A 72,089-nucleotide genomic window follows, 5' to 3' on the forward strand; every position below is an offset into this window, starting at 1 on the left:
GACTTGTTTCATCATAAGAACGCTCCTGTGAGCATTTTAAGCAGAGTTGTGCACTTTTGCATGAAAAGTCACATTACAGCTTGAAATGTTGAAATCTCACTCTAAACTGCTTTTCTGAGCTGAAAAGGCCTTTAAACTACGTGTTTCATCATAAGAATGCTCCTGTGAGCATTTTAAGCAGCGTTGTGCACTTTTGCAAGAAAAGTCACATTCATGCTTGAAATGTTGAATTCTCACTCTAAACTGCTTTTCTGAGCTGGAAAGGCCTTTAAACGACTTGTTTCATCAACAGAACGCTCCTGTGAGCATTTTAAGCAGAGTTGTGCACTTTTGCATGAAAAGTCACAATTCAGCTTGAAATGTTGATTTTTCACTCTAAACTGCTTTTCTGAGCTAAAAGTCACATTACAGTTTGAAATGTTGAATTCTCACTCTAAACTGCTTTTCTGAGCTGGAAAGACCTTTAAACGACTTGTTTCATCAAAAGAATGCTCCTGTGAGCATTTTAAGCAGAGTCGTGCACTTTTGCATGAAAAGTCACATTCCAGCTTGAAATGTTGAAATTTCACTCTAAACTGCTTTTCTGAGCTGGAAATGCCTTTAAACGACCTGTTTCATCATAAGAACGCTCCTGTGAGCATTTGAAGCAGAGTTGTGCACTTTTGCATGAAAAGTCACATTCCAGCTTGAAATGTTGAAATCTCACTCTAAACTGCTTTTCTGAGCTGGAAAGGCCTTTAAACGACTTGTTTCATCATAAGAATGCTCCTGTGAGCATTTTAAGCAGAGTTGTGCACTTTTGCATGAAAAGTCACATTCCAGCTTGAAATGTTGAAATCTCACTCTAAACTGCTTTTCTGAGCTGGAAAGGCCTTTAAACGACTTGTTTCATCATAAGAACGCTCCTGTGAGCATTTTAAGCAGAGTTGTGCACTTTTGCATGAAAAGTCACATTACAGCTTGAAATGTTGAAATCTCACTCTAAACTGCTTTTCTGAGCTGGAAAGGCCTTTAAACTACGTGTTTCATCATAAGAATGCTTCTGTGAGCATTTTAAGCAGAGTTGTGCACTTTTGCAAGAAAAGTCACATTCATGCTTGAAATGTTGAATTCTCACTCTAAACTGCTTTTCTGAGCTGGAAATGCCTTTAAACGACTTGTTTCATCATTAGAATGCTCCTGTAAGCATTTTAAGCAGAGTTGTGCACTTTTGCATGAAAAGTCACATTCCAGCTTGAAATGTTGAAATCTCACTCTAAACTGCTTTTCTGAGCTGGAAAGGCCTTTAAACGACTTGTTTCATCATAAGAATGCTCCTGTGAGCATTTTAAGCAGAGTTGTGCACTTTTGCATGAAAAGTCACATTCCAGCTTGAAATGTTGAAATCTCAATCTATAAACTGCTTTTCTGAGCTGGAAAGGCCTTTAAACGACTTGTTTCATCAAAAGAATGCTCCTGTGAGCATTTTAAGCAGAGTCGTGCACTTTTGCATGAAAAGTCACATTCCAGCTTGAAATGTTGAAATTTCACTCTAAACTGCTTTTCTGAGCTGGAAAGACCTTTAAACGACCTGTTTCATCATAAGAACGCTCCTGTGAGCATTTGAAGCAGAGTTGTGCACTTTTGCATGAAAAGTCACATTTCATCTTGAAATGTTGATTTTTCACTCTAAACTGCTTTTCTGAGCTGGAAATGCCTTTAAACGACTTGTTTCATCATTGTAATGATCCTGTAAGGATTTTAAGCAGAGTTGTGCACTTTTGCATGAAACGTCACATTTCAGCTTGAAATGTTGAATTCTCACTTTAAACTGCTTTTCTGAGCTGGAAATACCTTTAAACGACTTGTTTCATCATTAGAATGCACCTGTAAGCATTTTAAGCAGAGTTGTGCACTTTTGCATGAAACGTCACATTTCAGCTTGAAATGTTGAATTCTCACTCTAAACTGCTTTTCTGAGCTGGAAATGCCTTTAAACGACTTGTTTCATCATTAGAATGCTCCTGTAAGCATTTTAAGCAGAGTTGTGCACTTTTGCATGAAAAGTCACATTCCAGCTTGAAATGTTGAAATCTCACTCTAAACTGCTTTTCTGAGCTGGAAATGCCTTTAAACGACTTGTTTCATCATTAGAATGCTCCTGTGAGCATTTTAAGCAGAGTTGTGCACTTTTGCATGAAAAGTCACATTACAGCTTGAAATGTTGAAATCTCACTCTAAACTGCTTTTCTGAGCTGGAAAGGCCTTTAAACTACGTGTTTCATCATAAGAATGCTCCTGTGAGCATTTTAAGCAGAGTTGTGCACTTTTGCAAGAAAAGTCACATTCATGCTTGAAATGTTGAATTCTCACTCTAAACTGCTTTTCTGAGCTGGAAAGGCCTTTAAACGACTTGTTTCATCATAAGAATGCTCCTGTGAGCATTTTAAGCAGAGTTGTGCACTTTTGCATGAAAAGTCACATTTCAGCTTGAAATATTGATTTTTCACTCTAAACTGCTTTTCTGAGCTAAAAGTCACATTACAGTTTGAAATGTTGAATTCTCACTCTAAACTGCTTTTCTGAGCTGGAAATGCCTTTAAACGACTTGTTTCATCATTGTAATGATCCTGTAAGGATTTTAAGCAGAGTTGTGCACTTTTGCATGAAACGTCACATTTCAGCTTGAAATGTTGAATTCTCACTCTAAACTGCTTTTCTGAGCTGGAAATGCCTTTAAACGACTTGTTTCATCATTAGAATGCTCCTGTAAGCATTTTAAGCAGAGTTGTGCACTTTTGCATGAAACGTCACATTTCAGCTTGAAATGTTGAAATCTCACTCTAAACTGCTTTTCTGAGCTGGAAAGGCCTTTAAACGACTTGTTTCATCATAAGAATGCTCCTGTGAGCATTTTAAGCAGAGTTGTGCACTTTTGCATGAAAAGTCACATTCCAGCTTGAAATGTTGAAATTTCACTCTAAACTGCTTTTCTGAGCTGGAAAGACCTTTAAACGACCTGTTTCATCATAAGAACGCTCCTGTGAGCATTTTAAGCAGAGTTGTGCACTTTTGCATGAAAAGTCACATTCCAGCTTGAAATGTTGAAATCTCACTCCAAACTGCTTTTCAGAGCTGGAAAGGCCTTTAAACGACTTGTTTCATCATAAGAATGCTCCTGTGAGCATTTTAAGCAGAGTTGTGCACTTTTGCAAGAAAAGTCACATTCATGCTTGAAATGTTGAAATCTCACTCTAAACTGCTTTTCTGAGCTCGAAAGGGCTTTAAACGACTTGTTTCATCATAAGAATGCTCCTGTGAGCATTTTAAGCAGAGCTCTGCACTTTTGCATGAAAAGTCACATTCCAGCTTGAAATGTTGAAATCTCAATCTTTAAACTGCTTTTCTGAGCTGGAAAGGCCTTTAAACGACTTGTTTCATCATAAGAACGCTCCTGTGAGCATTTTAAGCAGAGCTCTGCACTTTTGCATGAAAAATCACATTCCAGCTTGAAATGTTGAATTCTCACTCTAAACTGCTTTTCTTAGCTGGAAAGGCCTTTAAACGACTTGTTTCATCATTAGAATGCTCCTGTAAGCATTTTAAGCAGAGTTGTGCACTTTTGCATGAAACGTCACATTTCAGCTTGAAATGTTGAATTCTCACTCTAAACTGCTTTTCTAAGCTGGAAATGCCTTTAAACGACTTGTTTCATCATTAGAATGCTCCTGTAAGCATTTTAAGCAGAGTTGTGCACTTTTGCATGAAAAGTCACATTCCAGCTTGAAATGTTGAAATCTCACTCTAAACTGCTTTTCTGAGCTGGAAAGGCCTTTAAACGACTTGTTTCATCATAAGAACGCTCCTGTGAGCATTTTAAGCAGAGTTGTGCACTTTTGCATGAAAAGTCACATTACAGCTTGAAATGTTGAAATCTCACTCTAAACTGCTTTTCTGAGCTGGAAAGGCCTTTAAACTACGTGTTTCATCATAAGAATGCTCCTGTGAGCATTTTAAGCAGAGTTGTGCACTTTTGCAAGAAAAGTCACATTCATGCTTGAAATGTTGAATTCTCACTCTAAACTGCTTTTCTGAGCTGGAAAGGCCTTTAAACGACTTGTTTCATCAACAGAATGCTCCTGTGAGCATTTTAAGCAGAGTTGTGCACTTTTGCATGAAAAGTCACATTTCAGCTTGAAATGTTGATTTTTCACTCTAAACTGCTTTTCTGAGCTAAAAGTCACATTACAGTTTGAAATGTTGAATTCTCACTCTAAACTGCTTTTCTGAGCTGGAAATGCCTTTAAACGACTTGTTTCATCATAAGAATGCTCCTGTGAGCATTTTAAGCAGAGTTGTGCACTTTTGCAAGAAAAGTCACATTCATGCTTGAAATGTTGAAATCTCACTCTAAACTGCTTTGCTGAGCTTGAAAGGCCTTTAAACGACTTGTTTCATCATAAGAATGCTCCTGTGAGCATTTTAAGCAGAGTTGTGCCCTTTTGCATGAAAAGTCACATTTCAGCTTGAAATGTTGATTTTTCACTCTAAACTGCTTTTCTGAGCTGGAAATGCCTTTAAACGACTTGCTTCATCATTGTAATGATCCTGTAAGGATTTTAAGCAGAGTTGTCCACTTTTGCATGAAACGTCACATTTCAGCTTGAAATGTTGAATTCTCACTTTAAACTGCTTTTCTGAGCTGGAAATGCCTTTAAACGACTTGTTTCATCATTAGTATGCTCATGTAAGCATTTTAAGCAGAGTTGTGCACTTTTGCATGAAACGTCACATTTCAGCTTGAATTGTTGAATTCTCACTCTAAACTGCTTTTCTGAGCTGGAAATGCCTTTAAACGACTTGTTTCATCATTAGAATGCTCCTGTAAGCATTTTAAGCAGAGTTGTGCACTTTTGCATGAAAAGTCACATTCCAGCTTGAAATGTTGAAATCTCACTCTAAACTGTTTTTCTGAGCTGGAAAGGCCTTTAAACGACTTGTTTCATCATAAGAATGCTCCTGTGAGCATTTTAAGCAGAGTTGAGCACTTTTGCATGAAAAGTCACAATCCAGCTTGAAATGTTGAAATCTCACTCTAAACTGCTTTTCTGAGCTGGAAAGGCCTTTAAACGACTTGTTTCATCATAAGAACGCTCCTGTGAGCATTTTAAGCAGAGTTGTGCACTTTTGCATGAAAAGTCACATTACAGCTTGAAATGTTGAAATCTCACTCTAAACTGCTTTTCTGAGCTGGAAAGGCCTTTAAACTACGTGTTTCATCATAAGAATGCTTCTGTGAGCATTTTAAGCAGAGTTGTGCACTTTTGCAAGAAAAGTCACATTCATGCTTGAAATGTTGAATTCTCAATCTATAAACTGCTTTTCTGAGCTGGAAAGACCTTTAAACGACTTGTTTCATCAAAAGAATGCTCATGTAAGCATTTTAAGCAGAGTTGTGCACTTTTGCATGAAACGTCACATTTCAGCTTGAAATGTTGAATTCTCACTTTAAACTGCTTTTCTGAGCTGGAAATGCCTTTAAACGACTTGTTTCATCATTAGTATGCTCATGTAAGCATTTTAAGCAGAGTTGTGCACTTTTGCATGAAACGTCACATTTCAGCTTGAATTGTTGAATTCTCACTCTAAACTGCTTTTCTGAGCTGGAAATGCCTTTAAACGACTTGTTTCATCATTAGAATGCTCCTGTAAGCATTTTAAGCAGAGTTGTGCACTTTTGCATGAAAAGTCACATTCCAGCTTGAAATGTTGAAATCTCACTCTAAACTGTTTTTCTGAGCTGGAAAGGCCTTTAAACGACTTGTTTCATCATAAGAATGCTCCTGTGAGCATTTTAAGCAGAGTTGAGCACTTTTGCATGAAAAGTCACAATCCAGCTTGAAATGTTGAAATCTCACTCTAAACTGCTTTTCTGAGCTGGAAAGGCCTTTAAACGACTTGTTTCATCATAAGAACGCTCCTGTGAGCATTTTAAGCAGAGTTGTGCACTTTTGCATGAAAAGTCACATTACAGCTTGAAATGTTGAAATCTCACTCTAAACTGCTTTTCTGAGCTGGAAAGGCCTTTAAACTACGTGTTTCATCATAAGAATGCTTCTGTGAGCATTTTAAGCAGAGTTGTGCACTTTTGCAAGAAAAGTCACATTCATGCTTGAAATGTTGAATTCTCAATCTATAAACTGCTTTTCTGAGCTGGAAAGACCTTTAAACGACTTGTTTCATCAAAAGAATGCTCCTGTGAGCATTTTAAGCAGAGTCGTGCACTTTTGCATGAAAAGTCACATTCCAGCTTGAAATGTTGAAATTTCACTCTAAACTGCTTTTCTGAGCTGGAAATGCCTTTAAACGACCTGTTTCATCAAAAGAATGCTCCTGTGAGCATTTGAAGCAGAGTTGTGCACTTTTGCATGAAAAGTCACATTCCAGCTTGAAATGTTGAAATCTCACTCTAAACTGCTTTTCTGAGCTGGAAAGGCCTTTAAACGACTTGTTTCATCATAAGAACGCTCCTGTGAGCATTTTAAGCAGAGTTGTGCACTTTTGCATGAAAAGTCACATTACAGCTTGAAATGTTGAAATCTCACTCTAAACTGCTTTTCTGAGCTGGAAAGGCCTTTAAACTACGTGTTTCATCATAAGAATGCTTCTGTGAGCATTTTAAGCAGAGTTGTGCACTTTTGCAAGAAAAGTCACATTCATGCTTGAAATGTTGAATTCTCACTCTAAACTGCTTTTCTGAGCTGGAAAGGCTTTTAAACGACTTGTTTCATCATAAGAATGCTCCTGTGAGCATTTTAAGCAGAGTTGTGCACTTTTGCATGAAAAGTCACATTTCAGCTTGAAATGTTGATTTTTCACTCTAAACTGCTTTTCTGAGCTAAAAGTCACATTACAGTTTGAAATGTTGAATTCTCACTCTAAACTGCTTTTCTGAGCTGGAAATGCCTTTAAACGACTTGTTTCATCATTGTAATGATCCTGTAAGGATTTTAAGCAGAGTTGTGCACTTTTGCATGAAACGTCACATTTCAGCTTGAAATGTTGAATTCTCACTCTAAACTGCTTTTCTGAGCTGGAAATGCCTTTAAACGACTTGTTTCATCATTAGAATGCTCCTGTAAGCATTTTAAGCAGAGTTGTGCACTTTTGCATGAAAAGTCACATTCCAGCTTGAAATGTTGAAATCTCACTCTAAACTGCTTTTCTGAGCTGGAAAGGCCTTTAAACGACTTGTTTCATCATAAGAATGCTCCTGTGAGCATTTTAAGCAGAGTTGTGCACTTTTGCATGAAAAGTCACATTCCAGCTTGAAATGTTGAAATCTCAATCTATAAACTGCTTTTCTGAGCTGGAAAGGCCTTTAAACGACTTGTTTCATCAAAAGAATGCTCCTGTGAGCATTTTAAGCAGAGTCGTGCACTTTTGCATGAAAAGTCACATTCCAGCTTGAAATGTTGAAATTTCACTCGAAACTGCTTTTCTGAGCTGGAAAGGCCTTTAAACGACTTGTTTCATCATAAGAACGCTCCTGTGAGCATTTGAAGCAGAGTTGTGCACTTTTGCATGAAAAGTCACATTACAGCTTGAAATGTTGAAATCTCACTCTAAACTGCTTTTCTGAGCTGGAAAGGCCTTTAAACTACGTGTTTCATCATAAGAATGCTCCTGTGAGCATTTTAAGCAGAGTTGTGCACTTTTGCAAGAAAAGTCACATTCATGCTTGAAATGTTGAATTCTCACTCTAAACTGCTTTTCTGAGCTGGAAAGGCCTTTAAACGACTTGTTTCATCATAAGAATGCTCCTGTGAGCATTTTAAGCAGAGTTGTGCACTTTTGCAAGAAAAGTCACATTCATGCTTGAAATGTTGAATTCTCACTCTAAAGTGCTTTTCTGGGCTGGAAAGGCCTTTAAACGACTTGTTTCATCATAAGAACGCTCCTGTGAGCATTTTAAGCAGAGTTGTGCTCTTTTGCATGAAAAGTCACAGTCCAGCTTGAAATGTTGAAATCTCATTTTAAGCAGAGTTGTGCACTTTTGCATGAAAAGTCACATTCCAGCTTGAAATGTTGAATTCTCACTCTAAACTGCTTTTCTGAGCTGGAAAGGCCTTTAAACGACTTGTTTCATCATAAGAACACTCCTGTGAGCATTTTAAGCAGAGTTGTGCACTTTTGCATGAAAAGTCACATTCCAGCTTGAAATGTTGAAATCTCAATCTATAAACTGCTTTTCTGAGCTGGAAAGGCCTTTAAACGACTTGTTTCATCATAAGAATGCTCCTGTGAGCATTTTAAGCAGAGTTGTGCACTGTTGCATGAAAAGTCACATTCCAGCTTGAAATGTTGAAATCTCACAGCTTTTCTGAGCTGGAAAGGCCTTTAAACGACTTGTTTCATCATAAGAATGCTCCTGTGAGCATTTTAAGCAGAGTTGTGCACTTTTGCATGAAAAGTCACATTCCAGCTTGAAATGTTGAAATCTCATTTTAAGCAGAGTTGTGCACTTTTGCATGAAAAGTCACATTCCAGCTTGAAATGTTGAAATCTCACTCTAAACTGCTTTTCTGAGCTGGAAATGCCTTTAAACGACTTGTTTCATCATTAGAATGCTCCTGTAAGCATTTTAAGCAGAGTTGTGCACTTTTGCATGAAAAGTCACATTACAGCTTGAAATGTTGAAATCTCACTCTAAACTGCTTTTCTGAGCTGAAAAGGCCTTTAAACTACGTGTTTCATCATAAGAATGCTCCTGTGAGCATTTTAAGCAGCGTTGTGCACTTTTGCAAGAAAAGTCACATTCATGCTTGAAATGTTGAATTCTCACTCTAAACTGCTTTTCTGAGCTGGAAAGGCCTTTAAACGACTTGTTTCATCAACAGAACGCTCCTGTGAGCATTTTAAGCAGAGTTGTGCACTTTTGCATGAAAAGTCACATTTCAGCTTGAAATGTTGATTTTTCACTCTAAACTGCTTTTCTGAGCTAAAAGTCACATTACAGTTTGAAATGTTGAATTCTCACTCTAAACTGCTTTTCTGAGCTGGAAATGCCTTTAAACGACTTGTTTCATCATTAGAATGCTCCTGTAAGCATTTTAAGCAGAGTTGTGCACTTTTGCATGAAACGTCACATTTCAGCTTGAAATGTTGAATTCTCACTCTAAACTGCTTTTCTGAGCTGGAAATGCCTTTAAACGACTTGTTTCATCATTAGAATGCTCCTGTAAGCATTTTAGGCAGAGTTGTGCACTTTTGCATGAAAAGTCACATTCCAGCTTGAAATGTTGAAATCTCACTCTAAACTGCTTTTCTGAGCTGGAAAGGCCTTTAAACGACTTGTTTCATCATAAGAATGCTCCTGTGAGCATTTTAAGCAGAGTTGTGCACTTTTGCATGAAAAGTCACATTACAGCTTGAAATGTTGAAATCTCACTCTAAACTGCTTTTCTGAGCTGGAAAGGCTTTTAAACGAATTGTTCCATCATAAGAATGCTCCTGTGAGCATTTTAAGCAGAGTTGTGTACTTTTGCATGAAAAGTCACATTCCAGCTTGAAATGTTGAAATCTCAATCTTTAAACTGCTTTTCTGAGCTGGAAAGGCCTTTAAACGACTTGTTTCATTATAAGAACTCTCCTGTAAGCATTTTCAGCAGAGTTTTGCACTTTTGCATGAAACGTCACATTTCAGCTTGAAATGTTGAATTCTCACTTTAAACTGCTTTTCTGAGCTGGAAATGCCTTTAAACGACTTGTTTCATCATAAGAATGCTCCTGTAAGCATTTTAAGCAGAGTTGTGCACTTTTGCATGAAACTTCACATTTCAGCTTGAAATGTTGAATTCTCACTCTAAACTGCTTTTCTGAGCTGGAAATGCCTTTAAACGACTTGTTTCATCATTAGAATGCTCCTGTAAGCATTTTAAGCAGAGTTGTGCACTTTTGCATGAAAAGTCACATTCCAGCTTGAAATGTTGAAATCTCACTCTAAACTGCTTTTCTGAGCTGGAAAGGCCTTTAAACGACTTGTTTCATCATAAGAACGCTCCTGTGAGCATTTTAAGCAGAGTTGTGCACTTTTGCATGAAAAGTCACATTACAGCTTGAAATGTTGAAATCTCACTCTAAACTGCTTTTCTGAGCTGGAAAGGCCTTTAAACTATGTGTTTCATCATAAGAATGCTCCTGTGAGCATTTTAAGCAGAGTTGTGCACTTTTGCATGAAAAGTCACATTTCAGCTTGAAATGTTAAATTCTCACTCTAAACTGCTTTTCTGAGCTGGAAAGGCTTTTAAACGAATTGTTTCATCATAAGAATGCTCCTGTGAGCATTTTAAGCAGAGTTGTGTACTTTTGCATGAAAAGTCACATTCCAGCTTGAAATGTTGAAATCTCAATCTTTAAACTGCTTTTCTGAGCTGGAAATACCTTTAAACGACTTGTTTCATCATTAGAATGCTCCTGTAAGCATTTTAAGCAGAGTTGTGCACTTTTGCATGAAAAGTCACATTCCAGCTTGAAATGTTGAATTCTCAATCTAAAATGCTTTTCTGAGCTGGAAAGGCCTTTAAACGACTTGTTTCATCATAAGAACGCTCCTGTGAGCATTTTAAGCAGAGTTGTGTTTTTGCATGAAAAGTATGGAATAAATTTCCCGCCTAATGTATTGAGGTCATGGATCAAAAAATAGTATGCGTGAATGAAAAAATAATAAGCGCAAATTTGATCTTTAAACAGAATTAAAATTAAATTGCACAAAACTGAAAAACGAATGCAAAGTTATCCAAATTGCATACAAAATGACATTTTCTTTGTTTATATTACTCCTTTATTTCTTCTCTCTAATATTTTCTGCTCATATTTATTTGTTTTGTATGCTTGTGCTGTTTTTTCTCTCGCTCTTATTTCCACACTCTGCGCTTGCGTTTCCAAAAGTTGCAGTTAGAGTTTCATGCAAATCAGGGCGGATTTAAGCGTCACCATTGGTCCGCTAGTTTTAGATTGACAGCTCCTCCTCTAGCCAATCAGTCGAAGAGAGGGTGATGACGTCACTTCGGTGCGACTCAAAGCAGGCGATCGTAAAGGTGAAGCTGGATAACCGTCAGATGGGCTTTGATAATTTCAGATAACTTTTTGTATATTCACAGGTAGTGAAGTATGCATGTACAGTTTCTTTAAATATAATTATTGGCATTTATAGAGTCCGTTTTGAGAGAAAATTTAATTTTTCTACTGTTATTGAGCTTATTTAAACTTAGCGGTTAGCGCTTAGCATATTTACCTCAAAGTTTACTTCAGTAATATTACCTTTATTTAAGTAATAATAATACAGTTTGCATATCAATCCTGCTTCTTTATATGTTTATTCATGAATTTATGCTGTTATGTGAAGTCATGGGAGCTATATTTATTGTAATACGAGACATTAAATGCCATTATATGAATACTTTTGCTTTTAATGTGCTCATTATAAACTCACAGTGGCATTTTTGTGCTGGATTTAAATGCATGTTTATATATTTGTTTTTACGTTTATATTGCAAACTTTTTGGCACAATATAACGTGGTCTTATTGCAACAGGTCCTATAAAACTGTACACTGTACACGTGCCTTCCCGTGTACAGTTTGAAACACATTTAGCCTTTCTACAACCCTGCCTGTTACCTTAATAATCTTAATATATGTGGTGATAAATAAACCTTTGCACTAAATCTGGATACTTTGATCCATTTATGTGTTCTGGCTCTGGCACATCAAGAGACATGCTGGAGATTTTAAACATCTTTAAACCAATCTCCTTATGTCCAATATTTATATATGTCCAATATTTAAAGTATATTATGTGTATCTATTTATTCACACACGTCATATGCAAGAAAGTAATGTGGTGTTTTTAAACTGATTTTCTTTGTATGCTGTCAGAATATGAATACTGGCTCAATAAAGGACTATTAATGGAGATTCACAATTCAGAGATTGTATATATTTAGTTTCATTTTGTGCAGCTTGCTGGATACTTTGGAGCTTAAAGCATCAGTTTATAATTTATGTAAATTTAGCATACAGTTATTTTAATTTGTGTCATTTAACTCGGTTATGCAGTTCATCTATACCTAGCACAGATAATAAACAAAGCTTTTTCTGTATTGTTGATTTGTATTATTTATTTGTATTAATACAAATAATGTAATGCCAGAGTAAACACAATGGGTCTGAAAATAAAACAAAAGCAATTGGTTTGAAAATGCGTTATTTCTTATCAATATTGGGAAATCCCCTACAGGAAACACAAAGCTTCCTTTAATAACATGTTATAACTACTGTACATTTATTCAAAATAAAAACCTGAAGCACCACACTGATATTCAGGCCGTTTGCTATTATGTTTTTTTTTTTTTTTTTGGTCAAGATCGTTCAGATGTACAACTTGGCTGAAGTCTACCAATGGTAATTTCATAAATGTATTTCTCCTAAAAAGCAGACAGCCATCTATGAAAGGTCTGAATGCTTATGATATCGTAATATTTTTAGTTTTATACTGTATACGTTTGCACATAACTTAACTATTATCACTTTATCATTATAGTGTACTGAGCATAGAATGTGTAAAGCCAATGTATGTAATTCATTTTAGCCTTAAACTGCAAAGACTCACTCCACTGCCTAAACCTAAACGGACTTTAACGGACTTTCATTTACTTGGATGACACATTATCTTAAAGAACTGACAAAGAGTACTCACAACAGACATAAGTGTATTTCTGTCAAACACTAACAATATTTTGTTTAATGATATTTAATTGTCTAATATTTGCCAGCTGACGGTTATCCATCCTCTCCTGCACGACTATGCAGCCGGGAGTCGCACTGGAGTGACGTCAACTTCCCCTTCAACTGATTGGCTAAAAGAGCTGTCAATCTAAAACTAGCGGACCAATGGTGACGCTTAAGTCCGCCCTGATTTGCATGAAACTCTAACTGCAACTTTTGGAAAAGCAAGCGCAGAGGGCGGAAACAAGAGCAAGAGAAAAAACAGCACAAGCACACAAAACAAACAAAGAGAAGAAACAAAGGAGCAATACAAACAAAGAAAATGTCATTTTGTATGCAATTTGGATAACTTTGCATTCGTTTTTCAGTTTTGTGCAATTTAATATTAATTCTGTTTAAAGATCAAATTTGCGCTTATTATTTTTTCATTCACGCATATTATTTTTTGATCCATGACCTCAATACATTAGGCGGGAAATTTATTCCATAGAAAAGTCACATTCCAGCTTGAAATGTTGAAATCTCACTTTAAACTGCTTTCAGAGCTGGAAAGGCCTTTAAACGACTTGTTTCATCATAAGAATGCTCCTGTGAGCATTTTAAGCAGAGTTGTGCACTTTTGCATGAAAAGTCACATTCATGCTTGAAATGTTGAAATCTCACTCTAAACTGCTTTTCTGAGCTTGAAAGGGCTTTAAACGACTTGTTTCATCATAAGAATGCTCCTGTGAGCATTTTAAGCAGAGCTCTGCACTTTTGCATGAAAAGTCACATTCCAGCTTGAAATGTTGAAATCTCAATCTTTAAACTGCTTTTCTGAGCTGGAAAGGCCTTTAAACGACTTGTTTCATCATAAGAACGCTCCTGTGAGCATTTTAAGCAGAGCTCTGCACTTTTGCATGAAAAGTCACATTCCAGCTTGAAATGTTGAATTCTCACTCTAAACTGCTTTTCTGAGCTGGAAAGGCCTTTAAACGACTTGTTTCATCATTAGAATGCTCCTGTAAGCATTTTAAGCAGAGTTGTGCACTTTTGCATGAAACGTCACATTTCAGCTTGAAATGTTGAATTCTTACTCTAAACTGCTTTTCTGAGCTGGAAATGCCTTTAAACGACTTGTTTCATCATTAGAATGCTCCTGTAAGCATTTTAAGCAGAGTTGTGTACTTTTGCATGAAAAGTCACATTCCAGCTTGAAATGTTGAAATCTCACTCTAAACTGCTTTTCTGAGCTGGAAAGGCCTTTAAACGACTTGTTTCATCATAAGAACGCTCCTGTGAGCATTTTAAGCAGAGTTGTGCACTTTTGCATGAAAAGTCACATTACAGCTTGAAATGTTGAAATCTCACTCTAAACTGCTTTTCTGAGCTGGAAAGGCCTTTAAACTACGTGTTTCATCATAAGAATGCTCCTGTGAGCATTTTAAGCAGCGTTGTGCACTTTTGCAAGAAAAGTCACATTCATGCTTGAAATGTTGAATTCTCACTCTAAACTGCTTTTCTGAGCTGGAAAGGCCTTTAAACGACTTGTTTCATCAACAGAACGCTCCTGTGAGCATTTTAAGCAGAGTTGTGCACTTTTGCATGAAAAGTCACATTTCAGCTTGAAATGTTGATTTTTCACTCTAAACTGCTTTTCTGAGCTAAAAGTCACATTACAGTTTGAAATGTTGAATTCTCACTCTAAACTGCTTTTCTGAGCTGGAAATGCCTTTAAACGACTTGTTTCATCATTAGAATGCTCCTGTAAGCATTTTAAGCAGAGTTGTGCACTTTTGCATGAAACGTCACATTTCAGCTTGAAATGTTGAATTCTCACTCTAAACTGCTTTTCTGAGCTGGAAATGCCTTTAAACGACTTGTTTCATCATTAGAATGCTCCTGTAAGCATTTTAGGCAGAGTTGTGCACTTTTGCATGAAAAGTCACATTCCAGCTTGAAATGTTGAAATCTCACTCTAAACTGCTTTTCTGAGCTGGAAAGGCCTTTAAACGACTTGTTTCATGATAAGAATGCTCCTGTGAGCATTTTAAGCAGAGTTGTGCACTTTTGCATGAAAAGTCACATTCCAGCTTGAAATGTTGAAATCTCAATCTATAAACTGCTTTTCTGAGCTGGAAAGGCCTTTAAACGACTTGTTTCATCAAAAGAATGCTCCTGTGAGCATTTTAAGCAGAGTCGTGCACTTTTGCATGAAAAGTCACATTCCAGCTTGAAATGTTGAAATCTCACTCTAAACTGCTTTTCTGAGCTGGAAAGACCTTTAAACGACTTGTTTCATCATAAGAACGCTCCTGTGAGCATTTTAAGCAGAGTTGTGCACTTTTGCATGAAAAGTCACATTCCAGCTTGAAATGTTGAAATCTCACTCTAAACTGCTTTTCAGAGCTGGAAAGGCCTTTAAACGACTTGTTTCATCATAAGAATGCTCCTGTGAGCATTTTAAGCAGAGTTGTGCACTTTTGCAAGAAAAGTCACATTCATGCTTGAAATGTTGAAATCTCACTCTAAACTGCTTTTCTGAGCTTGAAAGGGCTTTAAACGACTTGTTTCATCATAAGAATGCTCCTGTGAGCATTTTAAGCAGAGCTCTGCACTTTTGCATGAAAAGTCACATTCCAGCTTGAAATGTTGAAATCTCAATCTTTAAACTGCTTTTCTGAGCTGGAAAGGCCTTTAAACGACTTGTTTCATCATAAGAATGCTCCTGTGAGCATTTTAAGCAGAGTTGTGCACTTTTGCATGAAAAGTCACATTCCAGCTTGAAATGTTGAAATCTCAATCTATAAACTGCTTTTCTGAGCTGGAAAGGCCTTTAAACGACTTGTTTCATCAAAAGAATGCTCCTGTGAGCATTTTAAGCAGAGTCGTGCACTTTTGCATGAAAAGTCACATTCTAGCTTGAAATGTTGAAATCTCACTCTAAACTGCTTTTCTGAGCTGGAAAGGCCTTTAAACGAATTGTTTCATCATAAGAACGCTCCTGTGAGCATTTTAAGCATAGTTGTGCACTTTTGCATGAAAAGTCACAGTCCAGCTTGAAATGTTGAAATCTCATTTTAAGCAGAGTTGTGCACTTTTGCAAGAAAAGTCACATTCCAGCTTGAAATGTTGAAATCTCACTCTAAACTGCTTTTCTGAGCTGGAAAGGCCTTTAAACGACTTGTTTCATCATAAGAACGCTCCTGTGAGCATTTTAAGCAGAGCTCTGCACTTTTGCATGAAAAGTCACATTCCAGCTTGAAATGTTGAAATCTCAATCTTTAAACTGCTTTTCTGAGCTGGAAAGGCCTTTAAACGACTTGTTTCATCATAAGAATGCTCCTGTGAGCATTTTAAGCAGAGTTGTGCACTTTTGCATGAAAAGTCACATTCCAGCTTGAAATGTTGAAATCTCAATCTATAAACTGCTTTTCTGAGCTGGAAAGGCCTTTAAACGACTTGTTTCATCAAAAGAATGCTCCTGTGAGCATTTTAAGCAGAGTCGTGCACTTTTGCATGAAAAGTCACATTCTAGCTTGAAATGTTGAAATCTCACTCTAAACTGCTTTTCTGAGCTGGAAAGGCCTTTAAACGACTTGTTTCATCATAAGAATGCTCCTGTGAGCATTTTAAGCAGAGTTGTGCACTTTTGCATGAAAAGTCACATTCCAGCTTGAAATGTTGAATTCTCCCCTTAAACTGCTTTTCAGAGCTGGAAAGGCCTTTAAACGACTTGTTTCATCATAAGAACGCTCCTGTGAGCATTTTAAGCATAGTTGTGCACTTTTGCATGAAAAGTCACAGTCCAGCTTGAAATGTTGAAATCTCATTTTAAGCAGAGTTGTGCACTTTTGCAAGAAAAGTCACATTCCAGCTTGAAATGTTGAAATCTCACTCTAAACTGCTTTTCTGAGCTGGAAAGGCCTTTAAACGACTTGTTTCATCATAAGAACGCTCCTGTGAGCATTTTAAGCAGAGTTGTGCACTTTTGCATGAAAAGTCACATTACAGCTTGAAATGTTGAAATCTCACTCTAAACTGCTTTTCTGAGCTGGAAAGGCCTTTAAACTACGTGTTTTATCATAAGAATGCTCCTGTGAGCATTTTAAGCAGCGTTGTGCACTTTTGCAAGAAAAGTCACATTCATGCTTGAAATGTTGAATTCTCACTCTAAACTGCTTTTCTGAGCTGGAAAGGCCTTTAAACGACTTGTTTCATCAACAGAACGCTCCTGTGAGCATTTTAAGCAGAGTTGTGCACTTTTGCATGAAAAGTCACATTTCAGCTTGAAATGTTGATTTTTCACTCTAAACTGCTTTTCTGAGCTAAAAGTCACATTACAGTTTGAAATGTTGAACTCTCACTCTAAACTGCTTTTCTGAGCTGGAAATGCCTTTAAACGACTTGTTTCATCATTAGAATGCTCCTGTAAGCATTTTAAGCAGAGTTGTGCACTTTTGCATGAAACGTCACATTTCAGCTTGAAATGTTGAATTCTCACTCTAAACTGCTTTTCTGAGCTGGAAATGCCTTTAAACGACTTGTTTCATCATTAGAATGCTCCTGTAAGCATTTTAGGCAGAGTTGTGCACTTTTGCATGAAAAGTCACATTCCAGCTTGAAATGTTCAAATCTCACTCTAAACTGCTTTTCTGAGCTGGAAAGGCCTTTAAACGACTTGTTTCATCAAAAGAATGCTCCTGTGAGCATTTTAAGCAGAGTTGTGCACTTTTGCATGAAAAGTCACATTTCAGCTTGAAATGTTTATTTTTCACTCTAAACTGCTTTTCTGAGCTGGAAATGCCTTTAAACGACTTGTTTCATCATTAGAATGCTCCTGTAAGCATTTTAAGCAGAGTTGTGCACTTTTGCATGAAAAGTCACATTCCAGCTTGAAATGTTGAAATCTCACTCTAAACTGTTTTTCTGAGCTGGAAAGGCCTTTAAACGACTTGTTTCATCATAAGAATGCTCCTGTGAGCATTTTAAGCAGAGTTGTGCACTTTTGCATGAAAAGTCACATTCCAGCTTGAAATGTTGAAATCTCAATCTATAAACTGCTTTTCTGAGCTGGAAAGGCCTTTAAACGACTTGTTTCATCATAAAAACGCTCCTGTGAGCATTTTAAGCAGAGTTGTGCACTTTTGCAGGAAAAGTCACATTCCAGCTTGAAATGTTGAAATCTCACTCTAAACTGCTTTTCAGAGCTGGAAAGGCCTTTAAACGACTTGTTTCATCATAAGAATGCTCCTGTGAGCATTTTAAGCAGAGTTGTGCACTTTTGCAAGAAAAGTCACATTCATGCTTGAAATGTTGAAATCTCACTCTAAACTGCTTTTCTGAGCTTGAAAGGGCTTTAAACGACTTGTTTCATCATAAGAATGCTCCTGTGAGCATTTTAAGCAGAGCTCTGCACTTTTGCATGAAAAGTCACATTCCAGCTTGAAATGTTGAAATATCAATCTTTAAACTGCTTTTCTGAGCTGGAAAGGCCTTTAAACGACTTGTTTCATCATAAGAATGCTCCTGTGAGCATTTTAAGCAGAGTTGTGCACTTTTGCATGAAAAGTCACATTCCAGCTTGAAATGTTGAAATCTCAATCTATAAACTGCTTTTCTGAGCTGGAAAGGCCTTTAAACGACTTGTTTCATCAAAAGAATGCTCCTGTGAGCATTTTAAGCAGAGTCGTGCACTTTTGCATGAAAAGTCACATTCTAGCTTGAAATGTTGAAATCTCACTCTAAACTGCTTTTCTGAGCTGGAAAGGCCTTTAAACGACTTGTTTCATCATAAGAATGCTCCTGTGAGCATTTTAAGCAGAGTTGTGCACTTTTGCATGAAAAGTCACATTCCAGCTTGAAATGTTGAATTCTCCCTTTAAACTGCTTTTCAGAGCTGGAAAGGCCTTTAAACGACTTGTTTAATCATAAGAACGCTCCTGTGAGCATTTTAAGCATAGTTGTGCACTTTTGCATGAAAAGTCACAGTCCAGCTTGAAATGTTGAAATCTCATTTTAAGCAGAGTTGTGCACTTTTGCAAGAAAAGTCACATTCCAGCTTGAAATGTTGAAATCTCACTCTAAACTGCTTTTCTGAGCTGGAAAGGCCTTTAAACGACTTGTTTCATCATAAGAACGCTCCTGTGAGCATTTTAAGCAGAGTTGTGCACTTTTGCATGAAAAGTCACATTACAGCTTGAAATGTTAAAATCTCACTCTAAACTGCTTTTCTGAGCTGGAAAGGCCTTTAAACTACGTGTTTCATCATAAGAATGCTCCTGTGAGCATTTTAAGCAGCGTTGTGCACTTTTGCAAGAAAAGTCACATTCATGCTTGAAATGTTGAATTCTCACTCTAAACTGCTTTTCTGAGCTGGAAAGGCCTTTAAACGACTTGTTTCATCAACAGAACGCTCCTGTGAGCATTTTAAGCAGAGTTGTGCACTTTTGCATGAAAAGTCACATTTCAGCTTGAAATGTTGATTTTTCACTCTAAACTGCTTTTCTGAGCTAAAAGTCACATTACAGTTTGAAATGTTGAATTCTCACTCTAAACTGCTTTTCTGAGCTGGAAATGCCTTTAAACGACTTGTTTCATCATTAGAATGCTCCTGTAAGCATTTTAAGCAGAGTTGTGCACTTTTGCATGAAACGTCACATTTCAGCTTGAAATGTTGAATTCTCACTCTAAACTGCTTTTCTGAGCTGGAAATGCCTTTAAACGACTTGTTTCATCATTAGAATGCTCCTGTAAGCATTTTAGGCAGAGTTGTGCACTTTTGCATGAAAAGTCACATTCCAGCTTGAAATGTTGAAATCTCACTCTAAACTGCTTTTCTGAGCTGGAAAGGCCTTTAAACGACTTGTTTCATCAAAAGAATGCTCCTGTGAGCATTTTAAGCAGAGTTGTGCACTTTTGCATGAAAAGTCACATTTCAGCTTGAAATGTTTATTTTTCACTCTAAACTGCTTTTCTGAGCTGGAAATGCCTTTAAACGACTTGTTTCATCATTAGAATGCTCCTGTAAGCATTTTAAGCAGAGTTGTGCACAGAGGCGATTCTAGGGTTAGAGCTTTAGGGGTGCTGAGCACCCAATGAGCTCCGCTGCCACCACCCACTCTTTTTTTCCTACAGAAACCAATAATATGTATATTGTAAAATAGCTTTCATTTTAACATTGGTTCAACTAACTCCAAAATAAAGATTTTTTGGAGACCTTTCAGGCATGAAAATGGGTCAGGGGTGAAAAAGATGAGAAGAATATTACCCCTAGGGTCCGGGAGTATGCTCCCCCTTAGAATTTTTTTAAAATTACATATTTTAAAGCATCAATCTGGTGAGTTTTCAGATGCATTTTTTTGCCAACCTTTTTATTTCTAATTAATGGTGAGCTAGCACATTTTTGCCATTAATGCTATATTAAAGTCTCAGGACAAAAGGTGGGCTACACCAGCAGTGTGGGTATGGCTTTATGTGAATATACAGTGTATTGTTTGCCTTTGTCGAAATGACAAATCTCCTAATTTATAACTTTTATGCCTACAACATATGGTAGGTTTATTAATAGTTTGTTAATTTGCAGCTTTTCTTTTAACAGTCCTTTAATTGAACCATTACCTTTACTATATGTCTAAAACAAAACACTTGTGACTCCTGCACTAAGGGTTAAAGACGTTATCACCTTCATATTAGTCTACATGTGACAAACTAAAAAAAATATTTATTGTCTAGTTTGATAGTCAGACAGTTAGTGATTTCACACATAACTTACCGGTAGCCTACTGGTGGTATACAGTGATATGTAGTTTGTTTTCACTCTGTTCCAAACGCCATGTTTTCATGACGACTGACCAGAAAAGACGCACGTGATGTCATGTTTACATGACTCCCGATTGTTAAAATAAGTCTCAAATTAACGATAAATCATACAATAAACTTTAACAACGGAGACACACGTATGCAACTACCCACTGAGACGCACTGCATGCGTCTTGCGGAAGAACATTGTAACCGGCGCTACTTCTCTCCGTTTAAGTCTATGGACGAGTCACCCAGGTACTGTGCTACTCCGCAGCGCGCGGGTACCCGCCGGACTTAAATAATCCGAAAATAAACACTTATTATACGTGTACCATGGTGATTCATTATAAGACAAAAACACGACTTGAAAGATTGATTCGTGGTGTACTCGCTCATTATAAACATAACGTAAACATTTTGTAAGATTTGAACAAAAAAGTTGCATCTGATTCTCACTCTGCGTGTGTTTCACGCTGAATGACGGACGGGCTAAGCGATGCAGGTACAGAGAAGTAGAACAGGATGACACCATTTGCTAAGCGGGGAGGTTTTCATTTTCTACCTTATTATATATTTTAAACCACAAACTACGGAGTATGTTTTGGACATTATTTAACCTGGTCAAAGACGAACGAACATTTTAGAATAATTAAATTTCTTGCCCCAAGTTTTAGGGGTGCTGAGCTCCTTTTTAGGGGTGCTGAAGCACCCCTAAAAAGGGGCTAGCCTCGCCCATGGTTGTGCACTGTTGGGTGCTGCCCCTTTAAGAACAGTGAGCTCGTGTGATGACACACGTAGAGCGTAGGTTCAGAGGGTAGAGAAAAAACCAAGTGAAACATGTGCCATGTTGTACTCGTGTTACTCGTGTTAAAAGGCTGTTTAATTACAGATGTGTTCAAGATTAATCATAAACTAACTATTCCCAGCGTGGTAAGAATCACATTTGTTTTGTTATGTGTTTTGAAGTGTGTTTATCAACGATTTATATCGCTATTTGCGATTAGCGCCTTAGCGTCTAAACGCCTAAAGTTACGGTGCATATGAATGCTTAAAAGTTTTAAATACATCATTTAAATACTCCTGTATGTATGTTTGCTTAATCATTAAGTTTGATTAAGTGTCTTTAATGCAGAGACTACTTCTAAAGTAAATGATTCATGTTGTTTACATTTAATATGATCAATACGATGATATTCCACGTTTAAAGATGCTATACTGTGTCAGAATGTTATGTTGACCTACATAGAGAATTGAGTAGTTAAGCTGCAAATGTATTGCAACAAAATGCAATGTTTAATTGTATGAGTGTTTAAGTGAAGTGTATTGATTTAAGTGATTCAATTTATCTTTTCTCTCTAAACTATCTTTTATTTAGTCTTTATTGAGTTTGTAATTCACACGCTATTTAAAATTGTAAATATGGTTATTTGGCAATATGTTAATATGCAGAGTATGCAAATCTTTTAAAAGGGAGCTTTGCTAATTTGTGCATTTTTTGATTTGTTTTACAGTTTGACCATTATATGCATGTTTATGTCAACTAATCTAACAACAACCTAACAACAACAAACCTCAAAGTAAACTGCATTGTGTGTTCTGCACAAGGGAAATAAAAAACATCAAACAACAACTAAATTAATGTGATCTTTATTGGTTACATTAAAGTCAAACACGAGGAATAAAGAAGACTAAAGTCAAATTAAGAAGATAACAACATTAATTGACAACATGGACGAAGACTCAAACCCAAGCATTACTCCTGATCAACAACAAAAGAGTCTCAAGCGTCAGCGTGGAGGTGCAAAGGCTGTAGTTACACGTTTGATGACACAAATTACAACTGCAATGAACAATAATCAGACTAAAGAGGTGGAGAGTAAACTTGCTGCTTTGGATGAGGCTGTAAGTCGGTTCCAGGAGGCGCATAACACATACAGTCAAACATTAGACGATGATGACGACCTTGATGCTTCTAAGGGCTATTTAACATCCGTCCTGCGTGAGGTTCAAGACTTGCAGCACACAGTTCTAAGTTGGCTTGAGGACTTTAAACTGTCAACGGAGGATTCAAATATAGAACCTTCAGATTTCCAAGAGGAAGTTTCAGCACTTGATGAAGATCAGCCTTTAACATCCTCTGTGGAACAACTAACTGCCCAGCTTCAAGGGTTACATGATCTCAGGCAGAAAGAAAAGAATGAGTTTGCTATGCTTATAACTCAACAGGAAGAACGCCTGCGTACAGAGTTTAAATTACGACTTCAGCATGCTGAATCTGAAGTGGATGGTCTGAAAGGCTTACTGAAACTTAAGGATGCTGAGTCGGAGGAAAATCGCCAAAAGGCTACGCTAACAACGATAAACAAAGACTTTTCAACTCCTGTCTCAGAGAACCGTTCCCTTAACTTTAATCCCTCATTCTCATCAGCAAACGAGAATTCTTTATGCCAATTTCTAGAGCTGTCAAGACAACAATATCAGTCACATATTGACTCTATGCATCTACCACCTGTAGATATTATTAAGTTTGATGGAGAGCCTTTAAAGTATTGGCAGTTTATGAGACTATTCTCCTCTGTGATTGACAAAGAGACTGTGCCAGATCAAGAAAAACTCACTCGACTGTATCAGTACACTCTCGGCCAAGCTAGAGATGCTATCTCACATTGTTTGTACAACCCCAGTTCCAGCAAGGGCTATTCTGAAGCCATGGATATTCTAAAGAGACGGTTTGGCAGTCCATACGCAGTATCGCAAGCATGGGTAGATAAAGTGCTCAACTACAAGGAGATTAAAGACAACAAGCAGCTACAAAGCTTTGCAGACATTCTGCGAGCTGCCGTGATACTCTAAAAGCAATGAAGTGTGAGGAAGAGTTAAATGGTGGACGTACACTGTTGCAAATTGTGGAGAAACTTCCCAATGACATAAAGAGAGGATGGCTCACATTAAACTATGAGATCGTCAAGTCTGGACGTTTGCCAAAGTTGGATGACATAGTCAATCTTATCGAATCAGAAGCTGCTAAAAGAGCAGATCCTATCTTCGGGAATCTTCTTAGTCCTGCAAGTAGAAATACTCCTGCTAGCTCTAAAGCATATACTAAGTCAAGCTTCGATAAGAAAAGACAGACATTCGCAACCGTCTCAGCTGCAAATGATAGTACTGCATCGTCCACACTAAAGACCACAACAAGATTTAAGTGCCCAAAATGCACTCAAGGACACTTTCTAAACCAATGTCATGCCTTTAGGGCTCTGTCCGTACAAGAGCGTTTGTCCTTTGTACAACTGAAGCAATTGTGCCTGAACTGTTTCATGAAAGGCCATCACAGCACAGTCTGTACTCGCAATTGGGTATGCAAGGTGCCTGGTTGTGGAAAAAGGCACAACAGTTGGCTACATTCTGCCATCATAACATCCAACAGCAACGACAATAGCCAGCCTGTTAACCAAACTGCTAAAAACGAACCAGCTGCTGACCCACCACAAGCTATTCAAACGCATGCCACCGGAAAGTGCATTGAAACCAGTCAACGAAAGATTGCACTTCCAATCCTGCCAGTAGTAGTTTCAGACAAACATAACCGATTCTCCATGAATGTCTTTGCTTTGCTGGATAGTGGCTCAAATGGGACCTTCGTTTCCAAAAGGCTTGTTCACGCTCTTAAGCTAGAGACACGCAAAATAAACATTAAGTTGAACACCATAGAGACCAAAAATCTCAATGTAGTTACCTCAGCTGTAGATTTGCAAGTTGAAGATTCTCAGCAAAAGAACTCATACCTGATGAAAGGCGTGCTCTGTCGTGATCATCTGAACATAAGCCTAGATAATCTAGTCACACAAAACGAGGTGTTCCAGTGGCCACATCTACAAGAAATTGCAGATGAAATAAGTCTACCTGATGTTGACCTAGCTGATGAGGTTCACCTGCTGATTGGTCTCGACCAGCCTGACATCCTTGCTCCTCGTGAGACACGCTGTGGTAGGGCAGGCGAACCCTACGCAATTCTTACTGGCTTGGGATGGACACTTCATGGGCCAGTAGCTGATGGTTCGACGACTATCTCTGCCAATTTCATTCAAACTGATAATACTCTGCAACATGCTGTTGAAAGATTTTGGAAATTGGAAGATCCAGTCTATGTAGACAATGAATCACTGTCTAAGGTTGACAAGCAGGTTGTGGATCTATGGAATAGGAGAGCAGTTAAGGAGAAAGGTCACTTCACACTACCAATTCCTTTCAAAGAATGCCCGCCTCAGCTACCAAATAACTATGCAATGGCTAAACACCGGCTGGACCTTCTTGGAAAGCGACTAAAGAAAGATCCAACTCTGCAGCAAAGGTATGTAGAAAGTATCTGTGACACACTGCAGAAAGGATATGCTGAGGAAGTGGTTGACATTAATAGAAATGATGGACATGTATGGTATTTGCCACATCATCCAGTGTTACATCCACGTAAGCCAGGAAAAGTACGAATTGTCTTCGACTGTGCAGCACGGTACCAAGGTACTTCATTAAACGATCGCGTTCACCAAGGCCCAGACCTTACAAACAAGTTGCTGTCAGTACTTCTCAAATTCAGACAAGAACCCATCGCTCTAAATGCAGATATTGAGAGCATGTTTTATCAGGTTAGGGTGCCGCCTCAAGATAGAGATGTGCTTCGCTTCCTGTGGTGGGAAGAAAACGATCCTGACAAGCCACCTAAACACTATCGCATGACTGCTCACCTGTTTGGAGGAGTCTGGAGCCCTAGTGCCGCCAACTTTGCTCTGCAACGAGTAGCAGAAGACAATCATGAAAAATTCACCGCTGACACTGTGGAAACAGTGAAACAAAATTTCTACGTAGACGACTGCCTTAAGTCAGTGCCAACGGAGGATGCCGCCATCAAACTTGCTTCACAGCTCCGTGAGATGCTTGCATGTGGAGGTTTCAAGTTAACCAAGTGGCTAAGCAATTCTAAAGAGGTGATGAAATCAATACCAGCTGAAGAATGGGCGAAGTCGTTACATGAGGTAAATCTTGACCAAGAGGATCTACCATTTGAAAGAACACTCGGCGTGCTTTGGGATGTGGAAAAGGATTGTTTCACATTTGATGTCAAGGCAGTAGACAAACCTGCTACAAAGAGAGGAATATTAAGCACTACAAGTTCCATCTACGATCCGTTAGGATTTGTAAGTCCATTCATTCTCAAAGCAAAAGCAATCTTTCAAGAGTTGTGTCGCATAAAAGTTGACTGGGATGAAAAGATTCCAGTAGAAATAGCTGAACAGTGGCACAGATGGCTAAATGACCTGCCTATGTTGTCTGCACTAACAATTCCAAGATGTCTTAAGCCAACAACTGCTAGTTGCTCATCAGTGACCCAGCTCCATCACTTTTCCGATGCGTCAGAACTGGCGTACGGTGCCGTTTCGTACATCAGGATTGACAACACCTGCAAGCTTGTAATGTCAAAGTCAAGGTTGGCACCTATCAAACCAGTTAGCATACCAAGATTAGAGTTACTAGCAGCAGTTGTTGCGACAGAGCTGGACCAACACATAAAGAGTCACTTGGAAATTCCAATCGCTAAGACATTCTTCTGGACTGACAGTACTATTGTACTACAGTACATTAACAACAAAGACAGTCGTTTCCAGACTTTCATCGCCAACCGTATTGCAAAAATACATGAGCGCTCAAATCCATGCCAGTGGAGACACATTGGTTCTGCTTCTAACCCGGCGGATGATGTGTCACGCGGAATGACCATGCAAGAGATGTTATCAAGTGTAAGATGGATATCTGGTCCGCATTTTCTTCAACTGGAAGAGGAACATAGGCCTGTTCAACCTGTCATGAATGATCTACCTGAGGAAGCAGAGATTAAGAAAACAAAGGAAGTCTATGCAGTTAGCACAAACCCAAATCAGGCAGAGAAAGGTGCAATGGACAGATTACTGGAACGGTATTCCAGTTGGCATCGACTGAAAAGGGCTGCTGCTATCTTGTTACGCGTCAAGGCTTTGTTACGCAAGAAACCAAGTCTGCATCTTTCCAAACCTATCACTGTTGGTGAGCTCCACCAAGCAGAGTTATCTATTCTCAATTATGTACAGGCTTCATCCTTTGGATTAACTCGAGCAAAACCCAACTGCCTTCTCAAGTTAAAACCCTTTCAGGATGAGAATGACCAGCTTCTTCGTGTGGGAGGCAGGCTAACAAATGCTCCAATTCATTTTGAGGCTAAACACCCAATAATCCTACCTAACAACCATCACATCACCCATCTAATAATCAGTCACTTTCATCTTCGTTTAGGCCATGCTGGATCGGAACGAGTACTCTCAGAAATTCGTCAACGTTTCTGGATTCTTAAGGGACGTGCCATGATTAACCAAGCTCTAAAGTCATGTCTACAATGTCGCAAGCTAAAGGCTAAGCCACAAAACCAACAAATGGCTGATTTACCTGATTCAAGAGTAACGCCATGCGAGCCTCCATTCACTCGTGTGGGCATAGACTACTTCGGGCCATTCTTGGTCAAGAAAGCTCGCAGTGAGATTAAAAGGTATGGATGTTTGTTTACATGTCTCACTACGAGGGCCATTCATTTGGAGATTGCACACACTCTCAACACTGACTCATTCATTAACGCCTTACAACGGTTCATTGCAAGAAGAGGACCACCCTCTGAGATAAGATCAGACAATGGAACAAATTTTGTGGGTGGACTTCGAGAGTTGCAAAAAGCTATCAGTGAGTGGAACCAGAGAAAGATTTCTGATTATCTGTTGCAAAACAATGTAAAATGGATCTTCAACCCACCTGCCGCCTCTCACATGGGAGGTGTTTGGGAGCGACAGATTCGCACCATCCGCTCCATATTAAACACCGTCCTGTCACAGCAGGCGCCAGACGACGAGGGTTTGACAACGCTGTTTTGTTGTGTAGAGTCTATTGTTAATGGTAGACCTATCACTAAGCTTTCAGATGACCCATCAGATCCTCTACCACTGACACCAAATCATTTGTTGTTATTGCGTTCCGGTTCAACTTTACCACCAGGAGCCTTTGTAAAACAAGATCTTTACCGACGCAGATGGCGTCAGGTACAATATTTAGCAGACATCTTCTGGTCCAGATGGCTCAAAGAATACTTGCCTGCGCTGCAGCAACGCCAAAAATGGTTCCAACCAAAAAGAAATCTGCAAAAAGGAGATCTTGTGCTTGTGCTATATGAAAACACACCGCGCAATCATTGGCCACTGGGTCTCATTACTCAAGTCTATCCGGGTGCGGATGGTCTTGTGCGTACTGTGGAAGTAAAAACACAAGCAGGAATCTATAACCGTCCTGTGGACAAAATTTGCCTTCTGGAAGCCAGTCTTGTTAGTTAAATCAGTTTAATTTGAGTTTTTCTAAGAGACATCACCCTTTGTTGTTTGAATGACCTGTTTGGGTCATTGGGGCCGGGATGTTGGGTGCTGCCCCTTTAAGAACAGTGAGCTCGTGTGATGACACACGTAGAGCGTAGGTTCAGAGGGTAGAGAAAAAACCAAGTGAAACATGTGCCATGTTGTACTCGTGTTACTCGTGTTAAAAGGCTGTTTAATTACAGATGTGTTCAAGATTAATCATAAACTAACTATTCCCAGCGTGGTAAGAATCACATTTGTTTTGTTATGTGTTTTGAAGTGTGTTTATCAATGATTTATATCGCTATTTGCGATTAGCGCCTTAGCGTCTAAACGCCTAAAGTTACGGTGCATATGTATGCTTAAAAGTTTAAAATACATCATTTAAATACTCCTGTATGTATGTTTGCTTAATCATTAAGTTTGATTAAGTGTCTTTAATGCAGAGACTACTTCTAAAGTAAATGATTCATGTTGTTTACATTTAATATGATCAATACGATGATATTCCACGTTTAAAGATGCTATACTGTGTCAGAATGTTATGTTGACCTACATAGAGAATTGAGTAGTTAAGCTGCAAATGTATTGCAACAAAATGCAATGTTTAATTGTATGAGTGTTTAAGTGAAGTGTATTGATTTAAGTGATTCAATTTATCTTTTCTCTCTAAACTATCTTTTATTTAGTCTTTATTGAGTTTGTAATTCACACGCTATTTAAAATTGTAAATATGGTTATTTGGCAATATGTTAATATGCAGAGTATGCAAATCTTTTAAAAGGGAGCTTTGCTAATTTGTGCATTTTTTGATTTGTTTTACAGTTTGACCATTATATGCATGTTTATGTCAACTAATCTAACAACAACCTAACAACAACAAACCTCAAAGTAAACTGCATTGTGTGTTCTGCACAAGGGAAATAAAAAACATCAAACAACAACTAAATTAATGTGATCTTTATTGGTTACATGCACTTTTGCATGAAACGTCACATTTCAGCTTGAATTGTTGAATTCTCACTCTAAACTGCTTTTCTGAGCTAAAAGTCACATTACAGTTTGAAATGTTGAATTCTCACTCTAAACTGCTTTTCTGAGCTGGAAATGCCTTTAAACGACTTGTTTCATCATTAGAATGCTCCTGTAAGCATTTTAAGCAGAGTTGTGCACTTTTGCATGAAACGTCACATTTCAGCTTGAATTGTTGAATTCTCACTCTAAACTGCTTTTCTGAGCTGGAAATGCCTTTAAACGACTTGTTTCATCATTAGAATGCTCCTATAAGCATTTTAAGCAGAGTTGTGCACTTTTGCATGAAAAGTCACATTCCAGCTTGAAATGTTGAAATCTCACTCTAAACTGTTTTTCTGAGCTGGAAAGGCCTTTAAACGACTTGTTTCATCATAAGAATGCTCCTGTGAGCATTTTAAGCAGAGTTGTGCACTTTTGCATGAAAAGTCACATTCCAGCTTGAAATGTTGAAATCTCAATCTATAAACTGCTTTTCTGAGCTGGAAAGGCCTTTAAACGACTTGTTTCATCAAAAGAATGCTCCTGTGAGCATTTTAAGCAGAGTCGTGCACTTTTGCATGAAAAGTCACATTCCAGCTTGAAATGTTGAAATCTCACTCTAAACTGCTTTTCTGAGCTGGAAAGACCTTTAAACGACTTGTTTCATCATAAGAACGCTCCTGTGAGCATTTTAAGCAGAGTTGTGCACTTTTGCATGAAAAGTCACATTCCAGCTTGAAATGTTGAAATCTCACTCTAAACTGCTTTTCAGAGCTGGAAAGGCCTTTAAACGACTTGTTTCATCATAAGAATGCTCCTGTGAGCATTTTAAGCAGAGTTGTGCACTTTTGCAAGAAAAGTCACATTCATGCTTGAAATGTTGAAATCTCACTCTAAACTGCTTTTCTGAGCTTGAAAGGGCTTTAAACGACTTGTTTCATCATAAGAATGCTCCTGTGAGCATTTTAAGCAGAGCTCTGCACTTTTGCATGAAAAGTCACATTCCAGCTTGAAATGTTGAAATCTCAATCTTTAAACTGCTTTTCTGAGCTGGAAAGGCCTTTAAACGACTTGTTTCATCAAAAGAATGCTCCTGTGAGCATTTTAAGCAGAGTTGTGCACTTTTGCATGAAAAGTCACATTTCAGCTTGAAATGTTTATTTTTCACTCTAAACTGCTTTTCTGAGCTGGAAATGCCTTTAAACGACTTGTTTCATCATTAGAATGCTCCTGTAAGCATTTTAAGCAGAGTTGTGCACTTTTGCATGAAACGTCACATTTCAGCTTGAATTGTTGAATTCTCACTCTAAACTGCTTTTCTGAGCTGGAAATGCCTTTAAACGACTTGTTTCATCATTAGAATGCTCCTGTAAGCATTTTAAGCAGAGTTGTGCACTTTTGCATGAAAAGTCACATTCCAGCTTGAAATGTTGAAATCTCACTCTAAACTGTTTTTCTGAGCTGGAAAGGCCTTTAAACGACTTGTTTCATCATAAGAATGCTCCTGTGAGCATTTTAAGCAGAGTTGTGCACTTTTGCATGAAAAGTCACATTCCAGCTTGAAATGTTGAAATCTCAATCTATAAACTGCTTTTCTGAGCTGGAAAGGCCTTTAAACGACTTGTTTCATCAAAAGAATGCTCCTGTGAGCATTTTAAGCAGAGTCGTGCACTTTTGCATGAAAAGTCACATTCCAGCTTGAAATGTTGAAATCTCACTCTAAACTGCTTTTCTGAGCTGGAAAGACCTTTAAACGACTTGTTTCATCATAAGAACGCTCCTGTGAGCATTTTAAGCAGAGTTGTGCACTTTTGCATGAAAAGTCACATTCCAGCTTGAAATGTTGAAATCTCACTCTAAACTGCTTTTCAGAGCTGGAAAGGCCTTTAAACGACTTGTTTCATCATAAGAATGCTCCTGTGAGCATTTTAAGCAGAGTTGTGCACTTTTGCAAGAAAAGTCACATTCATGCTTGAAATGTTGAAATCTCACTCTAAACTGCTTTTCTGAGCTTGAAAGGGCTTTAAACGACTTGTTTCATCATAAGAATGCTCCTGTGAGCATTTTAAGCAGAGCTCTGCACTTTTGCATGAAAAGTCACATTCCAGCTTGAAATGTTGAAATCTCAATCTTTAAACTGCTTTTCTGAGCTGGAAAGGCCTTTAAACGACTTGTTTCATCAAAAGAATGCTCCTGTGAGCATTTTAAGCAGAGTCGTGCACTTTTGCATGAAAAGTCACATTCTAGCTTGAAATGTTGAAATCTCACTCTAAACTGCTTTTCTGAGCTGGAAAGGCCTTTAAACGACTTGTTTCATCATAAGAATGCTCCTGTGAGCATTTTAAGCAGAGTTGTGCACTTTTGCATGAAAAGTCACATTCCAGCTGAAATGTTGAATTCTCCCTTTAAACTGCTTTTCAGAGCTGGAAAGGCCTTTAAACGACTTGTTTCATCATAAGAACGCTCCTGTGAGCATTTTAAGCATAGTTGTGCACTTTTGCATGAAAAGTCACAGTCCAGCTTGAAATGTTGAAATCTCATTTTAAGCAGAGTTGTGCACTTTTGCAAGAAAAGTCACATTCCAGCTTGAAATGTTGAAATCTCACTCTAAACTGCTTTTCTGAGCTGGAAAGGCCTTTAAACGACTTGTTTCATCATAAGAACGCTCCTGTGAGCATTTTAAGCAGAGTTGTGCACTTTTGCATGAAAAGTCACATTACAGCTTGAAATGTTGAAATCTCACTCTAAACTGCTTTTCTGAGCTGGAAAGGCCTTTAAACTACGTGTTTCATCATAAGAATGCTCCTGTGAGCATTTTAAGCAGCGTTGTGCACTTTTGCAAGAAAAGTCACATTCATGCTTGAAATGTTGAATTCTCACTCTAAACTGCTTTTCTGAGCTGGAAAGGCCTTTAAACGACTTGTTTCATCAACAGAACGCTCCTGTGAGCATTTTAAGCAGAGTTGTGCACTTTTGCATGAAAAGTCACATTTCAGCTTGAAATGTTGATTTTTCACTCTAAACTGCTTTTCTGAGCTAAAAGTCACATTACAGTTTGAAATGTTGAATTCTCACTCTAAACTGCTTTTCTGAGCTGGAAATGCCTTTAAACGACTTGTTTCATCATTAGAATGCTCCTGTAAGCATTTTAAGCAGAGTTGTGCACTTTTGCAAGAAAAGTCACATTCATGCTTGAAATGTTGAAATATCACTCTAAACTGCTTTTCTGAGCTTGAAAGGGCTTTAAACGACTTGTTTCATCATAAGAATGCTCCTGTGAGCATTTTAAGCAGAGCTCTGCACTTTTGCATGAAAAGTCACATTCCAGCTTGAAATGTTGAAATCTCAATCTTTAAACTGCTTTTCTGAGCTGGAAAGGCCTTTAAACGACTTGTTTCATCATAAGAATGCTCCTGTGAGCATTTTAAGCAGAGTTGTGCACTTTTGCATGAAAAGTCACATTCCAGCTTGAAATGTTGAAATCTCAATCTATAAACTGCTTTTCTGAGCTGGAAAGGCCTTTAAACGACTTGTTTCATCAAAAGAATGCTCCTGTGAGCATTTTAAGCAGAGTTGTGCACTTTTGCAAGAAAAGTCACATTCCAGCTTGAAATGTTGAAATCTCACTCTAAACTGCTTTTCTGAGCTGGAAAGGCCTTTAAACGACTTGTTTCATCATAAGAACGCTCCTGTGAGCATTTTAAGCAGAGTTGTGCACTTTTGCATGAAAAGTCACATTACAGCTTGAAATGTTGAAATCTCACTCTAAACTGCTTTTCTGAGCTGGAAAGGCCTTTAAACTACGTGTTTCATCATAAGAATGCTCCTGTGAGCATTTTAAGCAGCGTTGTGCACTTTTGCAAGAAAAGTCACATTCATGCTTGAAATGTTGAATTCTCACTCTAAACTGCTTTTCTGAGCTGGAAAGGCCTTTAAACGACTTGTTTCATCAACAGAACGCTCCTGTGAGCATTTTAAGCAGAGTTGTGCACTTTTGCATGAAAAATCACATTTCAGCTTGAAATGTTGATTTTTCACTCTAAACTGCTTTTCTGAGCTAAAAGTCACATTACAGTTTGAAATGTTGAATTCTCACTCTAAACTGCTTTTCTGAGCTGGAAATGCCTTTAAACGACTTGTTTCATCATTAGAATGCTCCTGTAAGCATTTTAAGCAGAGTTGTGTTTTTGCATGAAACGTCACATTTCAGCTTGAAATGTTGAATTCTCACTCTAAACTGCTTTTCTGAGCTGGAAATGCCTTTAAACGACTTGTTTCATCATTAGAATGCTCCTGTAAGCATTTTAGGCAGAGTTGTGCACTTTTGCATGAAAAGTCACATTCCAGCTTGAAATGTTGAAATCTCACTCTAAACTGCATTTCTGAGCTGGAAAGGCCTTTAAACGACTTGTTTCATCATAAGAATGCTCCTGTGAGCATTTTAAGCAGAGTTGTGCACTTTTGCATGAAAAGTCACATTCCAGCTTGAAATGTTGAAATCTCAATCTATAAACTGCTTTTCTGAGCTGGAAAGGCCTTTAAACGACTTGTTTCATCAAAAGAATGCTCCTGTGAGCATTTTAAGCAGAGTTGTGCACTTTTGCATGAAAAGTCACATTTCAGCTTGAAATGTTTATTTTTCACTCTAAACTGCTTTTCTGAGCTGGAAATGCCTTTAAACGACTTGTTTCATCATTAGAATGCTCCTGTAAGCATTTTAAGCAGAGTTGTGCACTTTTGCATGAAACGTCACATTTCAGCTTGAATTGTTGAATTCTCACTCTAAACTGCTTTTCTGAGCTGGAAATGCCTTTAAACGACTTGTTTCATCATTAGAATGCTCCTGTAAGCATTTTAAGCAGAGTTGTGCACTTTTGCATGAAAAGTCACATTCCAGCTTGAAATGTTGAAATCTCACTCTAAACTGTTTTTCTGAGCTGGAAAGGCCTTTAAACGACTTGTTTCATCATAAGAATGCTCCTGTGAGCATTTTAAGCAGAGTTGTGCACTTTTGCATGAAAAGTCACATTTCAGCTTGAAATGTTTATTTTTCACTCTAAACTGCTTTTCTGAGCTGGAAATGCCTTTAAACGACTTGTTTCATCATTAGAATGCTCCTGTAAGCATTTTAAGCAGAGTTGTGCACTTTTGCATGAAACGTCACATTTCAGTTTGAAATGTTGAATTCTCACTCTAAACTGCTTTTCTGAGCTGGAAATGCCTTTAAACGACTTGTTTCATCATTGTAATGATCCTGTAAGGATTTTAAGCAGAGTTGTGCACTTTTGCATGAAACGTCACATTTCAGCTTGAAATGTTGAAATCTCACTCTAAACTGCTTTTCTGAGCTGGAAATGCCTTTAAACGACTTGTTTCATCATTAGAATGCTCCTGTAAGCATTTTAAGCAGAGTTGTGCACTTTTGCATGAAAAGTCACATTCCAGCTTGAAATGTTGAAATCTCACTCTAAACTGCTTTTCTGAGCTGGAAAGGCCTTTAAACGACTTGTTTCATCATAAGAATGCTCCTGTGAGCATTTTAAGCAGAGTTGTGCACTTTTGCATGAAAAGTCACATTCCAGCTTGAAATGTTGAAATCTCATTTTAAGCAGAGTTGTGCACTTTTGCACGAAAAGTCACATTCCAGCTTGAAATGTTGAAATCTCACTCTAAACTGCTTTTCTGAGCTGGAAATGCCTTTAAACGACTTGTTTCATCATTAGAATGCTCCTGTAAGCATTTTAAGCAGAGTTGTGCACTTTTGCATGAAAAGTCACATTCCAGCTTGAAATGTTGAAATCTCACTCTAAACTGCTTTTCTGAGCTGGAAAGGCCTTTAAACGACTTGTTTCATCATAAGAACGCTCCTGTGAGCATTTTAAGCAGAGTTGTGCACTTTTGCATGAAAAGTCACATTACAGCTTGAAATGTTGAAATCTCACTCTAAACTGCTTTTCTAAGCTGGAAAGGCTTTTAAACGAATTGTTTCATCATAAGAATGCTCCTGTGAGCATTTTAAGCAGAGTTGTGTACTTTTGCATGAAAAGTCACATTCCAGCTTGAAATGTTGAAATCTCAATCTTTAAACTGCTTTTCTGAGCTGGAAAGGCCTTTAAACGACTTGTTTCATCATAAGAACTCTCCTGTAAGCATTTTCAGCAGAGTTTTGCACTTTTGCATGAAACGTCACATTTCAGCTTGAAATGTTGAATTCTCACTTTAAACTGCTTTTCTGAGCTGGAAATGCCTTTAAACGACTTGTTTCATCATTAGAATGCTCCTGTAAGCATTTTAAGCAGAGTTGTGCACTTTTGCATGAAAAGTCACATTCCAGCTTGAAATGTTGAAATCTCACTCTAAACTGCTTTTCTGAGCTGGAAAGGTCTTTAAACGACTTGTTTCATCATAAGAACACTCCTGTGAGCATTTTAAGCAGAGTTGTGCACTTTTGCATGAAAAGTCACATTTCAGCTTGAAATGTTGATTTTTCACTCTAAACTGCTTTTCTGAGCTAAAAGTCACATTACAGTTTGAAATGTTGAATTCTCACTCTAAACTGCTTTTCTGAGCTGGAAATGCCTTTAAACGACTTGTTTCATCATTGTAATGATCCTGTAAGGATTTTAAGCAGAGTTGTGCACTTTTGCATGAAACGTCACATTTCAGCTTGAAATGTTGAATTCTCACTCTAAACTGCTTTTCTGAGCTGGAAATGCCTTTAAACGACTTGTTTCATCATTAGAATGCTCCTGTAAGCATTTTAAGCAGAGTTGTGCACTTTTGCATGAAAAGTCACATTCCAGCTTGAAATGTTGAAATATCACTCTAAACTGCTTTTCTGAGCTGGAAAGGCCTTTAAACGACTTGTTTCATCATAAGAATGCTCCTGTGAGCATTTTAAGCAGAGTTGTGCACTTTTGCATGAAAAGTCACATTCCAGCTTGAAATGTTGAATTCTCACTCTAAACTGCTTTTCTGAGCTTGAAAGGCCTTTAAACGACTTGTTTCATCATAAGAATGCTCCTGTAAGCATTTTCAGCAGAATTTTGCACTTTTGCATGAAACGTAACATTTCAGCTTGAAATGTTGAATTCTCACTTTAAACTGCTTTTCTGAGCTGGAAATGCCTTTAAACGACTTGTTTCATCATTAGAATGCTCCTGTAAGCATTTTAAGCAGAGTTGTGCACTTTTGCATGAAACGTCACATTTCAGCTTGAAATGTTGAATTCTCACTCTAAACTGCTTTTCTGAGCTGGAAATGCCTTTAAACGACTTGTTTCATCATTAGAATGCTCCTGTAAGCATTTTAAGCAGAGTTGTGCACTTTTGCATGAAAAGTCACATTCCAGCTTGAAATGTTGAAATCTCACTCTAAACTGCTTTTCTGAGCTGGAAAGGCCTTTAAACGACTTGTTTCATCATAAGAATGCTCCTGTGAGCATTTTAAGCAGAGTTGTGTACTTTTGCATGAAAAGTCACATTCCAGCTTGAAATGTTGAAATCTCAATCTTTAAACTGCTTTTCTGAGCTGGAAAGGCCTTTAAACGACTTGTTTCATTATAAGAACTCTCCTGTAAGCATTTCAGCAGAGTTTTGCACTTTTGCATGAAACGTCACATTTCAGCTTGAAATGTTGAATTCTCACTTTAAACTGCTTTTCTGAGCTGGAAATGCCTTTAAACGACTTGTTTCATCATTAGAATGCTCCTGTAAGCATTTTAAGCAGAGTTGTGCACTTTTGCATGAAACTTCACATTTCAGCTTGAAATGTTGAATTCTCACTCTAAACTGCTTTTCTGAGCTGGAAATGCCTTTAAACGACTTGTTTCATCATTAGAATGCTCCTGTAAGCATTTTAAGCAGAGTTGTGCACTTTTGCATGAAAAGTCACATTCCAGCTTGAAATGTTGAAATCTCACTCTAAACTGCTTTTCTGAGCTGGAAAGGCCTTTAAACGACTTGTTTCATCATAAGAACGCTCCTGTGAGCATTTTAAGCAGAGTTGTGCACTTTTGCATGAAAAGTCACATTACAGCTTGAAATGTTGAAATCTCACTCTAAACTGCTTTTCTGAGCTGGAAAGGCCTTTAAACTACGTGTTTCATCATAAGAATGCTCCTGTGAGCATTTTAAGCAGAGTTGTGCACTTTTGCATGAAAAGTCACATTTCAGCTTGAAATGTTGATTTTTCACTCTAAACTGCTTTTCTGAGCTAAAAGTCACATAACAGTTTGAAATGTTGAATTCTCACTCTAAACTGCTTTTCTGAGCTGGAAATGCCTTTAAACGACTTGTTTCATCATTAGAATGCTCCTGTAAGCATTTTAAGCAGAGTTGTGCACTTTTGCATGAAAAGTCACATTCCAGCTTGAAATGTTGAAATCTCACTCTAAACTGCTTTTCTGAGCTGGAAATGCCTTTAAACGACTTGTTTCATCATTAGAATGCTCCTGTAAGCATTTTAAGCAGAGTTGTGCACTTTTGCATGAAAAGTCACATTCCAGCTTGAAATGTTGAAATCTCACTCTAAACTGCTTTTCTGAGCTGGAAAGGCCTTTAAACGACTTGTTTCATCATAAGAATGCTCCTGTGAGCATTTTAAGCAGAGTTGTGCACTTTTGCATGAAAAGTCACATTCCAGCTTGAAATGTTGAAATCTCACTCTAAAGTGCTTTTCTGAGCTGGAAAGGCCTTTAAACGACTTGTTTCATCAAAAGAATGCTCCTGTGAGCATTTTAAGCAGAGTCGTGCACTTTTGCAAGAAAAGTCACATTCATGCTTGAAATGTTGAAATTTCACTCTAAACTGCTTTTCTGAGCTGGAAAGGCCTTTAAACGACTTGTTTCATCATAAGAATGCTCCTGTGAGCATTTTAAGCAGAGTTGTGCACTTTTGCAAGAAAAGTCACATTCATGCTTGAAATGTTGAAATCTCACTCTAAACTGCTTTTCTGAGCTTGAAAGGGCTTTAAACGACTTGTTTCATCATAAGAATGCTCCTGTGAGCATTTTAAGCAGAGCTCTGCACTTTTGCATGAAAAGTCACATTCCAGCTTGAAATGTTGAAATCTCAATCTTTAAACTGCTTTTCTGAGCTGGAAAGGCCTTTAAACGACTTGTTTCATCATAAGAACGCTCCTGTGAGCATTTTAAGCAGAGCTCTGCACTTTTGCATGAAAAGTCACATTCCAGCTTGAAATGTTGAATTCTCACTCTAAACTGCTTTTCTGAGCTGGAAAGGCCTTTAAACGACTTGTTTCATCATAAGACAGCTCCTGTGAGCATTTTAAGCAGAGTTATGCACTTTTGCATGAAAAGTCACATTACAGCTTGAAATGTTGAAATCTCACTCTAAACTGTTTTTCTGAGCTGGAAAGGCCTTTAAACGACTTGTTTCATCATAAGAATGCTCCTGTGAGCATTTTAAGCAGAGTTGTGCACTTTTGCATGAAAAGTCACATTCCAGCTTGAAATGTTGAAATCTCAATCTATAAACTGCTTTTCTGAGCTGGAAAGGCCTTTAAACGACTTGTTTCATCAAAAGAATGCTCCTGTGAGCATTTTAAGCAGAGTTATGCACTTTTGCATGAAAAGTCACATTACAGCTTGAAATGTTGAAATCTCACTCTAAACTGCTTTTCTGAGCTGGAAAGGCCTTTAAACTACGTGTTTCATCATAAGAATGCTCCTGTGAGCATTTTAAGCAGAGTTGTGCACTTTTGCAAGAAAAGTCACATTCATGCTTGAAATGTTGAAATCTCACTCTAAACTGCTTTTCTGAGCTTGAAAGGGCTTTAAACGACTTGTTTCATCATTGTAATGATCCTGTAAGGATTTTAAGCAGAGTTGTGCACTTTTGCATGAAACGTCACATTTCAGCTTGAAATGTTGATTTTTCACTCTAAACTGCTTTTCTGAGCTGGAAATGCCATTAAACGACTTGCTTCATCATTGTAATGATCCTGTAAGGATTTTAAGCAGAGTTGTGCACTTTTGCATGAAACGTCACATTTCAGCTTGAAATGTTGAATTCTCACTTTAAACTGCTTTTCTGAGCTGGAAATGCCTTTAAACGACTTGTTTCATCATTAGAATGCTCATGTAAGCATTTTAAGCAGAGTTGTGCACTTTTGCATGAAACGTCACATTTCAGCTTGAATTGTTGAATTCTCACTCTTAACTGCTTTTCTGAGCTGGAAATGCCTTTAAACGACTTGTTTCATCATTAGAATGCTCCTGTAAGCATTTTAAGCAGAGTTGTGCACTTTTGCATGAAAAGTCACATTCCAGCTTGAAATGTTGAAATCTCACTCTAAACTGTTTTTCTGAGCTGGAAAGGCCTTTAAACGACTTGTTTCATCATAAGAATGCTCCTGTGAGCATTTTAAGCAGAGTTGTGCACTTTTGCATGAAAAGTCACATTCCAGCTTGAAATGTTGAAATCTCAATCTATAAACTGCTTTTCTGAGCTGGAAAGGCCTTTAAACGACTTGTTTCATCAAAAGAATGCTCCTGTGAGCATTTTAAGCAGAGTCGTGCACTTTTGCATGAAAAGTCACATTCCAGCTTGAAATGTTGAAATCTCACTCTAAACTGCTTTTCTGAGCTGGAAAAACCTTTAAACGACTTGTTTCATCATAAGAACGCTCCTCTGAGCATTTTAAGCAGAGCTGTGCACTTTTGCATGAAAAGGCACATTCCAGCTTGAAATGTTGAATTCTCACTCTAAACTGCTTTTCTGAGCTGGAAAGGCCTTTAAACGACTTGTTTCATCATAAGAAAGCTCCTGTGAGCATTTTAAGCAGAGTTATGCACTTTTGCATGAAAAGTCACATTACAGCTTGAAATGTTGAAATCTCACTCTAAACTGCTTTTCTGAGCTGGAAAGGCCTTTAAACTACGTGTTTCATCATAAGAATGCTCCTGTGAGCATTTTAAGCAGAGTTGTGCACTTTTACAAGAAAAGTCACATTCATGCTTGAAATGTTGAAATCTCACTCTAAACTGCTTTTCTGAGCTGGAAAGACCTTTAAACGACTTGTTTCATCATAAGAACGCTCCTGTGAGCATTTTAAGCAGAGCTGTGCAGTTTTGCATGAAAAGTCACATTCCAGCTTGAAATGTTGAATTCTCAATCTAAAATGCTTTTCTGAGCTGGAAAGGCCTTTAAACGACTTGTTTCATCATAAGAACGCTCCTGTGAGCATTTTAAGCAGAGTTGTGTTTTTGCATGAAAAGTCACATTCCAGCTTGAAATGTTGAAATCTCACTTTAAACTGCTTTCAGAGCTGGAAAGGCCTTTAAACGACTTGTTTCATCATAAGAACGCTCCTGTGAGCATTTTAAGCAGAGTTGTGCACTTTTGCATGAAAAGTCACATTCATGCTTGAAATGTTGAAATCTCACTCTAAACTGCTTTTCTGAGCTGGAAATGCCTTTAAACGACTTGTTTCATCATAAGAATGCTCCTGTGAGCATTTTAAGCAGAGTTGTGCACTTTTGCATGAAAAGTCACATTCCAGCTTGAAATGTTGAAATCTCACTCTAAACTGTTTTTCTGAGCTGGAAAGGCCTTTAAACGACTTGTTTCATCATAAGAATGCTCCTGTGAGCATTTTAAGCAGAGTTGTGCACTTTTGCATGAAAAGTCACATTCCAGCTTGAAATGTTGAAATCTCAATCTATAAACTGCTTTTTTGAGCTGGAAAGGCCTTTAAACGACTTGTTTCATCAAAATAATGCTCCTGTGAGCATTTTAAGCACAGTTGTGCACTTTTGCATGAAAAGTCACATTCCAGCTTGAAATGTTGAAATCTCACTCTAAACTGCTTTTCTGAACTGGAAAGACCTTTAAACGACTTGTTTCATCATAAGAACGCTCCTCTGAGCATTTTAAGCAGAGCTGTGCACTTTTGCATGAAAAGTCACATTCCAGCTTGAAATGTTGAATTCTCAATCTAAAATGCTTTTCTGAGCTGGAAAGGCCTTTAAACGACTTGTTTCATCATAAGAACGCTCCTGTGAGCATTTTAAGCAGAGTCGTGCACTTTTGCATGAAAAGTCACATTCCAGCTTGAAATGTTGAAATCTCACTCTAAACTGCTTTTCTGAGCTGGAAAGGCCTTTAAACGACTTGTTTCATCATAAGAACGCTCCTGTGAGCATTTTAAGCAGAGTTATGCACTTTTGCATGAAAAGTCACATTACAGCTTGAAATGTTGAAATCTCACTCTAAACTGCTTTTCTGAGCTGGAAAGGCCTTTAAACTACGTGTTTCATCATAAGAATGCTCCTGTGAGCATTTTAAGCAGAGTTGTGCACTTTTGCAAGAAAAGTCACATTCATGCTTGAAATGTTGAAATCTCACTCTAAACTGCTTTTCTGAGCTGGAAAGACCTTTAAACGACTTGTTTCATCATAAGAACGCTCCTGTGAGCATTTTAAGCAGAGCTGTGCACTTTTGCATGAAAAGTCACATTCCAGCTTGAAATGTTGAATTCTCAATCTAAAATGCTTTTCTGAGCTGGAAAGGCCTTTAAACGACTTGTTTCATCATAAGAACGCTCCTGTGAGCATTTTAAGCAGAGTTGTGTTTTTGCATGAAAAGTCACATTCCAGCTTGAAATGTTGAAATCTCACTTTAAACTGCTTTCAGAGCGGGAAAGGCCTTTAAACGACTTGTTTCATCATAAGAATGCTCCTGTGAGCATTTTAAGCAGAGTTGTGCACTTTTGCATGAAAAGTCACATTCCAGCTTGAAATGTTGAATTCTCACTCTAAACAGCTTTCTGAGCTGGAAAGGCCTTTAAACGACTTGTTTCATCATAAGAATGCTCCTGTAAGCATTTTAAGCAGAGTTGTGCACTTTTGCATGAAACGTCACATTTCAGCTTGAAATGTTGAATTCTTACTCTAAACTGCTTTTCTGAGCTGGAAATGCCTTTAAACGACTTGTTTCATCATTAGAATGCTCCTGTAAGCATTTTAAGCAGAGTTGTGCACTTTTGCATGAAAAGTCACATTCCAGCTTGAAATGTTGAAATCTCACTCTAAACTGCTTTTCTGAGCTGGAAAGGCCTTTAAACGACTTGTTTCATCATAAGAACGCTCCTGTGAGCATTTTAAGCAGAGTTGTGCACTTTTGCATGAAAAGTCACATTACAGCTTGAAATGTTGAAATCTCACTCTAAACTGCTTTTCTGAGCTGGAAAGGCCTTTAAACTACGTGTTTCATCATAAGAATGCTCCTGTGAGCATTTTAAGCAGCGTTGTGCACTTTTGCAAGAAAAGTCACATTCATGCTTGAAATGTTGAATTCTCACTCTAAACTGCTTTTCTGAGCTGGAAAGGCCTTTAAACGACTTGTTTCATCAACAGAACGCTCCTGTGAGCATTTTAAGCAGAGTTGTGCACTTTTGCATGAAAAGTCACATTTCAGCTTGAAATGTTGATTTTTCACTCTAAACTGCTTTTCTGAGCTAAAAGTCACATTACAATTTGAAATGTTGAATTCTCACTCTAAACTGCTTTTCTGAGCTGGAAATGCCTTTCAACGACTTGTTTCATCATTAGAATGCTCCTGTAAGCATTTTAAGCAGAGTTGTGCACTTTTGCATGAAAAGTCACATTCCAGCTTGAAATGTTGAAATCTCATTTTAAGCAGAGTTGTGCACTTTTGCATGAAAAGTCACATTCCAGCTTGAAATGTTGAAATCTCACTCTAAACTGCTTTTCTGAGCTGGAAAGACCTTTAAACGACTTGTTTCATCATAAGAACGCTCCTCTGAGCATTTTAAGCAGAGATGTGCACTTTTGCATGAAAAGTCACATTCCAGCTTGAAATGTTGAATTCTCAATCTAAAATGCTTTTCTGAGCTGGAAAGGCCTTTAAACGACTTGTTTCATCATAAGAACGCTCCTGTGAGCATTTTAAGCAGAGTCGTGCACTTTTGCATGAAAAGTCACATTCCAGCTTGAAATGTTGAAATCTCACTCTAAACTGCTTTTCTGAGCTGGAAAGGCCTTTAAACGACTTGTTTCATCATAAGAACGCTCCTGTGAGCATTTTAAGCAGAGTTATGCACTTTTGCATGAAAAGTCACATTACAGCTTGAAATGTTGAAATCTCACTCTAAACTGCTTTTCTGAGCTGGAAAGGCCTTTAAACTACGTGTTTCATCATAAGAATGCTCCTGTGAGCATTTTAAGCAGAGTTGTGAACTTTTGCAAGAAAAGTCACATTCATGCTTGAAATGTTGAAATCTCACTCTAAACTGCTTTTCTGAGCTGGAAAGACCTTTAAACGACTTGTTTCATCATAAGAACGCTCCTGTGAGCATTTTAAGCAGAGCTGTGCACTTTTGCATGAAAAGTCACATTCCAGCTTGAAATGTTGAATTCTCAATCTAAAATGCTTTTCTGAGCTGGAAAGGCCTTTAAACGACTTGTTTCATCATAAGAACGCTCCTGTGAGCATTTTAAGCAGAGTTGTGTTTTTGCATGAAAAGTCACATTCCAGCTTGAAATGTTGAAATCTCACTTTAAACTGCTTTCAGAGCTGGAAAGGCCTTTAAACGACTTGTTTCATCATAAGAATGCTCCTGTGAGCATTTTAAGCAGAGTTGTGCACTTTTGCATGAAAAGTCACATTCCAGCTTGAAATGTTGAAATCTCACTCTAAACTGCTTTTCAGAGCTGGAAAGGCCTTTAAACGACTTGTTTCATCATAAGAATGCTCCTGTGAGCATTTTAAGCAGAGTTGTGCACTTTTGCAAGAAAAGTCACATTCATGCTTGAAATGTTGAAATCTCACTCTAAACTGCTTTTCTGAGCTTGAAAGTGCTTTAAACGACTTGTTTCATCATAAGAATGCTCCTGTGAGCATTTTAAGCAGAGCTCTGCACTTTTGCATGAAAAGTCACATTCCAGCTTGAAATGTTGAAATCTCAATCTTTAAACTGCTTTTCTGAGCTGGAAAGGCCTTTAAACGACTTGTTTCATCATAAGAACGCTCCTGTGAGCATTTTAAGCAGAGCTCTGCACTTTTGCATGAAAAGTCACATTCCAGCTTGAAATGTTGAATTCTCACTCTAAACTGCTTTTCTGAGCTGGAAAGGCCTTCAAACGACTTGTTTCATCATTAGAATGCTCCTGTAAGCATTTTAAGCAGAGTTGTGCACTTTTGCATGAAACGTCACATTTCAGCTTGAAATGTTGAATTCTTACTCTAAACTGCTTTTCTGAGCTGGAAATGCCTTTAAACGACTTGTTTCATCATTAGAATGCTCCTGTAAGCATTTTAAGCAGAGTTGTGCACTTTTGCATGAAACGTCACATTCCAGCTTGAAATGTTGAAATCTCACTCTAAACTGCTTTTCTGAGCTGGAAAGGCCTTTAAACGACTTGTTTCATCATAAGAACGCTCCTGTGAGCATTTTAAGCAGAGTTGTGCACTTTTGCATGAAAAGTCACATTACAGCTTGAAATGTTGAAATCTCACTCTAAACTGCTTTTCTGAGCTGGAAAGGCCTTTAAACTACGTGTTTCATCATAAGAATGCTCCTGTGAGCATTTTAAGCAGCGTTGTGCACTTTTGCAAGAAAAGTCACATTCATGCTTGAAATGTTGAATTCTCACTCTAAACTGCTTTTCTGAGCTGGAAAGGCCTTTAAACGACTTGTTTCATCAACAGAACGCTCCTGTGAGCATTTTAAGCAGAGTTGTGCACTTTTGCATGAAAAGTCACATTTCAGCTTGAAATGTTGATTTTTCACTCTAAACTGCTTTTCTGAGCTAAAAGTCACATTACAGTTTGAAATGTTGAATTCTCACTCTAAACTGCTTTTCTGAGCTGGAAATGCCTTTAAACGACTTGTTTCATCATTAGAATGCTCCTGTAAGCATTTTAAGCAGAGTTGTGCACTTTTGCATGAAACGTCACATTCCAGCTTGAAATGTTGAAATCTCACTCTAAACTGCTTTTCTGAGCTGGAAAGGCCTTTAAGCGACTTGTTTCATCATAAGAACGCTCCTGTGAGCATTTTAAGCAGAGCTCTGCACTTTTGCATGAAAAGTCACATTCCAGCTTGAAATGTTGAATTCTCACTCTAAACTGCTTTTCTGAGCTGGAAAGGCCTTCAAACGACTTGTTTCATCATTAGAATGCTCCTGTAAGCATTTTAAGCAGAGTTGTGCACTTTTGCATGAAACGTCACATTTCAGCTTGAAATGTTGAATTCTTACTCTAAACTGCTTTTCTGAGCTGGAAATGCCTTTAAACGACTTGTTTCATCATTAGAATGCTCCTGTAAGCATTTTAAGCAGAGTTGTGCACTTTTGCATGAAACGTCACATTCCAGCTTGAAATGTTGAAATCTCACTCTAAACTGCTTTTCTGAGCTGGAAAGGCCTTTAAACGACTTGTTTCATCATAAGAACGCTCCTGTGAGCATTTTAAGCAGAGTTGTGCACTTTTGCATGAAAAGTCACATTACAGCTTGAAATGTTGAAATCTCACTCTAAACTGCTTTTCTGAGCTGGAAAGGCCTTTAAACTACGTGTTTCATCATAAGAATGCTCCTGTGAGCATTTTAAGCAGCGTTGTGCACTTTTGCAAGAAAAGTCACATTCATGCTTGAAATGTTGAATTCTCACTCTAAACTGCTTTTCTGAGCTGGAAAGGCCTTTAAACGACTTGTTTCATCAACAGAACGCTCCTGTGAGCATTTTAAGCAGAGTTGTGCACTTTTGCATGAAAAGTCACATTTCAGCTTGAAATGTTGAATTCTCAATCTAAAATGCTTTTCTGAGCTGGAAAGGCCTTTAAACGACTTGTTTCATCATAAGAACGCTCCTGTGAGCATTTTAAGCAGAGTCGTGCACTTTTGCATGAAAAGTCACATTCCAGCTTGAAATGTTGAAATCTCACTCTAAACTGCTTTTCTGAGCTGGAAAGGCCTTTAAACGACTTGTTTCATCATAAGAACGCTCCTGTGAGCATTTTAAGCAGAGTTATGCACTTTTGCATGAAAAGTCACATTACAGCTTGAAATGTTGAAATCTCACTCTAAACTGCTTTTCTGAGCTGGAAAGGCCTTTAAACTACGTGTTTCATCATAAGAATGCTCCTGTGAGCATTTTAAGCAGAGTTGTGAACTTTTGCAAGAAAAGTCACATTCATGCTTGAAATGTTGAAATCTCACTCTAAACTGCTTTTCTGAGCTGGAAAGACCTTTAAACGACTTGTTTCATCATAAGAACGCTCCTGTGAGCATTTTAAGCAGAGCTGTGCACTTTTGCATGAAAAGTCACATTCCAGCTTGAAATGTTGAATTCTCAATCTAAAATGCTTTTCTGAGCTGGAAAGGCCTTTAAACGACTTGTTTCATCATAAGAACGCTCCTGTGAGCATTTTAAGCAGAGTTGTGTTTTTGCATGAAAAGTCACATTCCAGCTTGAAATGTTGAAATCTCACTTTAAACTGCTTTCAGAGCTGGAAAGGCCTTTAAACGACTTGTTTCATCATAAGAATGCTCCTGTGAGCATTTTAAGCAGAGTTGTGCACTTTTGCATGAAAAGTCACATTCCAGCTTGAAATGTTGAAATCTCACTCTAAACTGCTTTTCAGAGCTGGAAAGGCCTTTAAACGACTTGTTTCATCATAAGAATGCTCCTGTGAGCATTTTAAGCAGAGTTGTGCACTTTTGCAAGAAAAGTCACATTCATGCTTGAAATGTTGAAATCTCACTCTAAACTGCTTTTCTGAGCTTGAAAGTGCTTTAAACGACTTGTTTCATCATAAGAATGCTCCTGTGAGCATTTTAAGCAGAGCTCTGCACTTTTGCATGAAAAGTCACATTCCAGCTTGAAATGTTGAAATCTCAATCTTTAAACTGCTTTTCTGAGCTGGAAAGGCCTTTAAACGACTTGTTTCATCATAAGAACGCTCCTGTGAGCATTTTAAGCAGAGCTCTGCACTTTTGCATGAAAAGTCACATTCCAGCTTGAAATGTTGAATTCTCACTCTAAACTGCTTTTCTGAGCTGGAAAGGCCTTCAAACGACTTGTTTCATCATTAGAATGCTCCTGTAAGCATTTTAAGCAGAGTTGTGCACTTTTGCATGAAACGTCACATTTCAGCTTGAAATGTTGAATTCTTACTCTAAACTGCTTTTCTGAGCTGGAAATGCCTTTAAACGACTTGTTTCATCATTAGAATGCTCCTGTAAGCATTTTAAGCAGAGTTGTGCACTTTTGCATGAAACGTCACATTCCAGCTTGAAATGTTGAAATCTCACTCTAAACTGCTTTTCTGAGCTGGAAAGGCCTTTAAACGACTTGTTTCATCATAAGAACGCTCCTGTGAGCATTTTAAGCAGAGTTGTGCACTTTTGCATGAAAAGTCACATTACAGCTTGAAATGTTGAAATCTCACTCTAAACTGCTTTTCTGAGCTGGAAAGGCCTTTAAACTACGTGTTTCATCATAAGAATGCTCCTGTGAGCATTTTAAGCAGCGTTGTGCACTTTTGCAAGAAAAGTCACATTCATGCTTGAAATGTTGAATTCTCACTCTAAACTGCTTTTCTGAGCTGGAAAGGCCTTTAAACGACTTGTTTCATCAACAGAACGCTCCTGTGAGCATTTTAAGCAGAGTTGTGCACTTTTGCATGAAAAGTCACATTTCAGCTTGAAATGTTGATTTTTCACTCTAAACTGCTTTTCTGAGCTAAAAGTCACATTACAGTTTGAAATGTTGAATTCTCACTCTAAACTGCTTTTCTGAGCTGGAAATGCCTTTAAACGACTTGTTTCATCATTAGAATGCTCCTGTAAGCATTTTAAGCAGAGTTGTGCACTTTTGCATGAAACGTCACATTCCAGCTTGAAATGTTGAAATCTCACTCTAAACTGCTTTTCTGAGCTGGAAAGGCCTTTAAACGACTTGTTTCATCATAAGAACGCTCCTGTGAGCATTTTAAGCAGAGCTCTGCACTTTTGCATGAAAAGTCACATTCCAGCTTGAAATGTTGAATTCTCACTCTAAACTGCTTTTCTGAGCTGGAAAGGCCTTCAAACGACTTGTTTCATCATTAGAATGCTCCTGTAAGCATTTTAAGCAGAGTTGTGCACTTTTGCATGAAACGTCACATTTCAGCTTGAAATGTTGAATTCTTACTCTAAACTGCTTTTCTGAGCTGGAAATGCCTTTAAACGACTTGTTTCATCATTAGAATGCTCCTGTAAGCATTTTAAGCAGAGTTGTGCACTTTTGCATGAAACGTCACATTCCAGCTTGAAATGTTGAAATCTCACTCTAAACTGCTTTTCTGAGCTGGAAAGGCCTTTAAACGACTTGTTTCATCATAAGAACGCTCCTGTGAGCATTTTAAGCAGAGTTGTGCACTTTTGCATGAAAAGTCACATTACAGCTTGAAATGTTGAAATCTCACTCTAAACTGCTTTTCTGAGCTGGAAAGGCCTTTAAACTACGTGTTTCATCATAAGAATGCTCCTGTGAGCATTTTAAGCAGCGTTGTGCACTTTTGCAAGAAAAGTCACATTCATGCTTGAAATGTTGAATTCTCACTCTAAACTGCTTTTCTGAGCTGGAAAGGCCTTTAAACGACTTGTTTCATCAACAGAACGCTCCTGTGAGCATTTTAAGCAGAGTTGTGCACTTTTGCATGAAAAGTCACATTTCAGCTTGAAATGTTGATTTTTCACTCTAAACTGCTTTTCTGAGCTAAAAGTCACATTACAGTTTGAAATGTTGAATTCTCACTCTAAACTGCTTTTCTGAGCTGGAAATGCCTTTAAACGACTTGTTTCATCATTAGAATGCTCCTGTAAGCATTTTAAGCAGAGTTGTGCACTTTTGCATGAAACGTCACATTTCAGCTTGAAATGTTGAATTCTCACTCTAAACTGCTTTTCTGAGCTGGAAATGCCTTTAAACGACTTGTTTCATCATTAGAATGCTCCTGTAAGCATTTTAGGCAGAGTTGTGCACTTTTGCATGAAAAGTCACATTCCAGCTTGAAATGTTGAAATCTCACTCTAAACTGCTTTTCTGAGCTGGAAAGGCCTTTAAACGACTTGTTTCATCATAAGAATGCTCCTGTGAGCATTTTAAGCAGAGTTGTGCACTTTTGCATGAAAAGTCACATTCCAGCTTGAAATGTTGAAATCTCAATCTATAAACTGCTTTTCTGAGCTGGAAAGGCCTTTAAACGACTTGTTTCATCAAAAGAATGCTCCTGTGAGCATTTTAAGCAGAGTTGTGCACTTTTGCATGAAAAGTCACATTCCAGCTTGAAATGTTGAAATCTCACTCTAAACTGCTTTTCTGAGCTGGAAAGGCCTTTAAACGACTTGTTTCATCATAAGAACGCTCCTGTGAGCATTTTAAGCAGAGTTATGCACTTTTGCATGAAAAGTCACATTACAGCTTGAAATGTTGAAATCTCACTCTAAACTGCTTTTCTGAGCTGGAAAGGCCTTTAAACTACGTGTTTCATCATAAGAATGCTCCTGTGAGCATTTTAAGCAGAGTTGTGCACTTTTACAAGAAAAGTCACATTCATGCTTGAAATGTTGAAATCTCACTCTAAACTGCTTTTCTGAGCTGGAAAGACCTTTAAACGACTTGTTTCATCATAAGAACGCTCCTGTGAGCATTTTAAGCAGAGCTGTGCAGTTTTGCATGAAAAGTCACATTCCAGCTTGAAATGTTGAATTCTCAATCTAAAATGCTTTTCTGAGCTGGAAAGGCCTTTAAACGACTTGTTTCATCATAAGAACGCTCCTGTGAGCATTTTAAGCAGAGTTGTGTTTTTGCATGAAAAGTCACATTCCAGCTTGAAATGTTGAAATCTCACTTTAAACTGCTTTCAGAGCTGGAAAGGCCTTTAAACGACTTGTTTCATCATAAGAACGCTCCTGTGAGCATTTTAAGCAGAGTTGTGCACTTTTGCATGAAAAGTCACATTCATGCTTGAAATGTTGAAATCTCACTCTAAACTGCTTTTCTGAGCTGGAAATGCCTTTAAACGACTTGTTTCATCATTAGAATGCTCCTGTAAGCATTTTAAGCAGAGTTGTGCACTTTTGCATGAAAAGTCACATTCCAGCTTGAAATGTTGAAATCTCACTCTAAACTGTTTTTCTGAGCTGGAAAGGCCTTTAAACGACTTGTTTCATCATAAGAATGCTCCTGTGAGCATTTTAAGCAGAGTTGTGCACTTTTGCATGAAAAGTCACATTCCAGCTTGAAATGTTGAAATCTCAATCTATAAACTGCTTTTTTGAGCTGGAAAGGCCTTTAAACGACTTGTTTCATCAAAATAATGCTCCTGTGAGCATTTTAAGCACAGTTGTGCACTTTTGCATGAATAGTCACATTCCAGCTTGAAATGTTGAAATCTCACTCTAAACTGCTTTTCTGAACTGGAAAGACCTTTAAACGACTTGTTTCATCATAAGAACGCTCCTCTGAGCATTTTAAGCAGAGCTGTGCACTTTTGCATGAAAAGTCACATTCCAGCTTGAAATGTTGAATTCTCAATCTAAAATGCTTTTCTGAGCTGGAAAGGCCTTTAAACGACTTGTTTCATCATAAGAACGCTCCTGTGAGCATTTTAAGCAGAGCTGTGCAGTTTTGCATGAAAAGTCACATTCCAGCTTGAAATGTTGAATTCTCAATCTAAAATGCTTTTCTGAGCTGGAAAGGCCTTTAAACGACTTGTTTCATCATAAGAACGCTCCTGTGAGCATTTTAAGCAGAGTTGTGCACTTTTGCATGAAAAGTCACATTCATGCTTGAAATGTTGAAATCTCACTCTAAACTGCTTTTCTGAGCTGGAAATGCCTTTAAACGACTTGTTTCATCATAAGAACGCTCCTGTGAGCATTTTAAGCAGAGTTATGCACTTTTGCATGAAAAGTCACATTACAGCTTGAAATGTTGAAATCTCACTCTAAACTGCTTTTCTGAGCTGGAAAGGCCTTTAAACTACGTGTTTCATCATAAGAATGCTCCTGTGAGCATTTTAAGCAGAGTTGTGCACTTTTACAAGAAAAGTCACATTCATGCTTGAAATGTTGAAATCTCACTCTAAACTGCTTTTCTGAGCTGGAAAGACCTTTAAACGACTTGTTTCATCATAAGAACGCTCCTGTGAGCATTTTAAGCAGAGCTGTGCAGTTTTGCATGAAAAGTCACATTCCAGCTTGAAATGTTGAATTCTCAATCTAAAATGCTTTTCTGAGCTGGAAAGGCCTTTAAACGACTTGTTTCATCATAAGAACGCTCCTGTGAGCATTTTAAGCAGAGTTGTGTTTTTGCATGAAAAGTCACATTCCAGCTTGAAATGTTGAAATCTCACTTTAAACTGCTTTCAGAGCTGGAAAGGCCTTTAAACGACTTGTTTCATCATAAGAACGCTCCTGTGAGCATTTTAAGCAGAGTTGTGCACTTTTGCATGAAAAGTCACATTCATGCTTGAAATGTTGAAATCTCACTCTAAACTGCTTTTCTGAGCTGGAAATGCCTTTAAACGACTTGTTTCATCATTAGAATGCTCCTGTAAGCATTTTAAGCAGAGTTGTGCACTTTTGCATGAAAAGTCACATTCCAGCTTGAAATGTTGAAATCTCACTCTAAACTGTTTTTCTGAGCTGGAAAGGCCTTTAAACGACTTGTTTCATCATAAGAATGCTCCTGTGAGCATTTTAAGCAGAGTTGTGCACTTTTGCATGAAAAGTCACATTCCAGCTTGAAATGTTGAAATCTCAATCTATAAACTGCTTTTTTGAGCTGGAAAGGCCTTTAAACGACTTGTTTCATCAAAATAATGCTCCTGTGAGCATTTTAAGCACAGTTGTGCACTTTTGCATGAATAGTCACATTCCAGCTTGAAATGTTGAAATCTCACTCTAAACTGCTTTTCTGAACTGGAAAGGCCTTTAAACGACTTGTTTCATCATAAGAACGCTCCTGTGAGCATTTTAAGCAGAGCTGTGCAGTTTTGCATGAAAAGTCACATTCCAGCTTGAAATGTTGAATTCTCAATCTAAAATGCTTTTCTGAGCTGGAAAGGCCTTTAAACGACTTGTTTCATCATAAGAACGCTCCTGTGAGCATTTTAAGCAGAGTTGTGTTTTTGCATGAAAAGTCACATTCCAGCTTGAAATGTTGAAATCTCACTTTAAACTGCTTTCAGAGCTGGAAAGGCCTTTAAACGACTTGTTTCATCATAAGAACGCTCCTGTGAGCATTTTAAGCAGAGTTGTGCACTTTTCAAGCATGAATGTGACTTTTCATGCAAAAGTGCACAACTCTGCTTAAAATGCTCACAGGAGCGTTCTTATGATGAAACAAGTCGTTTAAAGGCCTTTCCAGCTCTGAAAGCAGTTTAAAGTGAGATTTCAACATTTCAAGCATGAATGTGACTTTTCATGCAAATGTTGAAATCTCACTCTAAACTGCTTTTCTGAGCTGGAAATGCCTTTAAACGACTTGTTTCATCATTAGAATGCTCCTGTAAGCATTTTAAGCAGAGTTGTGCACTTTTGCATGAAAAGTCACATTCCAGCTTGAAATGTTGAAATCTCACTCTAAACTGCTTTTCTGAACTGGAAAGACCTTTAAACAACTTGTTTCATCATAAGAACGCTCCTGTGAGCATTTTAAGCAGAGTCGTGCACTTTTGCATGAAAAGTCACATTCCAGCTTGAAATGTTGAAATCTCACTCTAAACTGCTTTTCTGAGCTTGAAAGGCCTTTAAACGACTTGTTTCATCATAAGAACGCTCCTGTGAGCATTTTAAGCAGAGTTGTGTTTTTGCATGAAAAGTCACATTCCAGCTTGAAATGTTGAAATCTCACTTTAAACTGCTTTCAGAGCTGGAAAGGCCTTTAAACGACTTGTTTCATCATAAGAATGCTCCTGTGAGCATTTTAAGCAGAGTTGTGCACTTTTGCATGAAAAGTCACATTCCAGCTTGAAATGTTGAAATCTTACTCTAAACTGCTTTTCAGAGCTGGAAAGGCCTTTAAACGACTTGTTTCATCATAAGAATGCTCCTGTGAGCATTTTAAGCAGAGTTGTGCACTTTTGCAAGAAAAGTCACATTCATGCTTGAAATGTTGAAATCTCACTCTAAACTGCTTTTCTGAGCTTGAAAGGGCTTTAAACGACTTGTTTCATCATAAGAATGCTCCTGTGAGCATTTTAAGCAGAGCTCTGCACTTTTGCATGAAAAGTCACATTCCAGCTTGAAATGTTGAAATCTCAATCTTTAAACTGCTTTTCTGAGCTGGAAAGGCCTTTAAACGACTTGTTTCATCATAAGAACGCTCCTGTGAGCATTTTAAGCAGAGCTCTGCACTTTTGCATGAAAAGTCACATTCCAGCTTGAAATGTTGAATTCTCACTCTAAACTGCTTTCTGAGCTGGAAAGGCCTTTAAACGACTTGTTTCATCATTAGAATGCTCCTGTAAGCATTTTAAGCAGAGTTGTGCACTTTTGCATGAAACGTCACATTTCAGCTTGAAATGTTGAATTCTTACTCTAAACTGCTTTTCTGAGCTGGAAATGCCTTTAAACGACTTGTTTCATCATTAGAATGCTCCTGTAAGCATTTTAAGCAGAATTGTGCACTTTTGCATGAAAAGTCACATTCCAGCTTGAAATGTTGAAATCTCACTCTAAACTGCTTTTCTGAGCTGGAAAGGCCTTTAAACGACTTGTTTCATCATAAGAACGCTCCTGTGAGCATTTTAAGCAGAGTTGTGCACTTTTGCATGAAAAGTCACATTACAGCTTGAAATGTTGAAATCTCACTCTAAACTGCTTTTCTGAGCTGGAAAGGCCTTTAAACTACGTGTTTCATCATAAGAATGCTCCTGTGAGCATTTTAAGCAGCGTTGTGCACTTTTGCAAGAAAAGTCACATTCATGCTTGAAATGTTGAATTCTCACTCTAAACTGCTTTTCTGAGCTGGAAAGGCCTTTAAACGACTTGTTTCATCAACAGAACGCTCCTGTGAGCATTTTAAGCAGAGTTGTGCACTTTTGCATGAAAAGTCACATTTCAGCTTGAAATGTTGATTTTTCACTCTAAACTGCTTTTCTGAGCTAAAAGTCACATTACAATTTGAAATGTTGAATTCTCACTCTAAACTGCTTTTCTGAGCTGGAAATGCCTTTAAACGACTTGTTTCATCATTAGAATGCTCCTGTAAGCATTTTAAGCAGAGTTGTGCACTTTTGCATGAAAAGTCACATTCCAGCTTGAAATGTTGAAATCTCATTTTAAGCAGAGTTGTGCACTTTTGCATGAAAAGTCACATTCCAGCTTGAAATGTTGAAATCTCACTCTAAACTGCTTTTCTGAGCTGGAAAGACCTTTAAACGACTTGTTTCATCATAAGAACGCTCCTCTGAGCATTTTAAGCAGAGCTGTGCACTTTTGCATGAAAAGTCACATTCCAGCTTGAAATGTTGAATTCTCAATCTAAAATGCTTTTCTGAGCTGGAAAGGCCTTTAAACGACTTGTTTCATCATAAGAACGCTCCTGTGAGCATTTTAAGCAGAGTCGTGCACTTTTGCATGAAAAGTCACATTCCAGCTTGAAATGTTGAAATCTCACTCTAAACTGCTTTTCTGAGCTGGAAAGGCCTTTAAACGACTTGTTTCATCATAAGAACGCTCCTGTGAACATTTTAAGCAGAGTTATGCACTTTTGCATGAAAAGTCACATTACAGCTTGAAATGTTGAAATCTCACTCTAAACTGCTTTTCTGAGCTGGAAAGGCCTTTAAACTACTTGTTTCATCATAAGAATGCTCCTGTGAGCATTTTAAGCAGAGTTGTGAACTTTTGCAAGAAAAGTCACATTCATGCTTGAAATGTTGAAATCTCACTCTAAACTGCTTTTCTGAGCCTTTAAAGACCTTTAAACGACTTGTTTCATCATAAGAACGCTCCTGTGAGCATTTTAAGCAGAGCTGTGCACTTTTGCATGAAAAGTCACATTCCAGCTTGAAATGTTGAATTCTCAATCTAAAATGCTTTTCTGAGCTGGAAAGGCCTTTAAACGACTTGTTTCATCATAAGAACGCTCCTGTGAGCATTATAAGCAGAGTTGTGTTTTTGCATGAAAAGTCACATTCCAGCTTGAAATGTTGAAATCTCACTTTAAACTGCTTTCAGAGCTGGAAAGGCCTTTAAACGACTTGTTTCATCATAAGAATGCTCCTGTAAGCATTTTAAGCAGAGTTGTGCACTTTTGCATGAAAAGTCACATTCCAGCTTGAAATGTTGAAATCTCACTCTAAACTGCTTTTCAGAGCTGGAAAGGCCTTTAAACGACTTGTTTCATCATAAGAATGCTCCTGTGAGCATTTTAAGCAGAGTTGTGCACTTTTGCAAGAAAAGTCACATTCATGCTTGAAATGTTGAAATCTCACTCTAAACTGCTTTTCTGAGCTTGAAAGGGCTTTAAACGACTTGTTTCATCATAAGAATGCTCCTGTGAGCATTTTAAGCAGAGCTCTGCACTTTTGCATGAAAAGTCACATTCCAGCTTGAAATGTTGAAATCTCAATCTTTAAACTGCTTTTCTGAGCTGGAAAGGCCTTTAAACGACTTGTTTCATCATAAGAACGCTCCTGTGAGCATTTTAAGCAGAGCTCTGCACTTTTGCATGAAAAGTCACATTCCAGCTTGAAATGTTGAATTCTCACTCTAAACTGCTTTTCTGAGCTGGAAAGGCCTTTAAACGACTTGTTTTATCATTAGAATGCTCCTGTAAGCATTTTAAGCAGAGTTGTGCACTTTTGCATGAAACGTCACATTTCAGCTTGAAATGTTGAATTCTTACTCTAAACTGCTTTTCTGAGCTGGAAATGCCTTTAAACGACTTGTTTCATCATTAGAATGCTCCTGTAAGCATTTTAAGCAGAGTTGTGCACTTTTGCATGAAAAGTCACATTCCAGCTTGAAATGTTGAAATCTCACTCTAAACTGCTTTTCTGAGCTGGAAAGGCCTTTAAACGACTTGTTTCATCATAAGAACGCTCCTGTGAGCATTTTAAGCAGAGTTGTGCACTTTTGCATGAAAAGTCACATTACAGCTTGAAATGTTGAAATCTCACTCTAAACTGCTTTTCTGAGCTGGAAAGGCCTTTAAACTATGTGTTTCATCATAAGAATGCTCCTGTGAGCATTTTAAGCAGAGTTGTGTACTTTTGCATGAAAAGTCACATTCCAGCTTGAAATGTTGAAATCTCAATCTTTAAACTGCTTTTCTGAGCTGGAAAGGCCTTTAAACGACTTGTTTCATTATAAGAACTCTCCTGTAAGCATTTCAGCAGAGTTTTGCACTTTTGCAAGAAAAGTCACATTCATGCTTGAAATGTTGAATTCTCACTCTAAACTGCTTTTCTGAGCTGGAAAGGCCTTTAAACTACGTGTTTCATCATAAGAATGCTCCTGTGAGCATTTTAAGCAGAGTTGTGAACTTTTGCAAGAAAAGTCACATTCATGCTTGAAATGTTGAAATCTCACTCTAAACTGCTTTTCTGAGCCTTTAAAGACCTTTAAACGACTTGTTTCATCATAAGAACGCTCCTGTGAGCATTTTAAGCAGAGCTGTGCACTTTTGCATGAAAAGTCACATTCCAGCTTGAAATGTTGAATTCTCAATCTAAAATGCTTTTCTGAGCTGGAAAGGCCTTTAAACGACTTGTTTCATCATAAGAACGCTCCTGTGAGCATTTTAAGCAGAGTTGTGTTTTTGCATGAAAAGTCACATTCCAGCTTGAAATGTTGAAATCTCACTTTAAACTGCTTTCAGAGCTGGAAAGGCCTTTAAACGACTTGTTTCATCATAAGAATGCTCCTGTTAGCATTTTAAGCAGAGTTGTGCACTTTTGCATGAAAAGTCACATTCCAGCTTGAAATGTTGAAATCTCACTCTAAACTGCTTTTCAGAGCTGTAAAGGCCTTTAAACGACTTGTTTCATCATAAGAATGCTCCTGTGAGCATTTTAAGCAGAGTTGTGCACTTTTGCGAGAAAAGTCACATTCATGCTTGAAATGTTGAAATCTCACTCTAAACTGCTTTTCTGAGCTTGAAAGGGCTTTAAACGACTTGTTTCATCATAAGAATGCTCCTGTGAGCATTTTAAGCAGAGCTCTGCACTTTTGCATGAAAAGTCACATTCCAGCTTGAAATGTTGAAATCTCAATCTTTAAACTGCTTTTCTGAGCTGGAAAGGCCTTTAAACGACTTGTTTCATCATAAGAACGCTCCTGTGAGCATTTTAAGCAGAGCTCTGCACTTTTTCATGAAAAGTCACATTCCAGCTTGAAATGTTGAATTCTCACTCTAAACTGCTTTTCTGAGCTGGAAAGGCCTTTAAACGACTTGTTTCATCATTAGAATGCTCCTGTAAGCATTTTAAGCAGAGTTGTGCACTTTTGCATGAAACGTCACATTTCAGCTTGAAATGTTGAATTCTTACTCTAAACTGCTTTTCTGAGCTGGAAATGCCTTTAAACGACTTGTTTCATCATTAGAATGCTCCTGTAAGCATTTTAAGCAGAGTTGTGCACTTTTGCATGAAAAGTCACATTCCAGCTTGAAATGTTGAAATCTCACTCTAAACTGCTTTTCTGAGCTGGAAAGGCCTTTAAACGACTTGTTTCATCATAAGAACGCTCCTGTGAGCATTTTAAGCAGAGTTGTGCACTTTTGCATGAAAAGTCACATTACAGCTTGAAATGTTGAAATCTCACTCTAAACTGCTTTTCTGAGCTGGAAAGGCCTTTAAACTACGTGTTTCATCATAAGAATGCTCCTGTGAGCATTTTAAGCAGCGTTGTGCACTTTTGCAAGAAAAGTCACATTCATGCTTGAAATGTTGAATTCTCACTCTAAACTGCTTTTCTGAGCTGGAAAGGCCTTTAAACGACTTGTTTCATCAACAGAACGCTCCTGTGAGCATTTTTTTTTATAATTATCTTTTTTATTAGTTTTTTTTTTTTAAATGATGTACATAGAAAGGGTAAGGAATGGAACTGAAAAGGATATAAATATATCCGTACATACTCATAACAGATTGACATATACACATACATACATCACATACATAAAAAAAAAAAAGTAGAAAAAGAAAATAAACAAGAATAAAATAATAAAAATAAAAAAAGTATAGAAAGGAGGAAAAAAAAGTGATTTAATCATCAATTTCAATTGAAGTTATGGTCATACAAATTTTGAAAAACAGCAAAGTCAGAGGTCTATGATAGAAGCCCATATTTTCCCAAAAACATCAGCCCTGCCTCTTAAGGAATAAGTAAATTGTTCAAGTCTTAATGTATCATACAAGAGGAGTTTAAACAGATGAAATGTTGGAGGTTCATGTTGTTTCCAATTGAGCAATACACATTTTTTTGCTATGTAAGAGATTACACTCATTCTTTGCACAAATACAGGGTCATATGTCTTATCAAATTCAGTCCCAAAAAGATATAATACAGGCGTAAAGTCCAATGATGTTTCGAGAGCTTTAACTGTCCAATCGTGTACCTCTTTCCAAAAGTACTCAAGCTTTTGACATTTCCAAAAGATGTGCATAATTGATCCTATACATGATTCACATCTGTGGCATTTAGGTGACACATTGGGATACATTTTACTCAATCGAAGGGGGGTGTAATAAATTCTATGCATAAATTTATAATTCTGTTCTATAATTTTGTTACAAGAAAAAGAAGTAAAAACACTCTTACATATAATACCCCACTGGTCATCATCAAAGGTGCATTCAAGATCCTTTTGCCACACAATTTTAAGTGAGGCCAAAGAAGAGTCATGGTGGTCTAAAAGTACACCATAGATAACAGAAACTATCCCTTTTAATTTTGCCTGTTTTATCAAAACATCCTCCATTACAGATCGCTCCAATGACAGACGCCCTGCCTTATCCAAAGTACTTATCAAATGACGAATTTGCAAATATTTAAAGAACTCACATTTTGGAATCTTGAATTCTAAAATTAAATCTGAGAATGACTTTAAAGAGCAATTTACAAATAAATGTTGGAACTGATATATACCATAATCTTTCCATTTTAGAAGCAAAGATTTTCCAAGGGCTGGCGGTAAATCTGGGTTAGAAAATAGAGGTGCCAGACAGGAAATTTTACCAACAGATCCACAAAACCTCTTAACATCTTGCCAGGCTCTAAGTATATTATAGACAACATAAGACCTTGTCACAGAGTATAGTGTGCTTATGTTATTAATATATGGTAAAAAAGTCAACGGCGTAGGAGAGCAAAGCTCTTCTTCAATACCTGTCCAGTGAGCAGTTCTACAATCAAGATGTATCCAACTAATCATACCTTTTGTTTGAGCAGCCCAATAATACAACTGAAGATCAGGAAGACCTAATCCACCATTTTCTTTAGCTCTAATTAGTGTTTTAAAAGATATTCTAGGTGTAGAATTCTTCCAGACAAATGAACTTATTAGTTTATTTAAGGAGTACAAAAAAGCTTTATGGAGATAACAAGGCAGTGATTGAAATAAGAAATTAAGTCTTGGTAGTATATTCATTTTAATTGTGTTAATTCTTCCTAGAAGAGAGATAGGGAGTAATTTCCAATAATCTAAATCTTCCTTAATCTTTTTGAGAAGTGGAGGGTAGTTTAAATTAAATAAGTCTTTGAGGTCAGAAGATACCTTCACTCCAAGATATTTAAGACCAGCCTCGGCCCAAGTAAAGGGCAAAGAACTCTTTAAACTATTGGAAATTGACATATTCAAAGAAAAAGCGTTAGATTTAGTTAAGTTAATTTTATAACCTGATATTTTCCCGAACATACTAATCAAATCCAACACTTTTGAAACTGTATTTTCTGGGTTCGATAAATACAAAATTATATCATCCGCATACAAAGAAATTTTATTTTTTATTTTCCCAGTATCAACTCCCGTAATTTCTACATTATTCCGTACAGCTTCTGCTAAAGGTTCAATTGCTAGATTAAATAAAAAAGGGGATAGGGGGCATCCCTGTCGACAGCCCCTTTGTAAATCAAACTTCTCTGTAAGAGTACCATTAACGCATATTTGAGCCTGTGGATCACTATACATAGATTTTATCCACCCTATGCATCTGTCCCCAAAATTAAATTTCTTTAATACTGAAAAAAGGTATGACCACTCAACCCTGTCAAATGCTTTTTCTGCATCTAATGATATTACTAATGCTGGGTTTTTGTACCGGGTCGAGTGGTCGATTACATTCAGTAGTCTTCTAATATTATCAGAGGCGTTTCGGTTTTTTATAAAACCAGACTGATCTATATTAATAAGCTGGGGCATTAAATCTTCCAACCTATGAGCAATTAATTTAGAAATTATCTTAAAATCGACAGGCAACAAAGAGATCGGACGAAAGGAAGCACAATCAGCAGCGTCTTTATCTTTCTTATGTATTAATGATATCACAGCTGTCCTCATCGTTTCTGGAAGAATTCCAGTTTGTGCAAAGTCTACGATCATAGGCATAAACAAGGGCTCGATTTCAGGCCAAAAGACCTTGTAAAATTCAACAGGATATCCATCTAGTCCTGGCGATTTTCCAGAAGGTAGTGACAGAATTGCTTGATACACCTCCTCCGGGGTAAAAAAGGAATTCAATTTTTCCCTATCAGCGCCCGACAGTGAAGGCAAAGATATATTTTCTAAAAACGCATTAATATCTGTCTCTGACGGATTTTCAGATGTATATAACTGTGTATAAAAGCCATGAAAAGAGGATTTAATAGATTGCATATCATATTTTAATTGTCCCGATGAATTACGTATGCATTTTATTGTACGGTCAGCATGATCTCTTCTAAGTTGATAAGCTAGAAGCCTACTTGATTTATTACCGAATTCATAATGATGTTGCCTAGTAAAAGTTAATAATTTTTTAGCATGTTCGATCTCAAGCAGATTAAGCTTATTTCTAACAGTATTAAGATTCCTTAGGTTCACCTCTGTAGGTGATTGTTTGTGAAGTTGCTCTAAATATATAAGCTCCTTATTCAATTGCTCACACTGCTCGTTCATATTTCTTTTCCTCCTAGATGTATAAGAGATTAAATGCCCCCTAATAACAGCTTTGGCTGCCTCCCATATCACGGCAGGAGAAACAGGGGAGGCAGCATTATCTTGCCTATACTGTTCTAACCAGTGTCTAATGTTTTTACAAGCATCAGCATCAGTTAAGAGTGATGAATTAAATTTCCAGTACCTAGTTGAATGTATCTGATGCTGGTGCAATGATAACCGGAGATAAATTGGCGCATGGTCTGATATAAGAATCGTGCCTATGTTACAAGAAATAACTGAGGAAAGATAGGCCTGAGGTAAAAAAAAATAAATCTAATCGAGAATAGGTTTTATGTCTCGCAGAGTAAAAAGTATAATTTTTCTGTAAGGGGTTGAACTCCCTCCACACATCAGCAAGGCCGACCTCTCTAGAAGCTGTCATTAAAGTTTTTGAAGCATTGGGATTAGATACACAGGCTGAAGATTTATCTAGACTAGCATCCATATAACAATTAAAATCCCCAGCAATTATTTCAAAATCTGTGTTATATTGAATAAATAAAGTAATAATGTTCGTCATAAATTTGGGGCAATCAGTATTAGGTGCATAAACATTAAGTAATACTAAATCTTGACCATAAAGTGTTCCACATACTAATATGTACCTACCCTCATCATCTTTATGCTGCTCTTTAAAAATAAAAGGAAGGTTTTTATGCACAAGTATTGCTGTCCCCCTCTTATTACTTGAAAAACTTGAAAAATAAACCTGTCCTACACAATCCCTCTTAAGCTTTATATGCTCCTCACTAGACAGGTGAGTTTCCTGGAGTAGTGCTATGTCAGCCTTTTTCTTTTTAAGAAAAGTAAGGACTCTCTTACGTTTAATTGGATGGCCTAAACCTCTGACATTAAATGATATTAAATTAAGTAAACTACCCATATATAAATATCACGTGTAAACCATAACACAAGAAGACCATAAATAGATACAAAAAAAAAAAAAAAAACCACACACACAAAAAGAAGAAGAAAAAAAAGAAAGAAAAAAAAAGCACACAACTCCCCTTCCCACCCTAATAACAGAAGCTTGGTCCCCAAACGACCAAACAATCCCCATCACAACAAATATGCGTGAAACCCTTAACTAGTACGGCAAACGATAAATGCCCCTCCAACATCGCACTTCAAATGTAAGTGTATAATTTTCATAATGTACTCAAACAAACTTAACTCCCATTATATGAATGAGTATAAAAAAAGACAAACAAAGTCAGATAGAAAAAAAATATATAAAATAATGTGTCCAACCTGGTACTATGTATTATTGTCCACATTCATCATAATTAAATAAGTCAGTTGGAGAAGCAAAAGTAAAACTTTGTATAACTTAGTTTGAGGGAGTAAACGCATACAAAAATCACATCACCTCTTTCGTTTGAAACATTAAAGTCAAATCAAAACTGACCATCCACTGTTTAACCAGCGCTGATATTGCGATAGAAATCCTCGGCCTCGCGTGGAGAAGATAGCAGTTTGATCTTACCGTTGTAAAGCACCCGTAGCTTACACGGATGCTGATGGTATCCACGAAAAATCCCCATGCCGATAAACAACTTTTTAACATCATTGTATTCACGTCTCAAACTGATTGTTTCGGCTGAAAGATCCTGGACAAAAGACAACTTGGATCCATCATGTTTGATATCTCGCTGCCTCGCGGTACGCAAAACAAACTCCTTATCCTGTGAGTTGAGAAAGCGGATAAGCACCGCTCTGTTCTGTTTGGGGTTTGCAGGAGCCAGCGTGCGGTGAGCTCTTTCCAAGATAAATGATTTCTCTGCTCCGAGTTCCAGCCATTGAGGTAACATATCGTGCATAAAATCCAATAAGGAGCGTCTTCCTTCAGCTCCCTCTTTGAGACCGAATACTCGGATATTCTTCATCCTCCCACGATTTTCCAGATCATCCGTTTTCATTTCCAACTGTACAATCCGTTTTGTTGCCGAAATTAGCGCAGATTCGGTTGTATCAGCCTTGTCCTCCACTGCAGCAATACGGATCTCAGTTTCTTCAATACGTTTTTCGTTAGCCGACACATTTTGCTTAATATCAGACAGGTTTCTCTCCAAGGCATGGATGGAACTTGCCATTTCACCCAAACGGTTGTTTATACCATCTAACTTTAAACCAAAATCTGAACGAAGTCCTTTTAGCTCGTTTAGCACCTCGGCTATCTCCGCCATACCGTCAGCGTTCGAATTTTCTGCAGACAGAGCTGTTTTTGCACTTCGCGTGCGTGCTTTTGAAAAAAAGTCACATTCCTTAGCCGAAAGGGTCTTAGACATACTCGAGACCGAGTTAAAAAATCAAGTTTTGAAGAAGTTAGAGGTAGTTTATGTGCGAAGTTGTAAGGAGCCCGCGTTCTACGCAGCCATCTTCGTTGAGTTCACGTCCCTCCTGTGAGCATTTTAAGCAGAGTTGTGCACTTTTGCATGAAAAGTCACATTTCAGCTTGAAATGTTGATTTTTCACTCTAAACTGCTTTTCTGAGCTAAAAGTCACATTACAGTTTGAAATGTTGAATTCTCACTCTAAACTGCTTTTCTGAGCTGGAAATGCCTTTAAACGACTTGTTTCATCATTAGAATGCTCCTGTAAGCATTTTAAGCAGAGTTGTGCACTTTTGCATGAAACGTCACATTTCAGCTTGAAATGTTGAATTCTCACTCTAAACTGCTTTTCTGAGCTGGAAATGCCTTTAAACGACTTGTTTCATCATAAGAATGCTCCTGTGAGCATTTTAAGCAGAGTTGTGCACTTTTGCATGAAAAGTCACATTCCAGCTTGAAATGTTGAAATCTCAATCTATAAACTGCTTTTCTGAGCTGGAAAGGCCTTTAAACGACTTGTTTCATCAAAAGAATGCTCCTGTGAGCATTTTAAGCAGAGTTGTGAACTTTTGCATGAAAAGTCACATTTCAGCTTGAAATGTTTATTTTTCACTCTAAACTGCTTTTCTGAGCTGGAAATGCCTTTAAACGACTTGTTTCATCATTAGAATGCTCCTGTCAGCATTTTAAGCAGAGTTGTGCACTTTTGCATGAAACGTCACATTTCAGCTTGAATTGTTGAATTCTCACTCTAAACTGCTTTTCTGAGCTGGAAATGCCTTTAAACGACTTGTATCATCATTAGAATGCTCCTGTAACCATTTTAAGCAGAGTTGTGCACTTTTGCATGAAAAGTCACATTCCAGCTTGAAATGTTGAAATCTCACTCTAAACTGTTTTTCTGAGCTGGAAAGGCCTTTAAACGACTTGTTTCATCATAAGAATGCTCCTGTGAGCATTTTAAGCAGAGTTGTGCACTTTTGCATAAAAAGTCACATTCCAGCTTGAAATGTTGAAATCTCAATCTATAAACTGCTTTTCTGAGCTGGAAAGGCCTTTAAACGACTTGTTTCATCAAAAGAATGCTCCTGTGAGCATTTTAAGCAGAGTCGTGCACTTTTGCATGAAAAGTCACATTCCAGCTTGAAATGTTGAAATCTCACTCTAAACTGCTTTTCTGAGCTGGAAAGACCTTTAAACGACTTGTTTCATCATAAGAACGCTCCTCTGAGCATTTTAAGCAGAGCTGTGCACTTTTGCATGAAAAGTCACATTCCAGCTTGAAATGTTGAATTCTCAATCTAAAATGCTTTTCTGAGCTGGAAAGGCCTTTAAACGACTTGTTTCATCATAAGAATGCTCCTGTGAGCATTTTAAGCAGAGTTGTGTTTTTACATGAAAAGTCACATTCCAGCTTGAAATGTTGAAATCTCACTTTAAACTGCTTTCAGAGCTGGAAAGGCCTTTAAACGACTTGTTTCATCATAAGAATGCTCCTGTGAGCATTTTAAGCAGAGTTGTGCACTTTTGCATGAAAAGTCACATTCCAGCTTGAAATGTTGAAATCTCACTCTAAACTGCTTTTCAGAGCTGGAAAGGCCTTTAAACGACTTGTTTCATCATAAGAATGCTCCTGTGAGCATTTTAAGCAGAGTTGTGCACTTTTGCAAGAAAAGTCACATTCATGCTTGAAATGTTAAAATCTCACTCTAAACTGCTTTTCTGAGCTTGAAAGGGCTTTAAACGACTTGTTTCATCATAAGAATGCTCCTGTGAGCATTTTAAGCAGAGTTGTGCACTTTTGCATGAAAAGTCACATTTCAGCTTGAAATGTTGATTTTTCACTCTAAACTGCTTTTCTGAGCTAAAAGTCACATTACAGTTTGAAATGTTGAATTCTCACTCTAAACTGCTTTTCTGAGCTGGAAATGCCTTTAAATGACTTGTTTCATCATTGTAATGATCCTGTAAGGATTTTATGCAGAGTTGTGCACTTTTGCATGAAAAGTCACATTCCAGCTTGAAATGTTGAATTCTCACTCTAAACTGCTTTTCTGAGCTGGAAATGCCTTTAAACGACTTGTTTCATCATTAGAATGCTCCTGTAAGCATTTTAAGCAGAGTTGTGCACTTTTGCATAAAACGTCACATTTCAGCTTGAAATGTTGAATTCTCACTCTAAACTGCTTTTCTGAGCTGGAAATGCCTTTAAACGACAAGTTTCATCATAAGAATGCTCCTGTGAGCATTTTAAGCAGAGTTGTGCACTTTTGCATGAAAAGTCACATTCCAGCTTGAAATGTTGAAATCTCAATCTATAAACTGCTTTTCTGAGCTGGAAAGGCCTTTAAACGACTTGTTTCATCAAAAGAATGCTCCTGTGAGCATTTTAAGCAGAGTTGTGAACTTTTGCATGAAAAGTCACATTTCAGCTTGAAATGTTTATTTTTCACTCTAAACTGCTTTTCTGAGCTGGAAATGCCTTTAAACGACTTGTTTCATCATTAGAATGCTCCTGTAAGCATTTTAAGCAGAGTTGTGCACTTTTGCATGAAACGTCACATTTCAGCTTGAATTGTTGAATTCTCACTCTAAACTGCTTTTCTGAGCTGGAAATGCCTTTAAACGACTTGTATCATCATTAGAATGCTCCTGTAACCATTTTAAGCAGAGTTGTGCACTTTTGCATGAAAAGTCACATTCCAGCTTGAAATGTTGAAATCTCACTCTAAACTGTTTTTCTGAGCTGGAAAGGCCTTTAAACGACTTGTTTCATCATAAGAATGCTCCTGTGAGCATTTTAAGCAGAGTTGTGCACTTTTGCATAAAAAGTCACATTCCAGCTTGAAATGTTGAAATCTCAATCTATAAACTGCTTTTCTGAGCTGGAAAGGCCTTTAAACGACTTGTTTCATCAAAAGAATGCTCCTGTGAGCATTTTAAGCAGAGTCGTGCACTTTTGCATGAAAAGTCACATTCCAGCTTGAAATGTTGAAATCTCACTCTAAACTGCTTTTCTGAGCTGGAAAGACCTTTAAACGACTTGTTTCATCATAAGAACGCTCCTCTGAGCATTTTAAGCAGAGCTGTGCACTTTTGCATGAAAAGTCACATTCCAGCTTGAAATGTTGAATTCTCAATCTAAAATGCTTTTCTGAGCTGGAAAGGCCTTTAAACGACTTGTTTCATCATAAGAATGCTCCTGTGAGCATTTTAAGCAGAGTTGTGTTTTTACATGAAAAGTCACATTCCAGCTTGAAATGTTGAATTCTCACTCTAAACTGCTTTTCTGAGCTGGAAAGGCCTTTAAACGACTTGTTTCATCATTAGAATGCTCCTGTAAGCATTTTAAGCAGAGTTGTGCACTTTTGCATGAAACGTCACATTTCAGCTTGAAATGTTGAATTCTTACTCTAAACTGCTTTTCTGAGCTGGAAATGCCTTTAAACGACTTGTTTCATCATTAGAATGCTCCTGTAAGCATTTTAAGCAGAGTTGTGCACTTTTGCATGAAAAGTCACATTCCAGCTTGAAATGTTGAAATCTCATTTTAAGCAGAGTTGTGCACTTTTGCATGAAAAGTCACATTCCAGCTTGAAATGTTGAAATCTCACTCTAAACTGCTTTTCTGAGCTGGAAAGGCCTTTAAACGACTTGTTTCATCATAAGAATGCTCCTGTGAGCATTTTAAGCAGAGTTGTGCACTTTTGCATGAAAAGTCACATTCCAGCTTGAAATGTTGAAATCTCAATCTATAAATTGCTTTTCTGAGCTGGAAATGCCTTTAAACTACTTGTTTCATCATAAGAATGCTCCTGTGAGCATTTTAAGCAGAGTTGTGCACTTTTGCAAGAAAAGTCACATTCCAGCTTGAAATGTTGAATTCTCACTCTAAACTGCTTTTTCTGAGCTGGAAAGGCCTTTAAACGACTTGTTTCATCATAAGAATGCTCCTGTGAGCATTTTAAGCAGAGTTGTGTTTTTGCATGAAAAGTCACATTCCAGCTTGAAATGTTGAAATGTCACTCTAAACTGCTTTTCTGAGCTGGAAAGGCCTTTAAACTACGTGTTTCATCATAAGAATGCTCCTGTGAGCATTTTAAGCAGAGTTGTGCACTTTTGCAAGAAAAGTCACATTCATGCTTGAAATGTTGAATTCTCACTCTAAACTGCTTTTCTGAGCTGGAAAGGCCTTTAAACGACTTGTTTCATCATAAGAATGCTCCTGTGAGCATTTGAAGCAGAGTTGTGCACTTTTGCATGAAAAGTCACATTACAGCTTGAAATGTTGAAATCTCACTCTAAACTGCTTTTCTGAGCTGGAAAGGCCTTTAAACGACACGTTTCATCATAAGAATGCTCCTGTGAGCATTTTAAGCAGAGTTGTGCACTTTTGCAAGAAAAGTCACATTCATGCTTGAAATGTTGAATTCTCACTCTAAAGTGCTTTTCTGGGCTGGAAAGGCCTTTAAACGACTTGTTTCATCATAAGAACGCTCCTGTGAGCATTTTAAGCAGAGTTGTGCTCTTTTGCATGAAAAGTCACAGTCCAGCTTGAAATGTTGAAATCTCATTTTAAGCAGAGTTTTGCACCGTTGCTTGAAAAGTCACATTCCAGCTTGAAATGTTGAAATCTCACTCTAAACTGCTTTTCTGAGCTGGAAAGGCCTTTAAACGACATGTTTCATCATAAGAATGCCCCTGTGAGCATTTTAAGCAGAGTTGTGCACTTTTGCATGAAAAGTCACATTCCAGCTTGAAATGTTGAAATCTCATTGTAAGCAGAGTTGTGCACTTTTGCATGAAAAGTCACATTCCAGCTTGAAATGTTGAATTCTTACTCTAAACTGCTTTTCTGAGCTTGAAAGGCCTTTAAACGACTTGTTTCATCATAAGAATGCTCCTGTGAGCATTTTAAACAGAGTTGTGCACTTTTGCATGAAAAGTCACATTTCAGCTTGAAATGTTGATTTTTCACTCTAAACTGCTTTTCTGAGCTAAAAGTCACATTACAGTTTGAAATGTTGAATTCTCACTCTAAACTGCTTTTCTGAGCTGGAAATGCCTTTAAACGACTTGTTTCATCATTGTAATGATCCTGTTAGCATTTTCAGCAGAGTTTTGCACTTTTGCATGAAACGTCACATTTCAGCTTGAAATGTTGAATTCTCACTTTAAACTGCTTTTCTGAGCTGGAAATGCCTTTAAACGACTTGTTTCATCATTAGAATGCTCCTGTAAGCATTTTAAGCAGAGTTGTGCACTTTTGCATGAAACGTCACATTTCAGCTTGAAATGTTGAATTCTCACTCTAAACTGCTTTTCTGAGCTGGAAAGGCCTTTAAACGACATGTTTCATCATAAGAATGCTCCTGTGAGCATTTTAAGCAGAGTTGTGCACTTTTGCAAGAAAAGTCACATTCATGCTTGAAATGTTGAATTCTCACTCTAAAGTGCTTTTCTGGGCTGGAAAGGCCTTTAAACGACTTGTTTCATCATAAGAACGCTCCTGTGAGCATTTTAAGCAGAGTTGTGCTCTTTTGCATGAAAAGTCACAGTCCAGCTTGAAATGTTGAAATCTCATTTTAAGCAGAGTTTTGCAACCGTTGCATGAAAAGTCACATTCCAGCTTGAAATGTTGAAATCTCACTCTAAACTGCTTTTCTGAGCTGGAAAGGCCTTTAAACGACATGTTTCATCATAAGAATGCCCCTGTGAGCATTTTAAGCAGAGTTGTGCACTTTTGCATGAAAAGTCACATTCCAGCTTGAAATGTTGAAATCTCATTGTAAGCAGAGTTGTGCACTTTTGCATGAAAAGTCACATTCCAGCTTGAAATGTTGAATTCTTACTCTAAACTGCTTTTCTGAGCTTGAAATGCCTTTAAACGACTTGTTTCATCATAAGAATGCTCCTGTGAGCATTTTAAGCAGAGTTGTGCACTTTTGCATGAAAAGTCACATTTCAGCTTGAAATGTTGACTTTTCACTCTAAACTGCTTTTCTGAGCTAAAAGTCACATTACAGTTTGAAATGTTGAATTTTCACTCTAAACTGCTTTTCTGAGCTGGAAATGCCTTTAAACGACTTGTTTCATCATTGTAATGATCCTGTTAGCATTTTCAGCAGAGTTTTGCACTTTTGCATGAAACGTCACATTTCAGCTTGAAATGTTGAATTCTCACTTTAAACTGCTTTTCTGAGCTGGAAATGCCTTTAAACGACTTGTTTCATCATTAGAATGCTCCTGTAAGCATTTTAAGCAGAGTTGTGCACTTTTGCATGAAACGTCACATTTCAGCTTGAAATGTTGAAATCTCAATCTATAAACTGCTTTTCTGAGCTGGAAAGGCCTTTAAACGACTTGTTTCATCATAAGAACGCTCCTGTGAGCATTTGAAGCAGAGTTGTGTTTTTGCATGAAAAGTCACATTCCAGCTTGAAATGTTGAATTCTCACTTTAAACTGCTTTTCTGAGCTGGAAATGCCTTTAAACGGCTTGTTTCATCATTAGAATGCTCCTGTAAGCATTTTAAGCAGAGTTGTGCACTTTTGCATGAAACGTCACATTTCAGCTTGAAATGTTGAATTCTCACTCTAAACTGCTTTTCTGAGCTGGAAACGCCTTTAAACGACTTGTTTCATCATTAGAATGCTCCTGTAAGCATTTTAAGCAGAGTTGTGCACTTTTGCATGAAAAGTCACATTCCACCTTGAAATGTTGAAATCTCACTCTAAACTGTTTTTCTGAGCTGGAAAGACCTTTAAACGACTTGTTTCATCATAAGAACGCTTCTGTGAGCATTTTAAGCAGAGCTGTGCACTTTTGCATGAAAAGTCACATTCCAGCTTGAAATGTTGAAATCTCACTCTAAAATGCTTTTCTGAGCTGGAAAGGCCTTTAAACGACTTGTTTCATCATAAGAACGCTCCTGTGAGCATTTTAAGCAGAGTTGTGTTTTTGCATGAAAAGTCACATTCCAGCTTGAAATGTTGAAATGTCACTCTAAACTGCTTTTCTGAGCTGGAAAGGCCTTTAAACTACGTGTTTCATCATAAGAATGCTCCTGTGAGCATTTTAAGCAGAGTTGTGCACTTTTGCAAGAAAAGTCACATTCATGCTTGAAATGTTGAATTCTCACTCTAAAGTGCTTTTCTGGGCTGGAAAGGCCTTTAAACGACTTGTTTCATCATAAGAACACTCATGTGAGCATTTTAAGCAGAGTTGTGCTCTTTTGCATGAAAAGTCACAGTCCAGCTTGAAATGTTGAAATCTCATTTTAAGCAGAGTTGTGCACTTTTGCAAGAAAAGTCACATTCCAGCTTGAAATGTTGAAATCTCACTCTAAACTGCTTTTCTGAGCTGGAAAGGCCTTTAAACGACATGTTTCATCATAAGAATGCCCCTGTGAGCATTTTAAGCAGAGTTGTGCACTTTTGCATGAAAAGTCACATTCCAGCTTGAAATGTTGAAATCTCATTTTAAGCAGAGTTGTGCACTTTTGCATGAAAAGTCACATTCCAGCTTGAAATGTTGAAATCTCATTTTAAGCAGAGTTGTGCACTTTTGCATGAAAAGTCACATTCCAGCTTGAAATGTTGAATTCTTACTCTAAACTGCTTTTCTGAGCTGGAAAGGCCTTTAAACGACTTGTTTCATCATAAGAATGCTCCTGTGACCATTTGAAGCAGAGTTGTGCACTTTTGCAAGAAAAGTCACATTCATGCTTGAAATTTTGAAATCTCACTCTAAACTGCTTTTCTGAGCTTGAAAGGCCTTTAAACGACTTGTTTCATCATAAGAATGCTCCTGTGAGCATTTTAAGCAGAGTTGTGCACTTTTGCATGAAAAGTCACATTTCAGCTTGAAATGTTGATTTTTCACTCTAAACTGCTTTTCTGAGCTAAAAGTCACATTACAGTTTGAAATGTTGAATTCTCACTCTAAACTGCTTTTCTGAGCTGGAAATGCCTTTAAACGACTTGTTTCATCATTGTAATGATCCTGTTAGCATTTTCAGCAGAGTTTTGCACTTTTGCATGAAACGTCACATTTCAGCTTGAAATATTGAATTCTCACTTTAAACTGCTTTTCTGAGCTGGAAATGCCTTTAAACGACTTGTTTCATCAAAAGAATGCTCCTGTGAGCATTTTAAGCAGAGTCGTGCACTTTTGCATGAAAAGTCACATTCCAGCTTGAAATGTTGAAATTTCACTCTAAACTGCTTTTCTGAGCTGGAAAGACCTTTAAACGACTTGTTTCATCATAAGAACGCTCCTGTGAGCATTTTAAGCAGAGCTGTGCACTTTTGAAAGAAAAGTCACATTCCAGCTTGAAATGTTGAATTCTCACTCTAAACTGCTTTTCTGAGCTGGAAAGGCCTTTAAACGACTTGTTTCATCATAATAACGCTCCTGTGAGCATTTGAAGCAGAGTTGTGTTTTTGCATGAAAAGTCACATTCCAGCTTGAAATGTTGAAATCTCACTTTAAACTGCTTTCAGAGCTGGAAAGGCCTTTAAACGACTTGTTTCATCATAAGAATGCTCCTGTGAGCATTTTAAGCAGAGTTGTGCACTTTTGCAAGAAAAGTCACA

The 72,089-nt window shown here is 37.7% G+C and overlaps 1 protein-coding gene across 2 annotated transcripts; it reads left to right on the forward strand.

Moving 5' to 3' along the window:
• Positions 1-21,299: 21,299 nt before the first annotated feature.
• LOC129442866 (uncharacterized) lies at positions 21,300-28,898 on the forward strand. Of its 2 annotated transcripts, XR_008644008.2 has the most exons (3): positions 21,300-21,478; positions 22,060-28,210; positions 28,792-28,898. XR_008644008.2 is itself a non-coding variant. In XM_055203166.2 (2 exons), exon 2 carries the CDS (start codon positions 23,407-23,409, stop codon positions 27,946-27,948), a length of 4,542 nt encoding a protein of 1,513 aa, XP_055059141.2. In that variant the 5' UTR covers positions 21,300-21,478; positions 22,060-23,406; the 3' UTR covers positions 27,949-28,775. The 2 variants fall into 2 exon arrangements, 1 of the variants encoding a protein (XP_055059141.2); XM_055203166.2 differs by lacking the exon at positions 28,792-28,898 and having other exon boundaries at positions 22,060-28,775.
• The last annotated feature ends 43,191 nt before the right edge of the window (positions 28,899-72,089 follow it).

Source organism: Misgurnus anguillicaudatus, chromosome 22 (genome assembly GCF_027580225.2).
Source record: "Misgurnus anguillicaudatus chromosome 22, ASM2758022v2, whole genome shotgun sequence".
Classification (NCBI taxonomy): domain Eukaryota; kingdom Metazoa; phylum Chordata; class Actinopteri; order Cypriniformes; family Cobitidae; genus Misgurnus; species Misgurnus anguillicaudatus.

Excerpts from the sequence above, each read along its gene's own strand:
- LOC129442866 (XM_055203166.2), top strand. The coding sequence starts at position 23,407 with ATGAAGTGTGAGGAAGAGTTAAATGGTGGACGTACACTGTTGCAAATT.